This window comes from Macaca fascicularis, chromosome 13 (genome assembly GCF_037993035.2).
Source record: "Macaca fascicularis isolate 582-1 chromosome 13, T2T-MFA8v1.1".
Classification (NCBI taxonomy): Eukaryota; Metazoa; Chordata; class Mammalia; order Primates; family Cercopithecidae; genus Macaca; species Macaca fascicularis.
The window spans coordinates 59,696,422-59,758,070 of NC_088387.1; the positions used below are offsets into that span (position 1 = coordinate 59,696,422).

General features: G+C 45.4%; 1 protein-coding gene across 4 annotated transcripts; it reads right to left on the reverse strand.

Moving 5' to 3' along the window:
- Positions 1–2,051: 2,051 nt before the first annotated feature.
- B3GNT2 (UDP-GlcNAc:betaGal beta-1,3-N-acetylglucosaminyltransferase 2) lies at positions 2,052–39,789 on the reverse strand. Of its 4 annotated transcripts, XM_065527548.2 has the most exons (4): positions 38,992–39,789; positions 36,153–36,216; positions 35,752–35,882; positions 2,052–4,569 (listed from the first exon to the last, which is right to left on the reverse strand). In XM_065527548.2, the coding sequence occupies exon 4, from the start codon at positions 4,558–4,560 to the stop codon at positions 3,367–3,369; it is 1,194 nt and encodes a 397-aa protein (XP_065383620.1). In that variant the 5' UTR covers positions 4,561–4,569; positions 35,752–35,882; positions 36,153–36,216; positions 38,992–39,789; the 3' UTR covers positions 2,052–3,366. The 4 variants fall into 4 exon arrangements, with proteins under 4 accessions (XP_065383620.1, XP_005575827.1, XP_065383621.1 ...); XM_005575770.4 differs by lacking the exons at positions 35,752–35,882; positions 36,153–36,216; positions 38,992–39,789 and adding an exon at positions 29,384–29,611; XM_065527549.1 differs by lacking the exons at positions 35,752–35,882; positions 36,153–36,216; positions 38,992–39,789 and adding an exon at positions 28,540–28,667.
- Between the last annotated feature and the right edge of the window lie 21,860 nt (positions 39,790–61,649).

A 61,649-nucleotide genomic window follows, 5' to 3' on the forward strand; every position in this document is an offset into this window, starting at 1 on the left:
AAAGTATGTATTTTCCTGTTCTAGGCAAGAAACAAGAATTTTCACTCCATCTTGCAAATCATGGGGAAGTTAAACTTTTGACCCAAGTGAAGGCTTCATCTCAGCTTCCCATCCTTTGCATTAGTAAAGTCACCCTTTTTGCATCTGAGAAAGTCAAGATGACCCAGGACATCAAATATTCCGCATCACCACCAGTCAGGAGTTGACAAATAGGAGACGGCCCACTTTGGGTGTCTTTAATTCTTGACTCAACTTCCAAGTGTAACAAAGCCACTCCCACAACTTCCTGTTCTTCTTTCCGGCCTCTCTTGACCATCTCAAGAAAGGAGATAGGTATAACCAGGATCAGGAATGGGAATGAGCCATTCTTGTCTCTTGCATCCTTTTCTTAAGACCTGCTTGGGTTCATGAATAGTCCAAACCCTGGCAATGCTCTTTCAGCCTTCTTGACCTTCAAACCCAAAATCAACATGACTTGGGAATAGCCAAGAAAAGGGCCCAAAATGCCAGTTTCCCTTGAGGCCTAAATTGTTAAGCAGTTCTCAAAGAAGAAGTTAGACTTATAGCAGTTCCACCCGTGAGATGGGGGATCAGGTGAGAACCCATATTGTGGGCACCAAGAGAGGCCTTCCTGGATTTAAGGGTCAGCGCCATAACGGAGCCCAAGCATGTGTAACGCTCTAAAACCTAATGTGCTCTGCTGAAAAGTCCATGAGGTCCATGTCACAGGGCAGCAATGACCAGGTGGTGGGCTGGGGCAGCCATTGCACAAGAACTTCTACCAAATGAAAGGCCAGAGATCATCTCATCCAAATGTCATCAGCACCAAGAACTCATATTCAAATAACAGCACACACGTGGACTGAAGGCTCAGAAAAGGCCCCCCAGTGGCCTTCCACACCTCATTCAAAAACCTGCTCCATCTCTTCTTTCTCTACAAGAGACTTGAAACCTCAGGGAAGGGGAATCCCTAACAATAAAAAAATTGAAATTCCTCTGAGAGGAGGAACCTATTACCTGAGAATGCGTGGTCAGGTTATATGGACAAATGCAAATGTGATCCAATTACCTGTTCTCAGAGCTTCTTTTTTTTTTTTTTTTTTGAGACGGAGTCTCGCTCTGTCGCCCAGGCTGGAGTGCAGTGGCCGGATCTCCGCTCACTGCAAGCTCCGCCTCCCGGGTTCACGCCATTCTCCTGCCTCAGCCTCCCGAGTAGCTGGGACTATAGGCGCCCGCCACCTCGCCCGGCTAGTTTTTTGTATTTTTTAGTAGAGACGGGGTTTCACCGTGTTAGCCAGGATGGTCTCGATCTCCTGACCTCGTGATCCGCCCGTCTCGGCCTCCCAAAGTGCTGGGATTACAGGCATGAGCCACCGCGCCCGGCCAAGCTTCTTTACTTCTTTACTCTTCTCTAACCATAATGTGGCAATGTGGCCGTCTGGGAGGTGTGTGCTAGCAGCCACAGGAGTAGAAGGCAGATGCAGGCCCCAGGAAACCTTCAGGAAGACCAGGCTGAAAATAGTCTTCAATCTCAAATCAAGTACCTGTGTCCTCATACTTGCTCAGAAATGGCTTCCATATTCCAAACAGGAGAAGACAGTTTGCTCTTATAACACTAACCCTTCTGTTTTTTGAGCTTCATCAATCGTCTACTCGTTTCCCACTGGACGTTAGTAGTGTCTTCTCGACATGGGTCTATGAAAGGAAATCGAGTAGTCAAGGCTGCCTCTGTATTTCATCTTTGTGGCTACAAACTCCAAAATAGAAATGGCTTAGGATAACACAATATTTACAATGCCACACCACTCCCTAATTAAATTACTTATACTCACTGAAAAGGGAAGCATAAATAAATATTCTCACTTTTCTTTAAAGACTTTAAACGGGAAAGCACTTTGGGGATTTTAAATGCAAAGATGGATGACGCACTGGGAGACAGCGATAGTTCAACACCACTGTAATGGTTTTTGGGGGGAAACTGGCCTCTTTCAGGGAAAATGTTTTCAAATATGGGAAACAAAAGGATTATAGATTACACATTACACAAACAATTAAAAATACAGTGGCTTTATTTCCATTGTTTATAGTCCCCAGTATCCCATCTGATAAAGAACCTTCAATTCTATAAACAAAAATATTTCAAGAAAGTATGATACACAATAGTACATATAATAGTTTGGCAGAATTTTAAACTCTAGTAGTTCATACCCCCAAAAAAACAAGTTTTAAAATTCAAAAATAACAGTTTTATTTAACATGTTATATCTTAACATTTAAAATATCATGCTCTAGTTAAATATTTCATCAACAACACTGTATACAAATAAAATATTACATAAAATATATTTAAGAAAATGTTTTGGTCTTTGATCTGAACAATAAATAAAAACAGGCACTTCTACATAGACAGGGAAGCAATTACTACTCAGAATAATAATCTTGTATAAGCAGCATGTGGAAATATGGCAATAATAAATTCTGGAGTTTTAAATTGACAAACCATCTATGCAGAAGTCTGCAACTTCAATCTTTTCACTCAAGTTCAGAAGTTACATATGCTTTCCTGGTCCACATTGAAAATTCACTAACACAATACGGTTGTTAGGGGCAATTCAATCTTCAGCTGGCCATTAAGGAATCATACTCATTTTCAAATACTAAAATTAGACTATGGTACCACCCAGCAAACCAAATACAAGAAAAATTAAACCCTCTTTCTCCTTATTATGACCATAAGATCACAACAAGATAAATTAGATGAGTGTCACACAATGATTCTTATTTTGCAAAATTAATTAACACACAAAAATACTGTTGGGGTAGCAGGAAATTTCCACAATTGAAAAACTGAATTCCACAATTGATAACTGAAAGTTCAGTTTTCTGGACAATTTAAAATTTACCCAAATCCCATAAAAATAAACATAATTCCATTTCACGAAAATCACCGGATCACGTTTAACAAAGTCTTTGTAGCCAATATGTTTATAAACACCTGAATTACGAATAAATCAGTCATTATTATGGGAAGTAGGAATATTATAGAAGAGGGCAAGCAAAATAACTTAAAATGGTCAAATTCCAGAAACATGATTTCAGATAAGAGGGTACAACTTTTTCAAAAATGACCACTAGCTGGTAAGATCAGAACCAATCATCCTGCCATATTATCTGTAAAAAAATGACCATCTTCCGCTTTCCCTCTTCACGTGAGTACCACATTGAAGGGTTTAGAGGCCCCTCAAATGGATCTCACTCGTAAAGGCAATTTTCATGGTTTAATATAGAAATTACTCTAATGTGAGAACACAACATGGAAACTATTCAAAATACACCTTTCTATGCAAAATTGAGTTTGTATCTATTTTAGCATTTTAAATGAGCACTCTGCAACTGAGACCAAATATCAATCATCTCTTGAGGTTTTCTACTATGTACTAACATCAGATCTACATAGGAGCAGATATTATTTTTGTTTTTCTCCTCGATATCAAATGTCCTGAAGCCTTTGTGTTTCTCTGGAACGAGGCCGAGTTTCTGAAGGCACATTCCAGTATACACGTCATCGATGGGGTAGAGATGGACCTGGTCAGTGATATGGTACAGCCTCAGGGCCAGATGGCCGGAGTAGAGGAACCCCCCGCCCCCTGCATAGGGTGGGTAGAGGCCAGAGTAAACAACTTCAGGGATGTAGTACTTCAGCTTCTTATCCCGATGAGGTCCAGCATTGTGGATCACATCACCTATAAACAGATCTTTGGCTTTGCTCTTGGATAAACTATTCAAGTAATTCAGGATGTGATGGGTGTTCACAAAAACATCATCATCGCCCTTGAAAACAAACTCAGTGTCTGGGCAGGAAGTACTTACCCACCTGAGAAACAGCACTTCCTTCAGAGACAAGTTGAAGAAAGTGTCTCTGTAATTCCACATAAGAATGTCTTGGTGCTTGTCACTCTCAAATTTCAGCATATCTGAAAGGTCGGGGTGGTTGTCCTCTGGGGGTGTCTGGCCCAGCAGGAAGACTCGCACCACGGTTTGGTTCCCCGTGTTGCTTTCTTGGCCCCAGGATTCCCGAATTGCTTGCCTTCTGGCAAAATGTGGAGTGAGGGACTTAATCGCCAGCAACAAGAAGGGTTTCTTTGCACACTTATCCGGCTGATCTATAAGCAGTGAATAATTGCGGCATCTCAGATACAGCAGAAAGTCTTTAAATCTGTCCGGCAGGTTATTAAAACCTGTAACCACTGATGTGACCCTCAGGTCAGGTTCACAATAGTTCAGATGGCTTATATTGGAGAGCCTGCCCGCCTCCCCCGTCTGGTTGGCTAGCATGCTCAGGATGGGGTTGTACTGCCGGTTCAGCTTCTCTTGCTCTCGGTTCCAGTATGCCTCAGGAGGGGTAGATATCTTCCAGAACTTCTCTTTGGGTATTATTACTTCCCCTTTTCCATCTTTTTCTTGGCTACTGCTTTTGGAGACTTCCATAATCAAATAAATGAAGACATTTGCCATCATTAGGATACCCAACAACTTTATTCTTCGACGTCCAACACTCATTTCTCATATCTGGAACAAAGGGGTGGAGTATTGCATCAATTAACTATCAATATGCATTTGCACATACAATTTATTTTACTTGTCTCCCCAGGAATAGTAGTTTATAGCAAAGACTCTACACTTGCACTGCCTAGGTTCAAATCTTGGCCCTTCCTTTCCAGCTTTGTGACCATGGGCAAGTGGGATAGTCCATGTTTCTGCTTCTCCATATATAAAATGGGAATCAAGTCCAATTCAAAGGATGGTTGTGAGTAGTATATGTTGTTATATGGAAAGCTTTTAACATAGTACCTGGGCTCACAGCAAGCACTATGAAAGTGATTGCTGTAGACATGCTGAAGCTAGAGATACCTGTTACTACACAACCTCAGGAGAGTTCAACTTCCTTGCTTACAAAGGCACATACAGTGCTTGGCAAACTGATTTGCCTAAGTCATAACAAATACATTTTACAGTTTAGTATACACATACACACACAAAACTATTTACATGTATGATGCACTGTGTGCAGTTCCGTGTCATTCACTCTCAAGTTCTATTTTATTTGAAAAACTTCAAGTTTTTAAAATGTAGAAACAGGGACTGGTTACGTTGCTCAGGTTAGGCTCAAACTCCTGACCTCAGGTGATCCTCCCACTTCAGCCTCCCAAAGTGCTGGGATTATAGGCGTGTCTGACCTTCTCTCTCTTTTTTTAATGCTAGTCCCAACCCTGAGTTATTTTCCAACCTACCATTTTACAGATGAGGAAACCCAAGCAGAGAGATTAAGACACTTGCCCAGGGTTGCAGGGCTAGGAAGCAGGAGACACGGAACCACAGAGCATCTCAGAGAGAGAAAATGAAAGCGGATGCAGGACAGCTTTATCCCAATAGCCAAAAACTGGCAACAGCCCAAGTATCATCAACAGAACCAATGCAAACTGTGGCATCTGCATACAACGGTATATCCCTCGGCAACAGAAAGGGAAACTATAGTGAATGAAACATTACAACATTACATTGTGAATGAAGGCCAGAACCAAATTTTTATTTATATTAACTTCAAGAACAGCCAAAATGAATTTAGGTTCTAGAAATCTGAAAGTGATGGAGGTGGTGGGCTTGGAGAAGGATAGGAGGGAACTTCCTGGGGTACAGAAATGTACCATGTAGGTCTTGATTCTGACGAAGGCTCCATGGATGTATACATTTGTCAAAACCTAAAGTGTATACTTAAGATATCTATTGTTTGTAGCAAAAAGAAAAAGGGAAATATAAATGCTCTTTTAGTGAAATATCAAAGGATTTCAGGCTGTGGGCAATGGAAGAATAAAGAATGAGTAATGAGATGGTTTGCTGGGGATATCCAAGGTTTTAACACTATTGACACGGATGGCCTATATAAGAAAACATTTAAGCCAAGGTGACATTAAAAGACAGCCCAAAAAACTGGAATGGCAATGTTCTATAAAGAGCTGAGGATTTTCTTATCAGGTTAATTCAACGGGGAATTTATCCTTAGGTACTATTACTCATTCCCATTTTATACCTGAGGAGGTACACATTTAGAGAAGGGCAGACTGGAATACCAGCCAAGGCAAACAGATTCCAAGACTGTACCATGCCAAAAGGTAGCTACACTTCTCCAACTTCTAGAAGAAAGTTTTGTGACTATTTTAATCTAGTATTTGCTTTTTAAAAGAAGATTTTTAGGTTCACTGGATTCTAACAAACAGTACTAAAGTAGAAGAATATCTGTCATGCTGAGAATGCTGTAAAACGTATTAGAGAGCCCAGATGAGATCAACAAGGAATTCACAAGCTATTGTGTGTCTCTAAAGATCTGTCTAGCAGATCTTAATCTGGTTGCTTGTATTTACTACTGCTGAAACTACCTTTGCAAAGATTATGGATAGTGAGAAATCTAGCATGGCTGACTCCATATCTTGCGTCTACACTCACAGGCTGGCTGTCTCCCCTCATTCCTGGGCATAGGCCAAGCTAACCATGGGAGAAATTTAGTTTACGGTTTAACTTGGAAGCACAGATGGTAACAGTCCCTCCATAAAACTGATCCCTTCTTTGTTCAGGGGGCTGAGGCTAATGAAAGGTCACAAGATTAGGATTGAGAGGGACCTGAATTCTGCTAAAATGTAAGCACAGTTTTTATAATCCCTTACTGCTCAGGAGTCATGCGGCCAGAGGCCACAGGATCTTTGACTTCCCCAAGTGCTCCTGTAGTTAACACCACTATTATAGAACCTCAGATTGGTCTTTTGAGATGTTTTGCAGACTTACCCCACCCAGACTAGAGACTCCTGACTCCCCCGACCCCCACAGACTCAGCACATGGCCTTGATTGCATCTGCAGCCAATCAGCGGCACCCACTTCCTGGTCCCCTGCCCCCGAAACTATTCTTGAAAAACCTAACCTCATGCCTCTGGAGATTTCAGTGATAACTCCAGTTACTTCTCAAATACTTCTCAAAAAGAAAAGGTTCTAACTTGGGACAATTCTCCTAATGCTAAAGTGAGCCCTTGACCCAGTACTGCTGTCTCTAGGTCTCAGGCCCTTCCTAGGCTGGAAGGAGGGCAGCAGGAAATGTGTGATGGTGAAAAACTACAATAAAGAGAAAGATTTGCAAAGGGGCCAGGCACAGTGACTCACACCTGTAAACCCAGCACTTCGCTTTGGTAGGCCGAGGTGGGCAGATCACTTGAGGCCAGGAGTTTGAGACTAGCCTGGCCAACATAGCAAAACCCTGCCTCTACTAAAAATACAAAAAAGGAGCTGGGCATGCTGGTGTACTCCTGTAGTCCAAGCTACTCGGGAGGCTGAGGTTGCGGTGAGGCGAGATCATGCCACTGCACTCTAGCCTGGGCGACAGAGCAAGATTTCTCAGGAAAAAACAGCACATACTATGAACAGCTAAATACCCGGAAAAATTTAACTCAGTAAAGGGATTTAAAACATTGATAGACCTTTACCAAAATTTCTAGAGTAAAAGAGGACAGCTTAGGGAAGAAAAAAGGGAAGCACAGTACTTTACATAGGGGGTTGTGAACTTCCAGAGCTAATTCTCCTAGGAAAGATACAGGGTGAATAATATGTAAAAGTGACTCCAGGTAATTTAACAAGTTTATACATCTAGATTATAGGGGAGGCCATGAATAACTGGAATCCAACCACAGACACGTGAAGCCTCTATCACGGAAAACACCATTCTTTTGAGGATGCTTTGAGGAATAAGCTTGCTGATCCCTGGCGAGATTTCCAATTTCACCTGCTACAATTCAGCCTTTTATTTCCTCAGTCAAGGCCATGCCAAGGTACAGTTCTCATATCATCTTGGCTCAAGACACAGGGACTAATCAATGGCCTTCCCGGGAACACGACTCTCACCTTTCATTTAAGTGCTCAAGGCCTCCAGCCCGCAGGCCATTTTCCTGCTCATTTCTCATTCTCACCCCCTAAGGGAAGCAGACGGCATACCACTTTACCAGGAGAAAATGGAAGCTCAGAGGGGACTGATGATTTGCCTGAATATTATGGAAGAGTTCAGTGACAAGGCTTAGACAAGACCACCTTCTGGATCCCAATCCAGGACTGTCTGGATCTCTCATTTTTTTCTATGAGGCTCAACCACATTCTAGTTACCTGGTCCAGGTCAGCAGTGAAGTCCCACAGGCTGACTATGGCATGGGATCATGGAAAACTGATAGTTACGAAGAGGCTCCAAAGAAAGGGAAATGGGGGCACCTACGAGCTCCCAGTCCCCCGTCAGGAAACAGATCAGCCTTTCTTGTAAAAGACTTAAGATTCCCAAAGGCTCAATTTGAGGCAACTCTTCCCATTACTTGCTAAAGGGTATTTCTTTCAAGCCAATCTGAAGAAGAAGGTGGAAAACACAAGATTCTCAACTGCACATTTCCATCAAGGTTAAATGTCATCGTGCACTTGTGACCTGAGCACAGTGTCTTGCATGAGAACTCGGCTTCTAGTAGGCTCTTAGAAAAAAGCCAAGTTCATGGAAGGGAAGATAAAGCAGTGACCCCCATAAAAATATCTGTGGGAAAAAGCTCTCTAAATATCTGACTAAATATTCCCATCGCAGACAGAAAACCCAATTCCAATGTCTTTCTTCAGCAGGAAGTTACATTGCGTAAGAAGAATTTAAGAAAACTTACCCCAAAGCTGGGGGAAGATGTTATAAACTCTTGCTGTGAAACATAGACTTTTTATTGTAACAGAAATAAGAGAAAACCCCATATACAAACACAAAGCGAACTTAGCTTTTTACCTTGTCCCCAACAGGGACGGAACAGTTTTCAAACTTCAGTTGGCTTTGTTTAATGAAATGAAAATATTTAGAAAGACAGTATAACAGAAAACCTTAGCTGAAAAATGGCTTACAGAACAGTACAGACATGATGCCGAAACTATGTGACAACCTAGATAAAATACCACACAAAAACAAAGTGGGTTTATTCAGGGTGGTGGGATGAGAGAGTGTTTTCACATCCTTTACCGCTGCCCAACTGTCTGCCCTGTAAGCAGCCTCTTCCGCACGCTGGGGATTGGGACACGGCACACAGCCCCATGCGGGGTTCCCTGTTCCACAGCCCACCCCGGCCTGTGCCAGCATTGCTGTATTCGACCCCCGCAGTGCTGCATAGAGGCTCTGTCACAACACCTATCCCTATTACCTGCACACCTTCCCTTGTGCCTGTGCCACCTCCTAAGGGTTCCTACATGAAAATAGTGAAACATAAATACACCTGCCTTAACAAATATGTCCCAGGCACCAGCAGTCCTTTGAGGCAGATACTCTAAACTCCCACTACTTATTTCGCTGAGGTATGGGGTGGGGGACACTGCGAGGGTGGACAGGTAACTGAACTTGTCCGTCATACAGCTGGTAAATGGTAGAGCCGGGACTCAAACCCAGGCAATGATACCTCCAGAGTGCGAGTTTTCAAGCATCACACAATCACGGAAGCAAATGCTGCTGCACAGGGTTATGATTGCAGGAACTGAAGAGATTTGGGGCTTGTTTTCCATGGTTAATCCTCTTAGAGGTAATTTTTTAAAAGCTCTATATTTATACATTTTAACCCACAAAACTACGAGTCAACAATCAGATGTGGGAGGCAGTGTACTATCCTAAGTAACATTAGTGACTCTACAGGTTACACTCTGGGCAAAATGCAGCCTCCATTCATCTCTCTCCTAAAAGAAAATGAGAACAAATGAGGCTTTGAGAGTCCCAGGTTCCCAGCCAGTAAGTGATGGAGTCAGGGCTTGCGCCCAGGCCTTCTAGTTCTGGTTTCTTCTACACACTGCACTGGAACATGGGAAAGATTACCAAGCTGTGAAAACAGACAGTGACTCACGTGGACTTTCTCCATGACCCTGGGGAAGCCAATTTCTCAAGACCTTAGTTTCTTGGCTAAGAGGCTGTTTTTTTTGTTTTTGTTTTTGTTTTAACTTCCATGCAAAACCATCGTGTTTTCAGAGGCACCCATTTTCCTATTGTCCTACTGTTCTAGTAATCAGAAGCTATGGGCTGGGCGCCATGGCTCACGCCTGTAATCCCAACATTTTAGGAAGCCAAGGTGAGAGGAATGCTTGAGCCCGGGAGTTCGAGACCAACCTGGGCAACACAGCAAGACCCCAAGTCCACATTTTAAAAAAAAATTAGCTGGGCATAGTGGCATGCACCTGTGGTCCCAGCTACCCAGGATGCTGAGGTGGGAGGGCTGCTTGAACCCAGAAGATCCAGGCTGCAGTGAGCCGAGATTGTATCACTGTACTCCAGGTTGAGTGATAGAGTGAGACCCTATCTCTTAAAATAAAAATAATAATAAAAATCAGAAGCTATGATCCCTCCTCCCCCAGGCCTCCCTCCCACCCATCCACATGAGATGACCTTCAGTTAGTTTAACTCTGACCAAAGCAAAGGTCTTCAATACCTACTTAGCTCACACAGGCTATTTTCCTTAGGGCTCAAATACTGAAACAATTCCAATGTTTCATTCATAGACACTAGACTGGGAATCGCAGAACCCAATAACCCTAAAAAGGTTCCCTTCAATTCTGAGAGCCCTGTAGCACTGAAGCAAAGTTGCTGGCCAGAAAACATTTGAATGTGACCACCAACAGCCATGAGGACTCTCTCCCAGAACTCAGGCAGGGTCTGACTCCCCCACCAATGGGCTCAGGCAAGCTAAAGAGATGCCCGACAGTAACTAGCCAGGGCTAGAACGAGCAATACGTCCAAGCCAGACCCAAGACCTGTGCCAAGACTGCCCTGCACTTTCTCCTACTACCAAGATTAAGGATGAAAGAAAAGCAAGGCCTCCTTGTAACCATGAAATAAAATGACCAGTCACCCCCACCCACTCAGGCTGAGAGAAAGGGGCTGGAAATCCACGCTTCTGACTACACCCCAGCAGTGTCAGAGCTAGCAGCCTCCGTGTCTAGGGGGCATCCTGGTTCCTGCTCACTTTCCTGCTCAAACGGGACACACGAATCCTCAGAGGGAAAGAGCCCAAGCCCCCTGTCATATCGTGAGGCCAGAGGAGCATGTTCGTTCTGCCCTTTGCCCTCCCCCGCCACATCTGGGAGTCTGGCAAGAGTGGTCTACCTAAGTCCTCACCTCTCTGGCTATCCCATCTGTTGCCTGGTCCTTGCCAGCCCTTTCCAGGTTTTGCTTGGAAAAACAGAGACAGAGACAGTTTGCAGCTGAGTGGCTCTAGGGGAGAGAACAGCTCCTAGCACTGCTGGCAGATGGTAGGGTGATAAGGGTGTGAGTGGAACAGCTCAGTGGGACCAGAAGAGCTGGGCCACAGCTAGAGCTTGTTCCTTGATTGGAGAAAGAGGCCTGGCCGGGGTTCTCGCCGGGGCAAGGAAGCCTCAGAACTCCACGACTCCCTCACCAAGAGGCTGGCACTAAGCTAAGAGGATGGTTTGCCTCCGCTCTCCAGTCTAACTAACGGAACAACTGTCAGCTAGATTTAAGCAATTTGATTCCCAGCCATTACTTTTAGCCTTCATGTTCAAAATTAAAAGGGAAGCATATTTATAATGAATCTACTCACCTACACAGTCCCACAGGCGACATTATACATCAAAGCATCTGGCAGGACACATTCTGGTCCCCACTGATTACAACCCCCCAAAAGCCCGGTGTGGCCGATTTACTCAAATGATATTCATCATTTCAAATCAAATTAGCCACCAGATGTATTCTTCAAATAAACACATACAGAACTTTTGGGGAAAAAGGAGAAGGGAATTAACCCTCCCAGAGGCAATCCTGCCCTGCCTTTAGTAAAACTGAAAATGGTTTTAGGTCCTCAGATTATGTGATTTAAAAATAAGGGTAGCAGATGTTTGAGGATGGAGATGTCCCAGATCCATTTTCAGATTGGAAAACCAGTTTGGCATCTGGAATGAGAGGACCAGAATTAAATTCTGGTTATGCTACCTACTGGTTGTGTGACCTTAGGCAAGTTACCCAACCTCTCTAAGCCTCACTTTTCTCCTTTGTAAAATGGGATGATACAACCTCCAATAGCTCTTCAGGGTCTGCCTTCTCCATCAAACCCTAAATGAAGCACATTTCTCAAAGTTCCGTCCTTCACTGCCTCTTTAGTAAGTCTTCTCTCTACAAACTCATCCATCCAATGCCATGAGCATCACCTCCAAAAGGAGGGTTCACGGGTCAACCATCTAACTCCAGATATTAGCTTCCACATGCCTTATGGAGTCCCTCTTCCTCAGGCCCCTCTGTGCGATGGATCAAGTTCCCAGGCACCTGGTGAAAACCCCACATTACCTTGAGTTGCTTCCTGCTCTGCACATTCAGCCAGGAGCCAGGTCCTGGGTTCCTACTTCTATAACGCCACTGGTAGCTCCCTCCTCATCTTTCCTCTATTCCACAGAGCCTGCAATAGCCTACAGCCTCATTTCCCACTATGCTCCCAAATACGTCCTATTTCCCAAGTCTTCAGTCCCCTGCACACACCCTTCCTGCTCATGCTGTTCCCCCAGTTCCCCCAGACCACCACCAATATGCTACTGCTCCCTGAGAACCTAACTCTAGCTCCGTGTCTGTTTTCTAGAACTCCTTTCTTCTCCATTCCCAGAGGTTGAACTCAGGGCTTTATCACTTCTCTCTCTCTTCTAAGAGATTTCCTGCCCAAGGGTATGCCCCAGCCTAAACACCAGCCTCACTGCCCAGGAGTCAGGCAGTCTGCTCCTGGTCAGGATGCCTCTACCTGGGCACCCTCCACAATTAAGGTCTTCACACTGCACCACCATTACACTCCAGCACATAGTACCTGAGACTCACCCAGCATTTGCTAAAGGAACAGATACTTTGGTCATCCGGCCAAGTTTACTGAACACAGTCTTCAGTAGAAACCAGATTAATTAAATATATATACACCCTTTCTCCTAAGAGATGACAATGGAAAAACCACATGTGCTGAATTACAGACATATTTATAGAAAACTCTCACTTATTAAGAACTAAAGGGTAACAGAAAAATTTAAATAACTTGCTAGACTTAGGGGAGACAAGAATTTCAGCAGTGCTGACTCTATTAGACGTGAGGGTGGGGACAAGATCTGAAGAGGTGAACTGGGGTGAGAAGTACAGCTGCCCCCTCATTTCCCACAGTCAGCCCCAGACCACCAAAGGCAGCAGACACATGGGTGTGCAGCAGTGCAGGTGTGTGGGATTCAGCAGGGCTTCCAGGTGAGGGTGCCATCTTCCTCCGCAGCAGACCCGTTATCCCTCCTGCACCCTATTCCAAAATGGGGCATCTCTACCTCCTTTCTGGAGAGGGATGGACCTCCAGCAATTGTTACCTACAAGGCCGTGACAGTCATGGTAAGCATATCTAGAGGAAGATCCTTAGTACAGATTTGCAACCTGGGGGCATCTACTTACCTAAGGTGGAACAATCATTTTTTGTTTTTGAGACGGGGTCTCCGCTGTCGCCCAGGCTAGACTATAGTTGCCCAATCACGGCTCACTGCAGCCTCAACCTCCCAGGCCTAAGTAATCCTTCCATCTCAGCCTCTCGAGTAGCCGGGATGCACCACCACACCCCACTAATTTTTAAATTTTTTTTGTAGAGATGAGGTCTCCTCATGTTGCCCCAGCTGAGTCATTTTAGAAAAGAAATGCTGGGGCCAGGCGCGGTGGCTCACGCCTGTAATCTCAGCACTTTGGGAGGCCGAGGCGGGCGGATCACAAGGTCAGGAGATTGAGACCATCCTGGTTAACACGGTGAAACCCCATCTCTAGTAAAAATACAAAAAATTAGCCGGGTGCGGTGGTGGGCACCTGTAGTCCCAGCTACTTGGGAGGCCGAGGCAGGGGAATGGTGTGAACCCAGGAGGTGGAGCTTGCAGTGAGCCGAGATTACCCCACTGCACTCCAGCCTGGGCAACAGAGCAAGACTCCATCAAAAAAAAAAAAAAAAAAAAGAAAGAAAGAAAACAAAAATGCTGGAATGCAAGCAGTCCCTTCCCGGGGAGCTTAATGCATTTTGGAAGCCCTTGGTAAGAGCTTGTACATGGCTTGGTAAATGCTTCCACTCCAACCTCTAGGACCTGTGTACAAGCAAGCGTATTCTGGCAGGCTCTCAGTGAGCCCTCGGAGAAATTTCTAAAGACTTCTCTCTGATTCATCCTTCTGCCTGCTTAGGTGAGCTGCACAGAATGTTTTTCAGTCTGGGTTCAACTAGCAGGTAGAAACCAGGCGGTAATCTAAGCAAGGGAAGTTTAATACAACAAATATGATACCTGAGTAACTATAAAGATGGAATAACAATCTAAAGGATGCCCTGAAACAGATGAAAAATATCCCCCAAAATTAGGTAGGGCAGGGGGTTTTTCTGAGTTTGTTGAAGAAAGTAAAGATGGCAGAAAAATTCCTGGGTACCTAGGCCAGAGATCACCCACAGTCACCAAGCAGCAGGAGCAACCTTCTAGGGTGCAGGCAAGCAAGGCTGGGTATATAGACAGTCAAGCAGGCAGAAGGAAGGAGGGGCACACACAGGGAGTCATCGGGTGCTGCTGGACCCGGAGTGAAGAGGCCTCCCTCTGTAGGAGCTTGCCACATCAATGCATATGCTAGGCCAGAGCAGCTTAGGGTTGTGCTCAGGACAAAGATCAGGTGACTAGCTCACCAGACGGCCAGCACCAGAGAGGGCTTGAGGTACATACATGGGGGCTGAGAGGCTGTAGGGAGCAATGATCTGGGCTGGATGAGGTCCACCCAGTCTTAGGCTCCTGGTCCCACCACTGATGCCAAAGCTGTAGAAAACAGAGCAGCGGATGCTGGAGAAAGGTGTACCCTGCAGGAATATAGGAGTGCAGGAAAAGCACGCGCGTGCGTACACATGAAATCAGGAAGAAAAATCCCTTCCTCCTACAAGGTCCCCTTCAGAGCCCTCTACTTACAAAAGGCAAAGAAAAGACATTTAAAGGGCCCAGACCCATTTTCAGAGATCAGGCAACTGAGGGTGAATTTGGAGCATAAAGGCAATACTTAAAAACTGGCATAAGTTATAGATCTCTACATCACCAACCCAGAGTCATCTCTAACAACATTTTTATTTAAGTCTGTGGAAAAGGGGGTATAAAACATGTGTCCTGTACACTGAATTGGCAGAGGTAATACGTGACAGCCCTTTAGTCAACAGCAGGGGACAAGGCAGGACCTGAGTGGGGCTTCTAATAGGGCAAATTTCAGAAAATGCAGGGAGAAGCAGGGCAGGCAAGAGATGGGGTAGGGGCACAGAGTGTCTCCAGGCAGAGATGGACACAGCCAGTTCATGGACAGACAGGTTCTGAGGCCACACTGGAAGGGCAGGTAGGAGCTGGTGGGGCCCAGGGCTGCTAGGAAGAGGACATGTGCAGCTGCGGCTAAGTGGACAAATGTTGCTGCTGGATGGACCGGAGGAATGTGCTTTCTTTCATATCCCATCTACTTAAAACAGAAAACTGACCACATCACATAGGAACATGAAATAAGGGAAAAAATGAAGAACTCCAAGTTGGATGCCCATGATTACAACTTTAGTTGGCTTTGTAGTCCCAAAGACTTAATTTCTCTAAAGCAGATTCAGTTCACAGGGGGAAGAGTGGTTTGTCTTCTGTCATCAGATCTCTAACTCACCTCTGACAGAATACAGGTATATGTGATTTGTCTTATCAAATTTTGGGGGGAGCGAGGGACAGGGTCTTACTCTGTCACCCAGGCTGAAGTGCAGTGGCGCAATCACAGCTCACTGCAGCCTCAACTTCCTGGGCTCAATCGATCCCCGACAGCTCACTTCAGCCTCCTGAGTAGCTGGGACTACACGCATGCCACCACACCTGGCTAATTTTGGTATTTTTTGTGGAGATGGCGTTTCGCCATATCACCCAGGCTGGTCTCAAACTCCTGGCCTCAAACGAGCCACCTGCCTCGGCCTCCCAAAGTGCTGGGATTACAGGCATGAGCCACCCAACCCAACTGCTTTACCAATTGCTAATCAATGAGATTATGAGTTGTTTCTGATTTTTCCTGTAACTGAAAATACATAAACACCCTCCTAGGCACATCATCTGGTTATTTCCGGAGGAAACATTACGAAGGGAACCCAACCTTTTAAAGTCAGTTAGCAGAGAATCAAGCTATCCCCCCCTCACTCTCACCCTTAACCTCCCACCAAAAAGGTCAGACTGATTTATCCTCTCATTGTATACCCAAGAGCACGGAGTCATCCACGCTGACAGTGAATACTATACTCCTCTTTTATTCATTTGTTTATTTTTTTAGATGGAGTCTCGCTTTCTTGTCCACGCTGCAGTCAGTGGTACGATCTCAGCTCACTGCAACCTCTGCCTCCCAGGTTCAAGCGATTCTCCTACCTCAGCCTCCCAAGTAGCTGGGACTGCAGGCGCCCACCACCATGCCTAGCTAATTTTGGTATTATTTAGTCGAGACGGGGTTTCACTATATTAGCCAGGCTGGTCTCGAACTCCTGACCTCAAGTGATCCGCCCACCTCAGCCTCCCAAAGTGCTGGGATTACAGGTCTGAGCCACGGCATCCGGCCACCGTCCTCCTTTTTAATCTTTACCAAAAAAGAACATCTCCCTGTTTTAATTGATGCCATCTTTTCATACGCTTTCTTCCTGGTCTTCCTACTCCCCCATGCCCTTTGCCCATTTTTAACGCTGGGATGTTCTCATCTCATTTAATCTTCACAACAAGCTAAAAAATGTGAGGCAATTAATTTGAGGTTACAGAGCTAATCCCGGTGGAGCCAGCGTTTGGACTTTGGCCCCAACCTTGGGTCTAAGCTCTTATACTTTCTACCACACAACACTGTTGCTCGAGGAGGATTGAGAATCCCCGAATAAAGTTGTACTTTTAAAAAATTAAGGTACCAAAATTATTGCATTTGTAGATACCCACCCAGGAAAATGTAAGCCATTCCAAGGAAAGCCACAGGAAATCGAATTTTTTTTCCCCCCAAATTGATAAGAGAAAGTAATAATGTAAACAAAATGGCCGCTTGGGAACCACTCAATGGGTTAACATATCCAGGGGCCCTGGTCTGGTAATACTTCCGCACCATAGGCAGAATCCCCTGCAGATATGTTTTGTGATGAGTTAGTTTTAATTAGTTATTTGTATGAAAGGATGAGAGACTGCTGGGGCTTAAACTAGCCTCATCTTAAAACACCTGTCAGAGCTGGCTACAGGTGGAGAAAATCTGCCTTTCCTTCCCTCCAGCATCACAGCCTGAAGTGAAGGGAAACCAGCTCAGCTTTACAACCTGCCACAGGGTTGGGACAGTGGCACAGGGCTGCCCCAAACCCCAGCTCTCCCGGCTCTGAGAGGAAGAGCCTGTGGCAGAAAAGGGATCAAAGAACCAGCGTTATCCACCAACTGTACCGTCTCACTCTCGGTGTGTGTGGGGAGTGGGGGTGTGGGGGGGGGGTAAAGGGTCTGCCTGTATTCTGTGTTGCCCCGTCTGGTCTTGAATTCCTGGGCTCAAGTGATCCTCTTACCTCAGCCACCAGCTCGTAGCTGGGACTACAAGTGTGCCACCACGCCTGGCTTACCTCATTCTTTTACTTGTTTTTTCAACAACATGCACACGAATTCATACACAGATTGCGACCCAATTTCATTACCAGAAAGAAGCTCCAAGAATTTCTTTCCCAGGGCCTTATAGACCATCCACTCTAATACCTCTTTTACAGCAGAGGAGACCAAGGCACAGGGAGACAGAGCCTTGCCCAAGGCTGCCCTGGGGAGGAGAACCAGGATTTCTACCATGTGTCCCAGGGGACTGGGGAGTCCAGCAGTCAAAATTATCATTAGTAACAAAGTCTTTTTCTCACAGTCTGTAGGTTCCATTCTGGGCTATCAACATAAAAACAAAAGAGTGGATGGCCCCAGATTAGCCGGGTGTGGTGGCTCATGCCTGTAATCCCAGTTACCAGGAAGGCTGAGGCGCTTGAACCCGGGAGGCAGAGGCTGCAGTGAGATCGTACCACTGCACTCCAGCCCAGCCCGGGCGATAGAGTGTGACTCAAAACAAACAAACAAAAAAAGAGCCAAAGCATCACCTCTTCCTCCCACCCCACTGCCACCACCCAGGTTGGGCTGCTTTTATTACTTCCCCCTTGCTGTCAACACCACCTCGCCCACATTTATCTGACTTAGCACATGGTGTGATTAACAGGTCTGACACACCAAGGACTTCTGGGCAGAATGGGCCATATGCACTACTGCATCTCTAGTGCCTACCACTCAACACACAATTTGAGAACAAGAAGGGGAGGGACAGTAAAGGAACCAGGACCTAACCTAAGGACATTTTGTATTCTTTGACCATTTTGATCAAACATTTTAAACACTGCTCTAGCATAAGTATCCTAAGCATCTATCAATTCCCAAGATTTCCCCTCTAGGCCTCACTCAAGACAGAATTACGTGGTGTCATCTCAAGGCAGTACATCACCTAAAAACATGGCCCAGGAAACACATACAATTAAATAAATCTATAAACAAACATAGGCCTCAGGGATGGGGGAGGTGAGAAAAAAGGCAATTAAAAATTAATAGAAATGCACAAGCATAAATTACATTTACTGGACTAGAAACAGAATCCCATTACATAAACTAAGTTATCAAAGTGACCTTGCACAAGTGCTTCTGGAAATAAGTAGGCCATCAGCCCTGTCTTGGCAGTCTTGGTGTACAGAGATGGGGAAGGGAGGGGAGATCTGTTATCTGTTATGTGGGCTCCACATGTCTACAGACACATATGCAGAAAAGGAAACTATTTTCACGTAGGTATGAAAAAGTGATTACTGTCATTTTACATAGTAAAATGCACAAGAATTCAACCAATGACCAATTTATAAAATTTAAAGATGACACCTCTCAAACTCATAAGATCGACTTTCCAAAGTACACCACTCCCCACCACTTAGTTCCATTGCTGTGATAACAGGCCACACAGAGAGAAATGGAAATTTTAAATGTTAAAATAAGCACTTTAATATTAAGCACTCAGGCAATCAAATTCAATCCACTATTTTCCCTGGCATAAAGAATCATCTATGGCAGGGGTGCCCAAACCCCGAGTCATGGACCCCTAGTGGTGCATGGTCTGTTAGGAATGGGCCGCACAGCTGGTGGTGAGCAGTGGTGGGCAGGCCTGCAAGCTTTACCACCTGAGCTCTGCCTCCTGTCAGATCAGCTTGATATTAGATTCTCATAGGAGGGCAAACTCTATTGTTATCTTCGCATGCAAGGATCTAGGTTGCATGCTCCTTACTAGAATCTGATGCCTGATGATCTAAGGTGAGACAGTTTCATCCCGAAACCATCTCGCATGTCCTCCCACCCTGAAGTCCGTGGAAAACGATCTTTCACAAAACTGGTCCCCAGTGCTAAAAAGGTTGGGGACCACTGATCTACCTCACTTCCAACAGGTACTCGACAAACTTTCATGACCACCAGCACCCCTTAAAAACAACTACTGTCCTCCCCACCCATACCTCTGCTCAGCCTGGCTTCTCCTGGCTTAAGACGTCCCTTATCTTGTTTCTGTCCATCCTTACCCCCATCCTTGAAGGCCCAGGTTCAAATCCTGTCTCCTCCTCCATGAGGACAGCCTCGATTCCCCAAGTCCATGGATTTCATCCTCTCCTCCTGGCACTCAGGATCCCCCAAAAGGAATACCAAGCCCTCATTGCCTGGAATCCACTCTCAGCTTCGATGCTTCCCAGGAGAAATGGTTCCAGGTGAGCCAGGAGGCTGGAACTAAGCAGCCTGTCCCTCAAGTGGCAAATGACAGCCAAGGGCTGGCAGGCCCCGCCCACAGCACCCAGCCACTAAGTGCCAGCGCCCCTCCTCTCACACTGAGCATCCAGTTAAATTGGGCTCCCTCTGGGATGCTGCCTCTTCTCCACAGTCAGAGATCATCCTCCTCCCAGAGGACAACACTTCTAGTGACATGTGGCCCTGGGTGGCAACTTCAGAGCAAGGTGGCAAACAAGCAAACCAGCTCCCTGCTCCATCTCGGATTCCTGTCCCGCCTCTTCTCCCTTTCTCAAAGGCACATTAAATCCCAACACATTACTGATGAGTGTTTCAGGACTGTTGTTTTCAAGTTGTTTCTTTTTAAATATCAAAATAAACCATATACATTTTAAAATACATATCCTCAAAAAAGTAACACTTTGGCCTTTTATCCAAGTGTTCTATAAAAGAGGAGGCATCACTGAGGCCTTCAACCAAGACTTGTTTCCGTATTTAAAGAAGTGCAATAGTAACATAGCTTTCTCTGGCCACCTTCCAAGAAAAGTTTTTGTGGCCACAGTAAAAGAGAATATGCTTGCTCGATATGTGGGCACCCTACTGAACTGCTTAGAAACTGGGCCTCTTTTACCAAGCAATTTAAGTTTTACGCGAGTAAAACTTAAGTTTCACCTCAGTTTTCAGCGAGTCTCTGCATAGGTGATCAGGTATGTGGAGGGACCAGGGACCACAGCAATCCCAGTGCCTCGGGCTTCCAAATCTCCCCTGGTCTGCGTCTCACTCTCCCTGGGGGCGTCCAACCCTCTCCCCCAAGCCTCCACTATCTCTAAATTGAGGGCTGCCCCCTCTGCGGTCCAGTGTGATCTTCCTCTCTCTCTGGATGGTGCCCATGGGCCCCTAGTCGTGAGTGGGGTAGGGATGAAAATAGAGAATCATCACCCTGAAGCTGCTGGTGGCTACCTGAAGCTTCATGATATGCTCTGTATCTGCAGTGATTTCAAAATTTCCATTATAAAGAGTTAAAAAAAGATGATCCATCAGAACTTTGAGGAATAAAAGTTTTTTTAAAAAAGAAACATTCAGTTAAAAATAGGAGTATTCATGAGAGATATTTTAAGTTCATTTGAAGAAAATAATTCCTTATGTGGTAAAGGAAGAGAAGAAAAATATAATGGCTGCATCTCAAGAATAAAGTTGCATTAAGTTCTTTATAAACAAGCTTCAAATACAACCATAAAATAAAAACACATCTCACTAGTTCCAAATGTTGACTGCTTAGAAAGGATAGCATTTGTAACACTTTGACCCTTTCATTATTAGACAAATATATTTGAATCTGAAAATATCATCCGGCTTACCAGTGAACAATCTAGAGCCAGACCTGAAGGGTTAAAAACACACATGTGCACATAAAACTCCCCACAATTGTGTTATTTCCTGATCAAGACTCAAAAAAAGAAGTACTTTGGAGAACCAGTTGGATGTTAAGTGCTTCTCAAAGAAAATAATTTTAAAAATTTCTACCAGGCACTTTGGGAGGCCCAGGCAGGCGGATCACCTGAGTTTGGGGATTTGAGACCACCCTGACCAACATGGAGAAATACAAAATTAGCCAGGCGTGGTGGCGCATGCCTGTGATCCCAGCTACTCAGGAGGCTGAGGCAGGAGAATTGCTTGAAACCGGGAAGCCGAGGCTGCGGTGAGCCAAGGTCATGCCATTGCACTCCAGCCTGGGCAACAAGAGGGAAATTCTGTGTGTGTGGGCGGGGGGGCGGGATTCTGAAGCACAAATAAACTGCAGCAAGTTTATGGTCCATAGAAGTATCTTCCCAGAGTATTAACACTTTCATATTCATGAATTCAATGGATTCCAATAATAAACATGTGAAGTTGGCTGTGCAGGTTTCACGCTATTTTGCAGGGAGGTGGGAAACAGAAGCTAAGTAGGTTGCCATAGTTACAAAGACATTTGATGTCAGCTCTGGGACCAAAACCTACTTTCAAGTTCTCCATCCACATCAGCCAGTCCCCACAACCCCCCAACTCCCAGATCTCCACTCCCTGTGACAGCTCTTGCTGCTTCTGGGGTCTTGCACCAATAGCAATCTCCACTGTTTCCCCCATCTTGAGCCTCTCCCCTCTCCAATGGCTCCGGGCACATGCTCCTTGTCATGCCCATTTGTCCTGCCTTGACCCTCCCAATCCCCCTCACCTTCTAGAATCTTCACAGTCCTTGCACCCTCCTGACTTTCTAGGGTACCCAATACTGCTGGCCACCATGTCTACTCCACCCCAACCTCAGGAACCCCAGGGTTCTCCTGCATCTTGGCAGCCTTTGCTCCTTGGCCCCATCCCACAAAATGGACTCTCTCCGCAGTTCTGAGCCCAAGTCTACTGCTAGGTTTTCCCTTACCCCGTATTCTTGTCCCCTAGACATCACCACAGACTCCCATATCCCATATGCTAAAAAATGCCCCAATGTACCTGTGTGATGGCCCTTCTCCTAACCTCCCTTAATTGGTTTCCAAATTCCTTTACACCCACCATGAGTCTTTTTCTCTCTCCCACCTCTTCCAAATAAAACACACACACATTTCAATCTTGTACCATCCTGCCCTGGTTTGAGCCCTCAGTTTCCTCTCTACTAAGACTAATTTTAATGAAGTGGCCTAACTCAAATATCAAACGCCTACTTAAACCAAGCAGTATTGAAAACAGGCAGCAAAGAATCAAGTCAGAGTTGATTGCTGTAAGATTGATAAACACTTAGGTGAAATATGAAGCACTGCACAGGGGATAAGGAAAGGCTGCTTTATGCAGGGTGATCAGAGAAAGCCTCTCTTCTCAGAGAAGAGGTGAGGGATAGTTCCAGGCACGGGGGAGCAGTCACCACAAAGGCCAGAGGCAGGAAAGCTGGGGGCCTTGTGCCTGGAGTGAAATGAGCGGTAGAAGCGAGGTAGGAGAGGATAGGAGAGAAGGGCAGATCACCAACCCTGGTAGGTGACATCTGAACTCTGGCTTTTATCTGAAGAAGACAGGGAGCTACTGGAGGATTCTGAGTAGAGAAGTAACCTCAAGTCATTCAGTTTTTAAAGGATCCCTCCAGCTTCTTTCTGAGAGACTGGCAGGGGGCAAATGGGAAGCAGAGAACAGAGGGACTGCAATGACCTGCCCCAGGTCAGGCTGGCCTCATTCACGCTCAGGCCCATCTTCCTCAATGCAAGCCCAGCCATAACTTGTCAGCACAGTCAGCACACCATCTCTCTCTCCCACCTGACCACAAGAACTTTCACTGATTCCTCACTACCTCCATAACTATTAACTGCCCCATCTCTGCACGATTCCCGAGGTTGCATCATGGCCTATTACACCTTTCTAAGCACCATGCACTCCAAACCCAAGGGATCACCTGCTGTTTCCCCAAAAGACCTCTATGAGCCTTTCCATTGTGTCCTGTTTTCTCAGCCTACAATCCCTTGAGCACTTCTACCTTCCTTTCTCTGCCCCTGAAATGTTATTCGCATCCTTCAAGACCAAGCCCAAAGGCCACTTCCTTAAGAAGCCTTTCTTGGCTGCCTCCAACATGTAATTTGCTTACACCTCTACCAAGGCAATCTTACCAGTTCCTGGCTGTCTCCACCACACTGACCACTGAGGGCAGCAATCATGCCTGACCCATCTATGAACATGCACAGGCCAAGCACAGTGCTAGGCATACACCAAGTGCTCAATCAGTGCATGTTTGGTTGGAGAACAAACTGCCCACTTCACCAAACATCTTGAGGTCTTAAGGGAGAAGTATTCCAGGGCAGGTTTTCCATCTTGGCTACTGTAATCTGGATACCAGGGGACCCTCTGATGGAGCCTCGGGGGACTGTCTACTCAGCACTAACAAAGGTACAACCACAAGTAGGGACCACAGTGTGGACAGATTTGAACTGAGGCCTGCCAAGACTCTTGCCTTCTCTGCTAGAGATCTCTAAGCAGGCCCATATTCCATTTTAAATTTCCGTAAAAGTATTGGAAGTATGTTTTTCCCAAGGTCATTCTAGAAGTGCACAAAAGAAGAAACAAGCACTTAGAAGGACCCACATCAAGTTAACTGTAGTTATAGTGGTGAGAGAGGGTGGAATTATTTTCCTTTACTGTATCCTCAATATTTTTGCTAAATAAACATCTAATGCAAGTCATTTAGAAAGAATGCCAAGTACTACCCAACTTACATTTGAAGAATGGGTCCAAAAATGAAAAGTACCCAACAAGGAGACATGAGGCCATGGAATTATGTAATACCACTTACACGGTAAGATTACAAGAGTTGAAAATGTTTTAAGTGGCTTGTCTGAAGCAAGCAATTAAAATAATTGGCCCTGTGCTTTCACCTCTGAAATAATTATTTCACTAAACAAAGCAGATGTTGGGAGCATCTTGGGCACTTGTCGATGACTCTTACCCAAACTAAACTCTTCCACAAGCTCCATCATCAACCATAGACCAGTTCTCATCACTGCATCCTAGCTCATGTCACACAGGTGGACAAAGAGCTCTGATGGGACATTTCAATGACTGTCTTTAGAGAGGAAATGTCAAAAATAGGCAATCAACTAACAAATAATACATCTTAAAGCTAAAGCTATATCAACAAAGTATTACATAAAGATTTGTCTTCTTTCAATAAAAGACCTACAGAACTGCTAATGAAATAGCTCATTTAAACACAAAAGATCTAGTTGCTTTAGTTATCACCCTGTTAAAGAAATAAAAAGTGGAAGAGGAAACTGTAGTCAGGCACAATGCTAGGTATTTTAGGGGTAGCTTTATATTACTTTCCCCAGTAAATCTGACATAGGGCTTTATCTTCCCCATTTTACAACTGAGAAAATTTATCCTGAAATAGTTTGTGTAATTTTAACTTTAGACATTTCCATACGTCACTGAGACTCAGATTAAATAACTATTATGACTATTGTCCGTAGTCACACAGGAAGTGGTAAAAATAGAATTCAAGTCTATTTCACAAAAGACTACATGCCACACTGCATGACTGACTCCACTTACATTAAGTTTGACAGGTAAAACCCATCTATGATGATAGAAGTCATATCTATGATGATGTAAGAAAGAATAACAGTTCCTTCAGGGTGAGAGGGTGGGAAAATGGACAAGACATGGGCACAGGAACCTTCTGCAGTACTGAAAATGTTTATTTCTTAATCTGAGAGCTTACATACATGAGCTCATGCTTAACACTTCTCACACTTCACTGCATGTTATACATGAAGTTAAAAAAAAATCCTCATCTTATGGACTCCAAGTTTATGCTCTTAACCACTAAACCACCACATGGCACTCAGACAGAATGTAGTCACATGCTAGAATTGATTTCCTTGGATTATCAATGTTTTTCAAACATTCTGGTAAGCAAAGTACATCCTACTCATATCAGAATGAAGACACCTGAACCCTTTGTTTTAAAAATGCCACAGAATGAAAAGAATGAAAAGTAAAAAGTATCAATTTCCTGGCTACTGGGAATTTCCCCCTCTGTAGCCACATCAGAAAATGTTTTTTTAAATTTAACTTATAGATTCACAGAAAATAATGTGTAACATATTCTTAAAGTTATATATGAAAATACCTAAAGCTAAAATTGCACAAGATACATGTTATGACTCTCAAAAGACATCTGAATTTTGTTACAAAAATTAAGACAAGGCAAAAAGACAAAACTGGTAGGCAGAGGTCGTTAATACAGGGCAACACAGAGGGCAAAATCTCAATTCTTAAAATTTGTAACAAATAGAAAACTCAGTACAAATAACTTTTTCCAGCAGCAAAGTAATTGTGCCACACAAGCCCTCATAAATTCTCCACCAAGTATCAAGTTCTCCTTGTTGAAGCTTTGTTCAGCCTGGCAAAGCCTTCTTACCAGTGAGTGATGATGAAATCGTTACATCAATTCTCCCAAAACCTTATCCCACACATACATACACCTCTTATTCAAACAGTAATTGCCTCTCTAGAGAGAGGAATGTATTCACTCTATAATTTGCAGACATATTTGGCAAGTATCTAGGAACAGCAATCCCACCTTAGAGAGTGGAGAAAAAAGACAGCTGGGTCCACAACTTTGGGGTGTTTGTGCTGTTTTCTTTACTGGATGCAGCCAGGAAACATTTACCACTTCAGAGTCTAGTTTAATTCATCTTTTAATCTTCTGTACACACCAAAAATACCAAGCAACCAAATGACTTTAGTTTCCCTTGGGCACTTACATAAAAGACCAAAAGGCCTTTATGAGAATCTTTCAGTGTTGTTAATGTATGTACCACCATCAGGGATGTTGCAATAGATTATATAACCAAGTATTATCCTAGTTGCAAGATCTCAAGATCTCAATGTTTATAAAAGTAACCATAAGCATTTATTTTTAAAGTCTCTAACAGACTTTCCAATAAAACCGTCAAAAAAAAAAAAATACAGAAAACTAAATAGAGTCAGATACTGCATCCATTAACCAAGTTAGAAAGAATGAAAAGCACTGACCCAGTATGTCAGGAACATTAACAGCTGTGGATCAGCATCCCTAAATTAGGATTTTCACGAAACCCCAGCATTGCTAGAAAACATTTAAAGCTAAGGCCGAGCGCGGTGGCTCACGCCTGTAATCCCAGCATTTTGGGAGGCAGAGGCGGATGGGATCACGAAGTCAAGAGTTCGAGACCAGCCTGGCCAACATAGTGAAACCCTGTCTCTACTAAAGATAAAAAAATTACCCGGGCATGGTGGCGGATGCCTGTAATCCCAGCTACTCGGGAGGCTGAGGCAGGAGAATCACTTGAATCCGAGAGGCAGAGGTTGCAGTGAGCCCAGACTGCGCCATTGCATTCCAGCCTGGGCGGCAGAGTGAGACTCCATTTCAAAAAAAAAAATTTTTAAGCTAAGTTTCAAAGTTTGAGAAACAGAGGATTCATCTTTTCTTTTATCCCTGCATCAGCTGAAAAAGTCCCACATATTTCTCTCCAGAACATCTTAGCTTATACCAACGATGCCTCACTAATGCAACTATTTAAAAAAAAAAAAAAAAAAAAAAACCACACATTTGAACAGTATGGTGAAAATCAACTATGAATTATCAGTTCCACTTTGCGATTTTCAGCATAACTTTGGTGTATCAGAAACCTAAAACATGACTTCTTTAAAACAAGAAAATCTTCAAAACTACAAACCCTTCATTTACTCAGCCCTTTACCAGAAGCCCAGAAAAAACTTCATAATTTTTGAACAACAAGCAAATCATGTTTATTTGCCTCAAAATACTACCTCATTACTTAGGTTTCAAGAATCTTCTGATGTGCATCTGCCAAATATGGCCGATTTCAGTCTCAGGCAAATCTGAACGGCTACCACAGGGTTACTGTTTTTGGTAAGGGGAAGTCGATGCCAGGAGGAACTTCTCTACTGATTACAGCAATGACCAACACTTATTAAGCACTTAACTCTCCCGGTGCAGTGAGAGGATTTTGACAAACATCCTATTTGTCCTCAGACACAATCTTGTAGAGCAGACATTACCATCCCCAAAAGCAGATATGTAAAATGAGGCTCAGGTGAAAAATAACTTGCCCAAGATCACTGAACTAAATGTGGCAGAATCAAGTCTAATGAATGGTAAGGGTGAGAACTGGTCAGTTTCACAGAGAATTAGGCCTTCATCATACAAATGTCATCTGCACAAAAACTAAACGAAAAACAGTGAATTCTTGCTGTAGGGAGAAAAAGCAATATTCCGAACTAAAAAAGTAGTTTCAAACAGAAGATCTAATGATAAACACATTTGTAAAGGCTGGGCAGGGAGGAAAATGATTACTCAAATTACTCAAGTACAGCCCTATGGGGCTCCTGCACTTCTCCGTTCTTACAAACTAATCTGGTTTACCAGCGCAAGGACTCTGAGTAAAACTCTCCCAAATTCCTCCAGGCTTAACCACCCTCTACTCAAAAGAACCAGGAGCAGGAGCTAGGATAGTGGGAAGTGACCGCCCTGCCTTGCCCTGCCGGTCTTCCCTCCGGGTCAACTGTCAGATCCGCATGGGTGCGACCATAAGCCGGCGCCGGAGCCCCGGGACTGGCTCGGCCAGGGTACCCGCCTTTCCACTCCCAGTCCTGGCCCTGTCGGCCACTTCGTTTACCACCTCCAGAGGCACAAATAATTACACCGGAAGAATTTGTTTTAACAAGTAGAATTCTATATTCACCAACTGGCTTCGCCATCAGATATTACGGTAGGGTTCCAACAAGAGAAGGGCAGAAGAATATGGTTTAATTGTTCTAAATAATCTTTCTGCGAAGTTGGGGTGGCTGAGGCGGCCACGGGGGATACAGCTCAGGCACCTGTGAGCTAAGTACACTCAACAAACCACCCGTACGTTTTGGGCAGGAGAGCGCCTCCTCGCCAACCCAGGCTATAAACGTACGTATTTTTAAAGATGAGCTTCGACGCTGTGACACTTGTGGGGAGTCTCTCGACTGCTCCTCCACTTGATGGGGGAACAGGGAGTTCTGCGGCTCCCCAGCCCCGAGTGTCAAATACCATGGCCTGGAAATTAACCAGGTGACTCGGTTTATCGCCTCGAGAAGGGTCCGCCTACCGTGCTGGAGTAGCCGCCTGCCCCGCGCCCGCAGCCGCGGCAGGGACCCCCACGCCCACCTTCCCACGAGGGGTGTCTGGCAGAGTCCGGCTTCAGGCGCTCCCTGGCCTGGCAGCACCCACCCCACCCCGCCCCACCCCACCCCCACGATTCGGGCGAGCAGCCTGGTTAATCATTCAACGCAGGCGGCGTGGAATATTTTTTTAAAGGTCAAAGCGAAAGATTCTCCCTAAGTTTGGCAGAAACCAGTTTTGGGGGAGCCGGAGACAGAAGTGGCAGAGGTTGGGGGTGGGGAGCGGCTGCCGGCGGCTCTTTGGCTCACAAAACACCTGATCTCCCCATGCGGCACGGGAGGCCGGTGCAGTGCGAGGGTGGGGTGCGAGGAATCACGCGCGCCCCCCTCCCCGAAACGCCCGTGCGCCCCGGATGAGGCCCGGCCCCAGATGCCCCTTGCCAAAGCCCGCATCGCCCCGGCGCCGGATCCCCCGGAAGTTGGGGTGCAGCGGGGAGGGGGAAGGTCCCCGGGCTCCCGGGCGAGGTGGGCACGGAATGGGTTGGGAGACTCCTAAGCCCCGCAGCGGGCGGTGTCCCTCTCCTCTCCCTCTGGACTGGGGTTGGGTGGCTAGGACGGCGGGAAGGTAGGGGAGGCTTAAATGCGGCAGGAGCCACCTAGGGACTGCTTCCTCCACCGGGGCGCGGGTACGAAGCCGGAACCGGAGAGGAACCGGGCGGGGGTAGTAGGGGGTCCGGAGGGCGGAGCCGGAGAGCAGGGAGGCGGGAGGGGACCGGTAGAGGGGCCTGGCGGGGAGGGAGCCCGTGGGGGTGCTCACCGCCCGGGCCCTACCTTGTCCGGGAGCAGCTCCAGCTCGGCGGGGCGGGGGCAAGGGCGGGAGATCGCGGCCACATCCACGTCCCGGCCGCTCCGCGCGGCTCAGCCCGGCGACCGCCGCAGCTCACGCTCCATGCGCGGCGCCCCGGACGGGCGGCCCGGCAGTGTCGGCGGCTGGGACGGCTCTGGCTCGGCTCTGCTGGCCTCCGGCACTTGTTGCCGCCGCCGCCGCCGCCGCGCCTCACTCCCGGCTCCGGTTCCAGGCGCAGCAGCCTCCCGGAGCCCGCCCCGTCCGTGCCCGCCCGCCAATGGGGCCCGGCCCCGCCCCTCACGTCACCGCCTGACGGCCCCGCCCCGCACCCCAAGTTTTGGGAGGGCTTCGCTCTCGCACCCGGCTCCAGGACCCACCGGGCCCGCGCTCTCCGCGGCTTTCAGCGACCCTGCAGCCCCCACGCACCCGCCTGCAAAGCCGAGGGTTAAGCTGGGGAAAGGGGGCCTTTAGGAAGGAAACCCCCCTGGAAAAGCCCGGCAGCTCCAAAAACACGAATGAAACGCAGCTCCAGCCTCCGCCCCTCCAGGTGCTGGTGGCCCCTCTTGCGGTTCGTCTGAGGCTAGGGGACTAGGCGCATCGCCTAGCGAGACCCCAGTGGCCTTTCTGGCCAGTTTGTAACCGGAACTAGACCGACCCCAGTGCTGGAGCGGGTGAGGAATGGCCACGCCGGGGAGGCGGGGGAGGGAAGCCTGGGCCACTGTGGGGCCTGACCTTTGCTCCGCCTCTTAGGTGCTCACGACCCAGAGTGGTGCCCTGCTTGGCACTGCCACTGGATCCTCTGGCTTATGAAGCCGTCCAGGACAGGACTGGGGGGTGGTGGTCCTTAGTTCTCTGAGTGGGGTCATGCAGAGTGGTTTCCTCGAGGTCCCACGCCCGTCTCAGGAAGCCGGAAACGCAAGATGCCGGGCGCTCGGCCCGAACCCGTGCCGCGGCCCAAGGGGCAAGGCGGATACCCAGGCGAGGCCTAAAGGGCCGGACTCTGACCCCCCCACCTCCAGACACTGCAGGGCTCCGCCGGCCAGAGGCGGCCTTGGCGCCAACTACACCTACCAGCGAGGGCCCCCGGGCCCACCGATGCGCCCTCCTAGCCCCGCGCTCCTTCGGGGAGTTCCGAGGTGACTCAGAGACGCAACTGACACAATTCTGAGGCCCCCAGGTAAGCCTGGCGCTACGGGATGGAGACGTTACCTGGTTTTGAAAGGCCCAGCTAAACCAGCGAGACCCGCGTGCGCTCCGCGGGGAAGCAAGCCTCCCCAGGGGCGCACCTGGAAGCGCTCCCGCCCCCTGGTCCTTATCTCTGAATCGAAACCGAACCTGGACCCATCTAGATAATTGGACTGAGCAATTAAGGACGCTTCACTCTCAACTGTTAGCATTTTTTCCTAAGGCTCTCGGAGGCGGAATCAGCTGGAAAGGAACATTGCTAAGTAGGAATTTCAGGCACCTGTGAACTGAGCCTACTCAACAATCGGCCCTTACTCTTAACCAAACTCAGCAAAGGAAGAAAGACCAAGTTGCTGAGGATGCACAGAGCCACGTGGGTGCGGTCCTTTAGAAACAGGAATTCTGAGTCAGTAGATATGGAAATGTTATGGTTTGCAGTCTTCAGAACATGCTGCTTTTATGCCGTTCACATGATTCTCCTTGGACTGCGACGTAAAGTCCAAGAAACAAGTCGAATGTTTGTATATTAATAGAAAAAACATCTGTAAGGGTGCACACCGACTGTTAACCACGGTTTCGCGGGTAGGGGAAACAAGGGAGTTACATTTTTTTACTACATTGACTTTGGATTTTGTATTTTTCCAGTTGTATTTACTTTCATAATTTAGAAAGCTAATAAAACATGTTTAAAGAAACAGAAGCTAGAAATTCTTTAAGAACTCTAGGAAGTATAGGCCGGGCGCGGTGCCTCACGCCTGTAATCCCAGCACTTTGGGAGGCCAAGGCGGGCGGATCACAAGGTCAGGAGTTCGAGACCAGCCTGGCCAATATGGTGAAACCCCATTTCTACTAAAAATACAAAAATTAGCCAAGTGTGGTGGCAGGCGCCTGTAATCCCAGATATTTGGGAGGCTGAGGCAGGAGAATCACTGAACCCAAGCAGGCAGAGGTTGCAGTGAGCCGAAATCATGCCACTGCACTCCAGCCTGGGTGACAGCATGAGACTCCGTCTCAAAAGAAAAAAAAAAGAATTATAGGAAGTATAAATTAATAAATGAAGTCTATGTCTTCATTCTGTATCAAAATAATCTTGAGCCCTTGTTCCTGGGTTTAAATAAAGATATCTCTAGGCTGCTGTCTGATATTTAAATGCAGTGATGAGACAAAGCCGACATCTAAGGAAGATTTTCTATGCCATCAGATTGGTATATTTTTTCCATGCATATGTGTCTTCCCTTTAAATGCACCCCCTGTAGCCACAGATATGCTTGCAAGGATGGCCAGCCAAGGAGTTTTTAGTAAAGGAACTGCTACAATGTCAGCTGGCCACCAACTAGGAAATTAAGCTTGTGTCCCACACAGCTGCCCAAGGCTGCCCAGGCCATGAAATTTAAAAATAAGGGTATTTTTGGGCTGGGCGCAGTGGCTCATGGCTGTAAGCCTAGCACTTTGGGAGACCAAGCCGGGCGGATCACTTGAGGTCAGGAGTTCAAGACCAGCCTGGCCAACATGGTAAAACTCTGTCTCTACAAAAAATACAAAAAAATTAGCCAGGTGTGGTGGTGGGCGCCTGTAGTCCCAGCTACTTGGCAGGCTGAGGCAGGAGACTTGCTTGAACTCGGGAGGTAGAGGTTGCACTGAGCCGAGATCGTGCCACTGCACTCCAGCCTGGGTGACAGAGCAAGACTGCATCTCAAATAAATAAATAAGGGCATTTTCTCCATGGTGGCTTTAACACAGTTGGGAGTGTATCTGCAACAGTTACATTGTATCTTTTGGCGAGTAACTCAATGCTAGATTCCACATGGCTTGGCTATAGTCCCTACTGTTAGGTTGGGGCCCAGGTCCATCATCAGTAGGCAGAGATGTGTTATTCACTTATTCAACAAAAATGTGCCGGCCATCATCTAGGTGCAGCACAGGACTAGGCGCTGGAGTGGTGAACATGGCAAACACACTCCCTGCTTGGAGCTCACAGTCTAGCTGGAGAGAGGGGCTTAACAATTAAATGCACTATCAATTAATTACAATTGTGATATGGGCCAAAGGGAGTGCAAGGTGGTGAGATCATCTGGGGAGTCCATGGGGAGTTCCTAGCTGGTTCAGACTACAAAGGAAGAAGTGGTTGAGGAGAAAGTTAGAGAGGCAGGCAGGGGTTAGATCATGCAGGGCCAGTACACCACATTACAGAGTTTGGACTTTATCCTGAGACATTTGAAACAAGAGTCATACACTCGATTTTGCATTTTGAAGTAGATCATTCTGACTGCAATGTGAAGAAGGAATAGGGAAATGGGAGGAGTGGAGTGGAGGGACAGTTAGGAGGCTGTTGCTATAATGTGAGAGAGGCCATTTGTCTAAGCAGTAGAGCAAATGCAGAGAAGTAGACACCAACAAGACTTGGTAATTGCTTAGGGGGGATGAATCAAGGAAAACTCCCAGATTTCTGCTTCTTTAAAAAGATGGATGGTGGTGCCATTTTGAGTTGGGGAACCCTCTCAAGGTTCACATTTGGTCAAAGTAGGTTTGAGGTGCCTGGGTGGAGATGTTGAACAGGCTGCAGGGTCTGGTACTCTGAGGAGAGGCTGGGGCTGGAATAGCTGGTGTGGCAATGGTAATGAAGTCACCAAAGGCACGTGGGCTACCATGAGAGTGTACAGTTAGATCAGAAGAGGACATACCACTGAGCCTTGAGAAACTCTTATCTAAGGGCCAGACAGAGGCAAACCTCTGGCAGAGGAGGTGGAAGAGCAGCCAGAGAGGCAGGAAGAAAACTAGGAGCTTGGCCGGGTGCGGTGGCTCATGCTTGTAATCCCAGCACTTTGGGAAGCCGAGGTGGGTGGATCACCTGAGGACCAGGAGTTTGAGACCAGCCTGGACAACATAGTGAAACCCATCTCTACTAAAAATTAGCTGGGCGTGGTGGCAGGTGCCTGTAATCCCAGCTACTTGGGAGGCTGCGGCAGGAGAATCGCTTGAACCCAGGAGATGGAGGTTAAAGTGAGCTGAGTTCACACCAGGCACTCCAGCCTGGGCGACAGAGTGAGATTCTGTCTCAAAAAGAAAAAAAAAAAAGAAAAAACTGAAAGGAGCTTGGGGAGGTGGGGTCACAGAATCCAGGGACAAAAGCACTAAGCAGGAGGCAGTAGTCAACAGCACTCAAAATGGCTGACAAAAGATGCATCCAGTGGCACACACCTGTAGTGTCAGCTACTCAGGAGACAGAGGTGGGAGGATCACCTGAGCCCAATTTGAGGCCAGCCTAGGCAACATAGCAAGACCCCCATCTCTTTTTTAAAAAATGGCTGGCTGGGTGCAGTGGCTCACGCCTGTAATCCCAGCACTTTGGATGGCTGAGGCGGGTGGATCATGAGGTAAGGAGATCGAGACCATCCTGGCTAACATGGTGAAATCCCGTCTCTACGAAAAATGCAAAAAATCAGCCGGGCGTGGTGGCAGGTGCCTGTAGTCCCAGCTACTTGGGAGGCTGAGGCAGGAGAATGGCATGAACCTGCGAGGTGGAGCTTGCAATGAGTTGAGATTGCACCACTGCACTCCAGCCTGGGTGACAGAGTGAGACTGTCTCAAAAAAAAAAGGCTAAGTGACCCAAGTGAAGTGAAAGTTGAATAACGTCCACTGGAGTTAGTGACCTTGATGTCATTGGGGCTTTTACAGAGCAGTAGCTGGTGGAGTGAAGGGGATGGGAAATCGACTGGAGTGGATGGAGGCATGAGCGAGAGGGGAAGAAATGAAAAGCACAAGGTGCAGACAATTCTTGAAAGGTTTGACTATGAAAAGTCAGAAAAATAGCTGGAGGGGAATGTTATGTCAGCAGTGGGTTTATTTTGGTTTATGTATTTTAATTATTTTTAGGATGGAATTACTTGAGTATATTTAAATGTAAATAAGGAGGATCCCACAGAGAAGAGGAAGATGAAGGTACAGTAGAGAAAGGACAATGGAGCACAAAGTCTCCTGTGCCCATGGGAGAGATGGAACCAGAGTGTGGGTGGAAAGGCTGACCTCAGGCAGGGGCCACCTTCTCTATTATAACAGGAGGAAGGAGGCTGGAGGAGGACTGAACCAGGCTGCTTTCACAGAGGTAGTTGAATCTTTCCACCTGATGACTTCCTCTTAACTCTGTGACATAAAGGAGGCTAGCGATAGGGCAAGGAGACATGACAGATTTGAAGAGAGTGGAGAAGGTATGACACAGTCATTGCAGGAGTTTGGGAGGGTCGTGATGACCAGAGAAACAGCCAGATAGCAAGGCAGCATGGCAGTCCACTTGAGGCTGGTGCCTGTGGACTTCTAAGGTACCCTTTGGCCCTCCTGTGCGGTTTCTTCCAACAGCTCAGCTGCCCACTGTGGTGCCGGCTCAAACGAGGAGATTACCAGGGCAGAGGAGCAAAGGAATTGAGAGCCTTGGCAAAAGTGAGGTAGCACGGTGAATGATCAGAGAGAAAGGACAGGAGCCAAAGGACTGGAAAAGTCAAGGGGTCAAGACTCAGTCACACCAGAAGGAGAGGAGGCTGGGTCAGAGATCTGGATCTGAAGTAAGGGGTTCAGGAGGTAGAGAAGTTTAGGGCCATGACAATGCCAGGACATGATGGGGGTGGCATAGAGGAGAAAGTCATTGGAGAATACGAGGTCAAGAGATGAAGAGGGCACTGGCTAGATCATCTGTGTGAACAGGAAAGGCATACAGGATGTGAAGAGGAACGGTAGTTATGGTGTGAAGGCCATGGAGCCAGGAGCTAAAGTTTTAAGAGAGTGGGGAAGAGGGAATGACCAGGAGAGCAGAAGATAAAAAGCACCAGGCAGGGGAGAGGCAGTATGGCTGGGCAGCAGTCTCCCCAAAGGAACAACAGCGTTTGTGGGAGGTGGAGGAGAAGTGATCAGGTAGAGGAAAAATTAGTTAGGGTTGGGAAAGTCTGAGAGGCTTCCTGGAGAAGGTGAAGTGGAAGGCACCCAGGCTGCTCCTTTATCCCAAGAAACACATTTTAAGTTATGCCCATTCTTTTGTGGCTGCAAAGACTGGGACTGGAGGGACACAGTCAGCAGTGTCATCCCAGTGTTTCAAGGAAAGCAAAGAAGGCGGGAATTTCATTCTGAGCAAAGGTGAAGGATGGATGGACAGACAGATGCACAAGTTGATGAACTGACCTTTGATTGAGTTTCTTTGTTGAAGTCTGCAGTTCCAGAGGAGCATGTAAAAGTATTTGGAGAGGGGTAGATGAGTAGAGGGGGTAGGTCAGGTGTCAGGAGGAGCAGAGCACTGTGGGACGACAGAGGATCTGTAAGGGAATAACAACAACAACAACAAAAACAAATGAGTGGTACCGTGGGTTTTGCCTCAGTTGTCTCTTTATGAAGCCTGACCCACTAGCTCTACAAACCAGGGCCACGTCCCCCTTGCTTTCTTTTCCTTCCCAAGATTTCCATCAGGGAAGGGTATGTGGAAGCCTCCTCCTCCCCCCTCTTCTCCACTGGGCGCTCTGTTGTCACCAAATGAGCCCCTGTGGGCCCTGTGTGGCCATGCACCAAGAATCCCAGGCTTATCCTACCTCTGCTACTCATCTTCCTCCTTCTTAAACAGGTTGTTGACCTCTTCGGTCTCAGTTTCATTATCTGTAAAATAGGCCACCTCTCAGAGCTACTGTAAGGAATAGAGATAAGTACAAGCACTTTCTAAACTGTAAGGCCCTGTAAGAATGGGAGATATTTTCTTCTTTAGAGACCCCCACATACACCCACATCCCTCTCAGGAGCCCTCCCAAGAAGACTGTAGTCCCTGTCCCAGAGGAAGTTGTAATCTTGCCCCAGAGGGACAAACAAACCCAAAACAATTACAGAGGAATTCACAGCTGTGTCTGATTAAGTGCTAAATCATAAGGAGCAGACAATAAGAGCTCAGAAAAGGAGAAAAGGGACGATGAGCCAGGGTTGGGAAAGTCTGGGAGGCTTCCTGGAGAAGGTGGAGTGGAAGGCATCCAGACTGCTCATTTATCCTGAGGACATTTGTGAATGTGCCCATTTCTTTGTGAATGTGAATACTGTTGATCTGACAGTCTGAAGTAGGTCTACAAAGTTTCTAGGTCATAGATTTCTCCCTTGGCACTCCTGCTTCCCAGAGTGTTGTCATTCCTGTAGCTCTGCCCCCTCTCAGTCACTCTCATGTGCTCCTCCCAGGTGGACAGGCAGCCCAGGCTACACAGTGAATCCTGTGTGCTTTGCCCTGGGCCTCTCATGTTTGGCTTTTCCATGTCACTCATTTTTCTTTTGCTTTCTTTCTTTTTTTTTATTTTTTATTTTTTTTAGACAGAGCAAGACTCTGTCTCCCAGGCTGGAGTACAGTGGTACAATCTCAACGTACAATCTCAACTCACTGCACCCTCTGCCTCCCAGGTTCAAGTGATCCTTCCACCTCAGCCTCCCAAGTAGCTGGGATTACAGGCATGCACCACCACGCCCAGCTAATTTTTGTATTTTTAGTAGAGACAGCGTTTCACCATGATGCCATGCTGGTCTCGAACTCCTGATCTCAAGTGATCCGCCTGCCTTGATCTGTCCTCCCAAAGTGCTGGGATTACAGGCAAGAGTCACAGCATCCAGCTTTGTCACCCATTTTTCTGGTGAGGAAACGGGCTAATCTTAGCAAGTTTCCTGTGTCCCTTTTGGTGCCAGCATCCACCTGGTATTTTTACCCAGCCAGACGGCAAGCTTTTGAGCAAGCAGACCTGAATGGCCCTCCTTTTCAGCCTTCGAGGTCTGCAGTTTGCCTCACTTCACCTGGCCAGCCTAGGACATCTGCATGCCCACAGAGCCACAACCGTGGTCCACACCCACCTCCTTTGTTCTTTACTGCCTCTGCCTCACTAACCAGGAGCACCCCAACAACCTGCCATTCAGGTACAGACCCCATGGAGCTGCCACCCCAGAGCTCAAACATCTATAAGCCCAGAGCTGGCTTCCACCTTCTTAGTTCTGTTGGAATGAACTCCTGCAGCCCTTTGGACATGGTTCAGAATAAAAGCCGCTTTCCTCGGTGGCAAGCCCCATGGACAGATGGGTGCCTAAGCCCTATATCTCCCTCCTCCTTTCAGCACAGATCTAGAAAAGTTCCCAGCCTGTCTAAGGGCCAGGCACACACACATAGCATCAGCAGCAGAAATCCCCAAACTTTGTATATCCTCCAATTTAGGTTGTCACAGAAAGATGGCAATGTTTCCTAGTCTGTTAATCAGTCTGAAGTGGAATTATGAAAACAACAACCACCTCTCTCAATGGCCAAAATATTAATTATTGATGGAAAGTGTAGAAGCTTGGCACTGAAATTCTTAGAATTCTAGTCCAATCCCTTGGAATGCACAAATGAGTCCCCAAAAGTAGCTTTCTGGAAGCCAAATACCTAATACCAGAGATAATATCTTGAACGTTGGACAATTAAATCACAGGTTAAAAATCACCTGGCTCTTAAAGCAGGCCCTTTGCTCCCAAGGTTACCATGACTTTGGACTTTGTAACAGTAGAAAAACACAAAGCCTCATTATCAGATGCAGATATAGAAACAAATGTCATGATTCCCAGGGGACTTGCTCCATATCCCACAGAGTCCTGATGCTGAAAGAACTTAAAATTCCCAGGTTAGTAAAGTCCAGCGTGTGTAGGACATTGTGGTAGTACCTATGGTCCACAATTTGGAGGGGCATGAACAGCTGTCTCTATTACAATCATATTGTTTTGGGAATGAAATTCTCATTAAGGAGAAATGCAAAATCATAGTCTTAATTATCATCAAACTGAAAAATTATATTCAAGGGGAGAGGCCCATAATGGCAGCATCAAGCATGAGACAGTGCCATTAATATGATTATCAGGACATAAGCCTATTACAGAACTTAATGCCTTTTTGCTGGCATCGCCCTTTGTTATGCTTCTCAGGGTTTAGAAACCATCTCAGTTGTAAACATAACTGTTACAAAACAGTGATTTCCAGGGGGCATAACAAAGATCTGCCGACCTTTACCAAAGGTCAAAGCTGCCTGGCTACGGAGAAAGAGAATATTTCTAGAAAATGAAGACCAATCTGCCAACTCTAGGTGGCTCCTATTGACAGAGGAAGAAAGCGAGTGTATCTGGCTCCAAGTCTTATCTAGCTTTGTGACAATCCAGCTGTGGACATAATTGTGAGGTTTAACCACCACGTGGAGATATGCATGCAACAACTCAGATGGATACAGCGGCCTAGGTCTTGGCTGCTGCTAGTGAAAAACCATGGTATGGAAATCCCCAATTCCAGGTTCAAATCCCACCTTGGGAAGAAGCCAAGTGTGGTCCACATGGGGATAGTAACATCTAAAGAGTTCTCAGGAAGAGGAAATTAGGTCATTTATGATCAAGTACCTGTAAACTTTTGGGGCTTAATAAATGTTTGTTTCCCTCCTCAGTCTTGGCCATGGAACCAAGTCCCCATCAGGATAAAGTACGAGTGGTATCTTGGCATAGAATGCTTGGCATTCTCAACATTCGTCCTGGGTCCCTCACTGGAGGAAGTGCCATTCTGTCCTCATTCCAAAGGGTTCTGATGCCATCATCATCATCATCATCAATATAATCATGTAGAATGGAAAAATCAATTGGCTGTCCCTGGAAGGAGCCACCTGCTCGATCTTTAGGATCCAGTGACTTACGAAACTCACTTGGCAAAATCATCTCACAGCAAAATCATTGCCAGGAAGGGCAGGGCCTCCTCCTCAAACACGACAGTCGGCAGTCAGGGAAATCAGAGAGCAACAGATCCCATAAATAGTCTGAAAGTGAAGCAGGATCCATGCGACAGCACGGATGAATCTTCCAACATTATGCTGAGTGAAAGAAGTCATACGCGAGAACATGTGAAGTTCACGAACAGGCAAGAACTTATCTACGGTGGCAGAAGTCAGAACTCGAGTTGCTTCTGGGTTCAAGAGAGAATTAACTGGAAAAAAGGCAAGAGGAAATTTTCTGGGAGAAGAGAAAGATTCTACCACTTAACTGGAATGTTGCTTACATGGGAGCATACCATTGTCACAACTCTTTACACTGTAAACTTCATATTTGTGCTTTTCTTTTCTGGAAAAAAATAATTTTTTATTAGTTAACTGCTCGAAATATGTGCATTTTATTATTTGTAAATTGTACATCCACTTTAAAAAAAAAAAAAAGGAAGCAGCAGTCTTTAGGCAGAGGGGAGTATGGGCAAGTGGGAAAAAAGAAAAGGCTTCTCCATCCATCAGTCCCACTGCTGTGTTAGGCAATTTTCCCAGTGCCAAACTCTACGGCAGTTATGAACTGACATTTCAAAATCAACTACAGAGAGGCGGGAGGCATTTTCTAAGAATATCCTAGTCTGTACTAACCATTTAGGTCCAAGTCCCATTCCCTTACATTTTGAAAGCTTTTCATCACCATTTCCTTCTTTTCTAATCTAAGGTCATCCCAGGAAAGGATTTTTTAGAGTCAGCAGCCCTCCACCCCCAGCACTGCATACACATTTCATAACTTTGGCCCTATAAATTTTACACCCATAAGGCCATGGAAAAAGGAAGCAGTTTAGTCGATCAATCAGACATGTTAACGGTCATCAAAAATCAGGAAAAAACAAGAGTTTGGATCACTAGAAAACTTCCAAGAAGAAAAGAATCCTGACAACCAAGGATTTCAAAACGCAAAGGCCCCCAAAGGGTGGGAAAATGAAATGGGCAGTTGGAACTGGAACAAAAATTGCAAATTTGATGCAACTTCGTCATTAAGTACTTGTGTGACAAATCCCTTCTGTGCTGTCAAAGGGGATGTATCACACATGACAAGAAAATCACAGGCAGAGTAGGCTCCAGCCCAGCACGTCGTGGCTCTGCTTCAGTCTGACTTCTCTGCTGTTCTCTTGGCTCCATCTTCTTCTCACATCTATTGCTTTCTACAGCTATTTCAGGCATCTCAGTCAGAGCCAATATCGACAGAAGAGGGACTCTTTCTTCTCTTGTCTCTTGTTATGACCCAGAAAACCCTTCCTACAGTTCTCTACCCAAGTTCCCTTCTCGTCTCATTGGCTAGAACACAGTCACATGACCCTTCCTAAGCCAATCACTGGCAAGAGTGTATAGCGCCATCCTGAATCGTTTAGACCAATTTGAGTTTTCAAAGGATGGCGGGTTGGGGTGGAAGGGGAGGGCAGCAGGAATCGCATGAAGAAGGCGTGGTCCCCTAGACACAGGGCTCTACCCCCCCGATAAAGGGAGTGCTATAGGTAAGGTTTCCAAGCTCGGACACAGAGGTTGGCCAGCAGGAAGTTTATTGAAGGGTACAGCATCAACGCCTGAGGGGAAGTGAGGTGGGCAGGAATGGACAAAGGGAGAAGTTGAACTGCAGTGCAATCACGGTAAAGGCCTCAGCTGATCTTTCGGTGAGCTCTGGTGGTGGGATGGCTCAGAGTTATTACAAACTGGGGTGAAAGGACGAAGCCTTTTTACTCCTGCGTCCGCCAGTCATTAGATGTGGGCTGCCCGTGGTCAATGTGAGCTTCATCTTAGGCAAGGTGGCTCTCTCTGCAGCAGAGGACAAGTGTCAGAGAGGAGCTCAGCAGACAGTTGCCGCCGTCAGCACTCCCAGTAGATGGGGGCATGAGTGCTTCAGTCGTGGAGGGGGGATCTGGGTGACACATGTCATCCACTATAGGGAAGATGAATTTGCAAGGGCAGTCCCTCAGGTCTTCTAGAATCCAACCTGAAGTCTACATTCATGTCCAGAGAAAACATTGCAGCCTTGACCAGAGCCGTTTCTGGAATCCTCCACTTCCTTGGGGAGAGGGAAGAGGAGAGCCTCCAAGAGTCAGCACAGCACTACCTTGGTCGCTGCGAGTAGGACAGCTGAGAGACGGCTGTGTGGACTGGGTCTGGGTGAGACCCAGCGGGACCCAGCCCTCAGACTTAAGGGGCACGAGGCCCACAAGAATGAAAATCCACAGGATTAGTCTTGAACAAGCTGGGAGCCTGCAAAGCCCTGGCATCTGCTGAACTTCCCAAATCACACACATTCAACTGTTCGGTTCCACATTTCCATAGTGTGCTTCCTGCCAAGCTTTCCAACACAGTGTACACAATAGGAAAATTAAAATGAGCAGTTCCAGCTACTATGGATATGCAGGTCAAATAAATAAGTCTTTATCTAGGACTTAAGCAGACATGGTCAACAAGGGTCTAATCCAAAACTGAGCTTTGGAGAAAGAAAGACTTTACAAAACAAAAAGAGCGGGAGGGAATAGAACTGTTTGCGTGAGTTTCTTTCTGTCTCACTAAAAATACTGAAATATCATTTTATCCAGCCTCTCCATGCAGCCCTGCCTTCTCCACCCCATCCCACCGTTTTTTGAAAACTCCCAGGCTGTATTCCTACTCTGGCTGGAGGGCCAACTCATAGGAAGTGTTACGCTAGGGTATGTAAATAGTTGTCATGGAAAGGAGCTGGGGAAATTACTTTGTGCGTTGTTATATATCTAGTTAAATACCTCAAAATTAAAGCCATACACATGGATGTTTGTGTGTCTATTAAGAAAGCACAGGGAATATGTGTTATAGAAACCTCAAGCACTTCAGCTAAGTGAATAAGAGCAGGAACTTGAATCTTATACTTCGGGCAGCACCTACTGTAGTGTGGAGCCAGATGTGGTAGAAATTTTTTTTTTTTTTTAACAAGAAAAACTATTTACAAGTTTCTTGTCACTCCTCATTCTAGCAGTAGATACACTGACTCTCCTTGGAAAAAAACCACTGGAGGGACCTTTGGTTATGTAGATATAAGGCCAAGGGCTGTTGGTTGTTTTGGGGAAATGGAAATGAACAGTTTCATTTTCCTTTTTTCCCTCCCCGCGCTGACAAAGGCCACCCCTCCTCATACAGGCCCACAATCTTCTCTGCAATTCCAAAGTCCATAAAGGTCTGGAAAATGAAAGAGTTTTTTTCAGAAGGTGGCACTAAAACTAACATGGCAGCAAAATCTGACTGGAACTTATGGGAGGGCATAGTTTTTATTTATCCTATGTTTCACTACAAATATGTTAAGGTGTTTGATCACGGAGCTGCTCCAAACACATTCATATATCTGCAGTGAAACATGGGGTGTTAGACAGACTATGGTATATATATGCCATTACTTCCCAAAATCTGGAAAATTCTAACTCCTGGATAAGGATTGTGGGCCTGCACTAGAATCCGATGGATGGAGTTAATCCCAGTTGAGGCCAGTGTGCAGGACAGAACCCTGGGTCATCTGGACTGGGGACCAAAGTTTAGCTGAAGGGCTCATGTTGGCAGGGAAGCAGTGCATGCTACCACTTCTGGGCACAGTGAGGGGCTGATGAGGATGTGAGGGAGCCCCTTCACATCCAGCCACCTGTATGCTGGAAAAGCAACAAAATCATGAACCCAGGTCACATCTTTCAGTGGACAGAAGCACCCGTTACTGTTGGCTTTGTACCTAGGCATTGAACTGCTGGGTTACAAGGGATGCGTATGTTTAGTTTTAGTAATTCCAGGCAAACATGTTTCCAACAGTGTTGTGCCAGTTTACACTTCCATCAGTATGAAGATTCCAGCTGCTCCAACACCCCACCAAAACTTGGTATCATCAGGTTTTTAAAAATGTTAGCTGTTTCAGTGGAGGTGTATTGGTACCCCATTGCAGTTTTAACTTGCATTTAACTTGATCATGACAGTAAATGCCCTTTCATATGCATATTGGTTGTTTGGATGCTCTCTTTTGTAAAGTGCCTGTTTAAGTCTTTCATCCGTTTTAAATTGGGTTGTCTTTTTCTCATTCATTTGTAGGCATTCTTTATATATTCTGGCTAAGATAATGTTTGGAAGTTTGGAGGTTTGAACTAGTATACATATAGTATATATATACTAATATACATATGTATATTAGTTCATACATGTATATATGTATATTAATCCAAACCTCCAAGTTTGGTCCAAACTGGTCTCAAACTCCTGGCCTCAAGTGATCCTCTCACCTTGTCCTCCAAAAGTTCTGGGATTATAGGTATGAGCCACCATGTCTGGCTTATTTCAAGATATTTATAAGGCAATTTGATTGGATTTGGGGGCAGGGACAGGAAGATTGTGGAAATGAGAAGGAGTCCTAGGTTGCTGGATTGAACAGCTGGGTAGGCAGTAGCAGTGCTGTCTACTGAGTTTGAGAACATTGGGAAGGGAGAAGGAGCAGGGTGCTGGGAAAGGTGATACACTCGGTGGTGACTTTGGGGAGTATGAGGTGTCTATGTGATGTCGAAGTGGAGCTGCTCATGAGGCAACTGGATATACAGGTCTGGAACCCAAAGAAAGACTGGTGTCTTCATCCATATTCTGTTGCTATAACAAAATACCTGAAGCTGAATAATTTATTAAGGAGTTTATTTAGCTCACAATTCTGGAGGCCAGGAGGTGAAAGATTGGGTGGCCCATCTGGCCAGCTGCCGGTAAGGGCCTCATGCTGTGTTATAACATTGCAGAGAAGCAAAAGGGGAGGCGGGCATATGCAAGAAGAGCAAACATGAGAGGCAGTCTTACTTCATAACAACCAGCTCTCACACACTCAAAAAACTGCATTAATCCCTTTGTGAGGGCAGATCCCTCATGACCCAAATGCCTCTTAAATGCATCACCATGTCTCAATGTAATTACACTGGGGACTAAGCCTCAACCTGAGTTTTGGTGGAGACAAACCATAGCAACCGGGAATACACACACACACACACACACACACACACACACAAAACACACACACGGGAATTATCTGCATATAGATGGTAACTGAAGTCATGAGTATGGTTGAACTCGTCTAGGGAATGAAAAGAGACTGAGAGAAGAAGAGGGCCTAGGATAGAGCCTCTGAGGATCTAATTTAGTGGATGGACCCAGAGGGAGAATCCAGCAAAAGGAAGCCAGGAAGAAGTGAGAGAAGGAAAAAAAACCAGAGTGTGGAGAGACAGCATCCCACAGAAGAGCTGGTTTCAGCACAGTGGCGTTGGGTTTCCGGGGGAGGGTATCAGTGTTGGCACCCAGAGATGAGTGGTAGAATATAAGGCAGCTAAGGGATTTGAAGCCCCACAGGTCTTGTCTCCTTGAAGGCTGAGAACATGTCTTAAACCTATTTTATCTTTAACAGCACCAAGCTGTGCTTTGTTCATTGTAAATGCCCAATAAAGCCTTGTTCGCTCATTCGTTATGTTAATTAAAGCCGCAGATCAGAGAGGCAAACCTGCTTGTGTGAGGCCTAGTTTGGGATAAAAGGCTAGGAAGACAACAGAGAGGGCACGGAGAAAAGCATCAAAATGACTGAGAAGCAAGACAAGTTTGCCCGCTGCATGAACAGTTGGAAAAAACATTTCACTCCTTACCAAAAAGAATAGCGGCAGAGCTGGGTAACAAGAAACAGTGAAAACTGATAGGTCTTTGAGGTGAAAAGAGGAAGAACATGGTGGGGGAGAAAGTAGATTAGCCAAATAAACATTTTACTATGTTTTTCCCTTTTTTTTTTTAGAGACAGGGTCTCACTATGTTGCCCAGGCTGGTTTCTGACTCCTGGTTTCAATTGTTGAGTGATCCTCCTGCCTTAGCCTCCCAAAGTGCTGGGATTACAGGCATGAGCCACTAAGCCCAGCCTGGCTGCCACATTTTATTCTTAAACTCTATGAATCAGAGCAACTTAAAGAACCTTAGAGATAATAAAATCAATTGTATTATTTCACAAATGATAAAGTGAACACTTACAGAGGCTGGGAGACTTGTTTAAGGAACAGCTAGTCATTGGCAAAGGTTTATCTAAAATTATCATCTCAGCCCCCAGGCTGGTGCTATTTCCATTATAAACACACAATCTCACTACTGGGCCCCTCTCCTGATTTCCTGCCCATTTCCTTCACTTTTATATGAGTGAAATTCAGTTAAAATGAACATCTGGGCAGCTGTGATCATCTGCACGAAGTTACAAACCCTGCGGTTGAGGCGCTTTGCGTGGCAGCAGGTAAACAATGGGGCTGAGGGTCAGAGATCAAGGGTTGCTCATCTGCCTCCTCTGGAAACCCCTGAGAGGGGAGGGCCAAGCATGGCTTCAGAAAGCCACCCGACATTTTTTTTTTTTTTTTTTTTAAAGACAGATTCTTGTCTTGTCACCCAGGCTGGAGTACAGTGGCATGATCATGGCTCACTGCAGCCTCAAACTCCTGTGCTCAAGTCATCCTCCTGCCTCAGCCTCCTAAGTAGCTAGGACTACAGGCACATGCCAAGATGCCCACTTAATTCTTTAATTTTTTGTAAAGACAGAGTCTTGCTAAGTTGCCTAGGTTGGTCTCAAACTCCTGGGCTCAAGCAATTTTCCTGCCTCAGCCTCCCAAAGCACTGAAAACTTTGATTTTTCAGGCATAAGCCACTGTGCCTGGCCTGAAAATCATTTTGTAATTGTCGTAGGGAGCCCAGGAGTTGAGTCTGCAGTGAGCCATGATCATGCCACTGCACTCCACCCTGGGTAACAGAGTGAGACCGTGTCTCTAAAAAACAAAACAAAAAAACAAAATTGAAGTGGGGGCGGGACAATGTGTTCTCTTTTCCAAATGTATTTATCATTTTTATAATCAGGAAATTTTCATTAATTCTTTCTTTAATGAGAGAGTAGGTGGTTGAGGAGGAAGAGTCTAAGAGAAACAGGCTATCTGCCAGTGTGACCAGCAACCACTTAGAATCAGAATGTGCCAGATGAAAACTAGGTAGGGCTCACAGGGGAATCAGTTATTCGTCCCTTCCCCTCTTGTTTTCTTTTGGTTTGTAGGTTATTGGTTTGGCTTAAAGGTGAATTTCTGTGCAAGGCAGCAATTGCATAGGGAAGACATTGCATTTTCCTTAATTTGGTGAGATAGGAGACCAAAGTGGGGAAGGGGATGAAAAATGGACACTGAAGGATGGGGTGAAGCCAGGGGACTTTGAAAGAGCCATTTCTGGCTGGGCACAGTGGCTCACACCTGTAATCCCAGCACTTTGGTAGGCCGAGGCAGACGAATCACAAGGTCGGGAGTTCGAGACCAGCCCAGCCAATAAGGTGAAACCCTGTCTCTACTAAAAATACAAAACTTAGCCAGGTGTGGTGGTAGGTGCCTGTAGTCCCAGCTACTCGGGAGGCTGAGGGAGGAGAATCACTTGAATCCAGGAGGCAGAGTTTGCAGTGAGCCAAGATTGCGCCACTGCACTCCAGTTTGGGTGACAGAGCGAGACTCCATCTCCAAGAAAAAAGAAGAACTATTTCAGTGCAGTGTTGCCTGAGTAACTGTTACAAGTAAGACAAAGAAGAATGGAACATGGTCCTTGCCCTTAAAATGTGTGACTGATTCACTGCTCTAGCTTCTAACACCCACCATGGTGCCTGCTGGACAAAAGGGGCTCAGTCTTCCCTGAATGGGAGAATGGGATGCCCATTCTTGAAAATACTCAGCATATCCTTTCAATTGAGAAAAGTTCTCACATGCTTTTCCTTGACATTCTTAGATACGTTAATCCCAACAGGTGCCATCTGTTCCAAGATGTCAGGCCTCGTAGTACCAAAGAGCCACCATTTCCCCTCTCCTGGTACCCAGCACTGTACAGTTGGCTATTCCATTAGCTGACTGTCTCTCAAATTCCTAGGCTTTGGGAGAAGACCCAGACCCTAGCAGAGGGCCAACAAGCAGCTCCAAAACTGCCAAATCTTCATGTCTAAAGTTGAACATGCCATTCTGGCCATAAGGAGACACCAGCGACAGTTTTTCCTTGGTTTAGTGGCAACATCCAGTCCTGGCTGATGTACTGTGGTGTCAGAGGCCAAAAGCTGTTCTCATTTTGCTTCCACAAGTTGCTTTTGGGTTCCAGAAAGAGAAAGTCATAACCTCTACAACTTGGAACACAACATTCCAAAACAGCTGAAGAGTGCTTGGAAACTTCTCCAACAAAGTTAATTAAAACCTTCCCCTCCCCCAAGGGTCAGCTCCTACCGTTCATGGGGAACCTTCAAGATGCTCTCCAGCTAAGTCTCTGGACTTAAGAATTTGATTTGGAAAACTGCCATGTAGAAAACTATTTCCCTTGCCTACAAGGGAAACAGTTATTCTCTGCCTCAGAAATTCTAAGCCAGAAAAGTCCAAAGGCCTTCCTACTAGCAGCTTTTACTATGGTTCATAGCTCATTTTCAGCCAAAGGAATTCAGTTCCCCACATCCACCCCGGAGGAAAACATCTATATGGTCCGCAGCATTGGAGCACCATGTGCACCATCAGAAAGGCCAGCTTGGCTCTGGGAAGAATCGATGACATCAGTCTCTCCATACAATGTCAGTGAGCTTGTGTCACTGAAACAGAATAAGCAGGTCACCGTAGCACAAAGGCAGCACCTCCCTTACTCTCCTGCTGCTGCAGGAGGTTTCTTAGGGCAAGGAATTGAGCTTTGCCTCACCTTGGCTTGGCCACACACAGCTGGGAGGCATTTCAGGAGAAAGGAGCCATTGTCCCCAGCAGGATGTGCACCTTGCCAGCCTGTCTCCTTGTCATCCCAAACACAGTTTGGCTTCTCTGTCTGTGGATCAACAATGTCCTTCTCAGCAAATGTCAAGTGTCTTTGTGCTTTAAAAGATTCCTATGATGGATGTGATAGAGGTATCCAATTTTTAGCTTTGGGGTTATTTTGCCCAGTCTAATTTAATGTCAACTGAGTGGCTGACTTCCAGGAAATGATGCCATATGCTACTGGAAAACCAGTGTAAGTCCTAGGTCCCTGGCCTCCAGGAGTTTATCATCTCCTAGTAGGGGGCTCTGAGCACGTCAGCTTTGGGCTCTGCCATGCCCAGTATCTCCTATAGATGGGGGAAACTGCCCCACCTACAGCCCCCTGCTCAGAGATAGCACTAAGCTGTTCTATGCCCAGGAATAGCCACTGATTGGGCCAGGACCAGGGGGGCCAGCTCAAGGACCACCCCATATGGACTAGGTAGTGAGCTCAAGTGAGGCTGGCATGGACAGATGAGCTGGGCCACATTTATGGAAATTGCAGCCTGAAGCTGGGTGTATGTGGAGGAGGCAGAGGGCCAAATGCACGGGTAGGAGCTGGGTCACATGAAGGGCCAAGTGCTGGAGAGAAACTCCTGTGACCTGGCTTTACCACCGTTCCTGCCTTTCCTGAGACCGAGCAGTTTTTTTTTCTGGGTTCTTCTGTATATGCACCCTTTCAATATCCACATCTTAACATACACCAACAAGTACATGTCACCATTATCACCACTATTAAGTGTAACCAGAGACCATACTCTTTCCTGACAGGCAGGAAGAAGATAAGAGAAGTCATGCGATAACTACAGTACAAGCTGGAGAGCTGTGATGTTACACCTTCAGTCTGGATGTGGTTTGAAGCTTGCCGGGGCCTGACACAGCCGCAAGAATTGTGAGCCATGAGGGCTGCATTGTTTACCACTGTATCTCCTAGTTCAGTGCCTGTCTGGTGATCAGTAAGTACTGGCTGATCAATAGCTTGGTGATCAATAAGTCATGGCTGATCAATAGCTTGGTGATCAATAAGTGCTGGCTGACCAATAGCTTGGTGATCAATAAGTACTGGCTGATCAATAGCTTGGTGATCAATAAGTACTGGCTGATCAATAGCTTGGCGATCAATAAGTCATGGCTGATCAATAGCTTGGTGATCAATAAGTGCTGGCTGATCAATAGCTTGGTGATCAATAAGTGCTGGTTGATTAATAGCTTGGTGATCAGTAAGTCATGACTGATCAATAGCTTGGCGATCAATAAGTGCTGGCTGATCAATAGCCTGGCGATCAATAAGTACTGGCTGATCAATAGCTTGGTGATCAATAAGTGCTGGCTGATCAATAGCTTGGTGATCAGTAAGTGCTGGCTGAGTGACTGAATAGACTGGGAACCAAAAAGGTTATTTAAGGTTCAGTGTTGGCCATCGTCTGTGCGTCACCATCTCCCTGCTGCTCCCTGCCGGGGAAGGCTGCTCTGGGGGCACTACCTTAAAGGGCTTTCCTGTCCTCTGATTTCCAGTGGAGTTCAGCCAAATGGGGAGTCCTAGCCAGACATCAGAGGGAAGAAGGCAAGTGACACTGGGATATTCATTCCCCTGAGCCTGACATTATTGTGAGGCAGCCCTCTCCTTACAACCCCTCTGCCTCCCGATTCTCTCATTTTTTCAGGCCTAGATATGGTAATGCCTCCCAACCCATGTTACCAGCCCAACGTAACACCCTTTCCCCATTCCATTTGACTGTACCATCTGTTTCTTACTAAGACTCTGAATGATAAGAGGTCCCCCAAATCAAGCATGCACCTTTTGCTCTCTGGTTTTCTCTAGGTACTGGTATGCTCTGCTCAACCCTATCAGCAAATACTCACGGCTTCACAGGGGAAAGTTGGCTGGGAGGATGTTTGCCAGTCTGATGGCCCAGTATGAGGTGAGGGTGGTGGGGTGGCAGGAGGGAGGGAAGGGAGTCATCCCTCAGTGCCAATAATTGCATTGCATAAATGTCAAAAAGAAGTCACTGAACTTGGTGGCCACCTTTCCCCAGAACAAAGTCTGGATCCAACCTTCCATTAGGCAAGAAAGTTTTCCTTTTCAGAAAAAATTAGTTTCTTTGGCTAAAAAATGCTTTGTTTTGAATTATGTTTTATTGCACAACAACAGAATAATAATCAAAAAGTTTCTCTTGGTAAGAAAGGCCATCACTCTGCTCTGACCACACAGTTAATTTACTCAAGTCAATGCAGCAAAAGCAGGTGGGGGTAGAATCCTCTTTTCTATCTCATTTTTGCATTTTTAAAAATATTAATAACCTCTCAAGAAGCGAGGGTTACTGGGTATCTCAACCTGTGCTTTTTCAGCCTTTAAATATGAGGTTAGGGAGAGTGGAGTGGAAGCAGTAGGGTTATTTTTATTTTTACGACAGTTTGCCCGCTCTAAATGTACTAATGGGGAAAAGTACATTTTAGATCTTCTAGAAAGGACATTAAAAGGGTCTCAAATGATCCTAAGCTTTTTCTTGTCCCTAAAAAATATCTTTTCTCAGCTCTTTGGTACATATTATCTTGTCTGCTTCGGATCTGCTTTCAAAGCAGGTTTCCCACCAGGCAGATTCAACAGCAGTCTAAGATAGCAATGTCTGATTTCCTACCTAAGACGCAAATGGAAAAACACAGGATCTGAATATACTTGTTCTTTTTTTTTCCCTTTTCCCTCATCCCTTTTAAATAAAGAATATACTAGTTTCTTTAGTCCTCGGTCTTTTGGCAACAGCCATTTAAAAGAAAGAATCATATGGTAATTATTAATTTTGCATAGGATCAACTCTGGCCTCAGCTTTCATTTGAGATGCAGTTACATGAAAAACAGACTGCGTTAATTTCATCCCCTCTGGGGTTGCTTGGTAACAAGGCCTTGTTCCAGACCATCTCCTCTCTTTGGCCCAGAGTGATCTCTTCGGGGTGTCGCTCAGGCTAAGCAATCATCACCCTGTTGGTGTTGTTTCTGAATGTGTCCCTGTAGTCCTGATGGCACAAGGGATTGATGGCTTTGCTCCAGTCATACTGCCTGAGGTCTGTGTAAGCCCTGAGCCTACACAGTGCAGAAAAGGAAATATGCTTGGAGAATTTGAGATCTGAACAATCCAGGTTAGACAGAAAAGAGGGAGCCATGAGCAATGTCTGAGATGTTGCTGGAGGGTAGTAGGGCTAAGATGGAGTAAATGCTAAAGTTCTTTTTTTTTTTTTTTTTTTTTGAGACAGAGTTTCGCTCTTGTTGCCCAGGCTGGAGTGCAATGGCACAATCTTGGCTCACTGCAACCTCCACCTCCCGGGTTCAAGCAATTCTTCCGCCTCAGCCTCCTGAGTAGCTGGGATTACAGGCATCGCCATCATGCCCGGCTAATTTTTGTATTTTTGTAGAGATGGGCTTTCACCATGTTGGCCAGGCTGGTCTCGAACTCCTGACCTCAGGTGATCTGCCCGCCTTGGCCTCCCAAAGTGCTGGGATTACAGGCATGAGCCACAGTGCCCGACCATTAAAGTTCTTTAAAAATAAAAAATTTAAAAAGCATTGCTACATTCTCATTCGGGATTTTTCTTTTTTTTTGAGATGTAGTTTCGCTCTTGTTGCCCAGGCTGGGGTGCAATGGCACGATCTCAGCTCACTGCAATGTCCGCCTCCCAGGTTCAAGCGATTTTCTCCTGCCTTAGCCTCCCTAGTAGTTGAGATTACAGGCACATGCCACCACGCCCAGCTAATTTTTATATTTTTAGTAGAGACAGGATTTCACCATGTCGGCCAGGCTGGTCTCAAACTCCTGACCTCTGGTGATCTGCCTGCCTTGGCCTCCCAAAGTGCTGGGATTACAGGCATGAGCGACCACCTCTGGCGATTTGGGAAATATTTCTAAGCTATATTGTTAAACAATAAATGCAAGATCCAGAACAGTATCCATAGATGCTAGCTTTTGTATGTGTACAGAGACAGGGGTAGTGAAAAAAATATTTTTAAATTTATGTTTGCATAAAGAAAAAGACAGATGATCACCTGTGTTTGTGAGAGGTGAGAGTGATGGGGTATAAAGGGTAGGGCAAGAACAAGATTTCTCACTTGTGTATGTCTTTATATTGCTTTGCTTTATAAACTAAAAGCAAAAACCTAGTCCAAAAAAAAAAAAGCAAATTAAAAATAAGCATCAAAAAAAGTGTTAGCAACCCAATTCAAGTTGTTAGTGTCTGGGAGCATTGGAAAAGTTGACTAAAGGGTACAAAGGAGGTCTTTGTACTATTTTTGCAACTTTTGTTTTGGTGAGTCTAGAATTATTTCAAAATTAAAAGTTAAATGTTTTCAGCATTAACAACCCAAACAAATTTTCTTTTTCTTTTCTTTTCTTTTCTTTTTTTTTTTTTTGTTTTTGAGACAATGTCTCTCTCTGTCCCCAGGCTGGAGTGCAACGGTGCAATCTCGGCTCACTGCAACCTCCACTTCCTGGGTTCAGGTGATTCTCATGCCTCAGCCTCCTGAGTAACTGGGACTACAGGCATGCACCACCACACCCAGCTAATTTGTTGTATATTTGGTAGAGACAGGGTTTTGCTATGCTGGCCAGGCTGGTCTCAAACTCTTGGCCTCAAGTGATCCACCCGCCTCAGCCTCCCAAAGTGCTGGGATTACAGGTGTGAGCCACTGCTCCTGGTCCCGAACAAATTTTCTACAGTTTTCCTTTGCTGTTTAAATACCATTCTTGCTATCTTTTGTGAAGGAAGTCAGTCTGTACATTTAGAACACATAAGTGACTTGGTACAAGATGGGGTGTCTTTGAACATTTTGAGCTACAGAGAACAGCCCTCAGCTAGGAACATTAGCCTTAATCAGAGTGTAGGTCCATCCCTGTCCCAAATGGCTTCAGCTGTGGTCTCTAAAGATCTGAGGAGAAATAAGTGACAGTCTCCCTAGAGGCTGGGCCTCTGAGTATGGAACTCTCATGATAAAAGCATCACTCTTCATCTGGAAGGAGATATCAGGAAGAAAGAAAAAAAGAGATAGAAAGCATCACTCTTCAATTCAAATAAGCCCTTGATTGTGCCTTCATGACTTTCCTGGATATCGCTTAGTGTTTTTTCTCATCTCTGCAGCAGCCAGCCATCTTCTCCTCGTCCCATCTTCCGTATCACTCTGTTTATATCTTTCTCCACTAAATTAACCTACTTGAGGGTAAGTATAATGGTTGAGTCATCACCGTACATGGCTCCCCTAGTACATACTTTCTTCATAAGGTTTCACTTTGAAATAATTATAGATTCACATGAAATTGGAATATACAGAAGTTATAAGTGCCTATATTTAAAAAGAGGGAAAAAAATTAAATCAGTAGCCTAATTTTTCACCTAAAGAAACTAGAACAAGAAGAGCAAACTACATTCAAAGCAAATGGCAGGAAGAAGAAAAAATATTAGAAAGGAATAAATGAAAGAAAGGATAGAAAACCGCCTGGGCACAGTGGCTCATTCCTGTAATCTCTGCACTTTGGGAGGCTGAGGTGGGAGTATCACTTGAGCCCAGGAGTTCAAGATCAGCCTGGGAGACACAGCAAAACCTTGTCTCTTCCAAAAATAAAAATAAAAAAGAAGAAGAAAGAAAAAAAAAAAAGAGAATGAAAAAATAAAGAAAATCAGTAAAACTAAAAGTTGGTTCCTTAAAAAGATCAATAAAATTGACAAATGTTTAGATTGATAAAGAAAAAAGAAGAGAAGATTCAAATTACTAAAATCAGAAATGAAAAAGGGGGCGTTACTACCAATCTTACAGAAATAGAGGGGATTATAAAGGATTAAGTATATATCAACAAACTGGATAACCTAGATAAAACAGACAAATTCCTGGAATGACAAAAGCTAGTGAAACAGAGCCAAGAAAAATAGAAAATCAAACCCACAATGAGATACCACTTAATACCAACTTGGATGCCTATAATCTAAAACACAGATAATAACAAGTGTTATTGAGGATGTGAGGAAATTGGAACCATTGCGCATTAATAATGGGAATGTAAAATAGTACATCTTGAAAAACTGTGTCAGTCCTTCAAAAAACTAAATATTGAGTTAGAATATGACCCCAAAATTCCTCTTATAGATATATACTCAAGAGAATTGAAAACATATGTTCACAAAAATGTGTACATAAATGTTCATAGCAACATTATTCATAATAGTGAAAAAGTGGAAACAACCTAGATGCCAATCAGTCAGTAAGCCAAATCAATCAATAAACCAAATATGGCCTATCTGTATAATAGAGTATTACTTACCCTCCAAAAGGAATGAAGTACTGACACATGCTACAATGTGGATGAATCTTGAAAATGTTCACCAGAAACAAAAGAACATGTATTGTATGATTCCACTTTCATGAAATATCAAGAATAATTAAATTCACAGAGACAAGAAGTGGATTAATAGTTTTTAGAGAATGGGAGGACAGGAGAATGGTAAGTGCCTACTAATGGGTATGGGGTTTCTTTTGGGGATGATGACATTGTTCTGGAATTAGATAGTTATGCTGGATGCACAACTGTGAATATGCTAAAAAAAAAACACTGAATTGTACACTTAAAAGGGCAAATATTATGGTATATGAATTATATGTCAATGTTAAAAGAATGAATAAAAATAACAGCTAATGCCTTTAAAAAGTATGAAAGATTCCATTTACCTTGCATTTAGACTATCCCAGTGGTAACATTTTGCATAACTGTGGTACCACATCACAACTAGGAAAATAAATGACATTGGTACAATCCACAAAGCTTATTCAGATTTTGCCATTTTTACCACTCATGTGTGTATGTAGTTCTATACAATTTTATCACATGTGTAGATGACTGTAACAACAGTCAAGATACATAACAGTTCCATTATCAAAGGATCCTTTATGGTACCCGTTTGTACTCCCACCCTTCCTATTCCACATCCCTAATCCCTGGCAACCATGAATCTGTTCTCCATCTCTGTAATTTTGTTATTTCAAAATTTTAATATAAATTGTTATGTGTTGGCTGGGTGTGGTGGTGCACGCCTGTAATCCCAGCACTTTGGGAGGCTGAGGGGGGTGGATCGCTTGAGCTCAGGAATTTGAGACCAGTCTGGGCAACAAAGTGAGACCCCATGTCTACTAAAAATAAACAAATTAGCCAGGTGTGGTGAAACATGCCTGTAATCCCAGCTACTAGGGAGGCTGAGGCACAAGAATCGCTTGAATCCGGGAGGCAAAGGTTGCAGTGAGCCGAGATCATGCCACTGCACTCCAGCCTGGGCAAAGGAGTGAGACTCTGTCTCAAAAAAAAAAAAGTCTACATAAATTTCAGTTTTTGGTATAATGTACTTTGGCTACAAGAAAAATATATTTAGTTTACTTCACTAATAGGAATATCTCAATGTTGAGAGAACCTCTTCTTGGTATTTTTCTACTGCTGATTTTTACCACATTTATCTGTGATTGTATGAATGGAGTCAAGTGGAGGGCTATTAATTATGCTAATTTCAAATAAGTGTGCATAGCTGATTATCGCAATAATAAGGAGGTAGACAGGTAATGCAACTGCCCAATATATGTTAGGCCAATTGGTTGAGCTCAAGCAGTTGAGTCAAGAATTAGGTATGGCTGGGCATGGTGGCTCACACCTGAAATCCCAGCACTTTGGAAGGCCAAGGTGGGAGGATTACTTGAGCCCAAGAGTTCAAGACCAGCCTGGGCAACATGGCAAGACCCCATCTCTACAAAAGTATAAAAATTAGGCCGGGCGCGGTGGCTCAAGCCTGTAATCCCAGCACTTTGGGAGGCCGAGACGGGCGGATCGCGAGGTCAGGAGATCGAGACCATCCTGGCTAACACGGTGAAACCCCGTCTCTACTAAAAACACAAAAAATAAGCCGGGCGAGGTGGCGGGCACCTGTAGTCTCAGCTACTCAGGAGGCTGAGGCAGGAGAATGGCGTGAACCCGGGAGGCGGAGTTTGCAGTGAGCCGAGATCTGGCCACTGCACTCCAACCTGGGAGACAGCCAGACTCCGTCTCAAAAACAAACAAACAAACAAAAAAAAAAAACATTGAGTGCATGTGGACACAAAGAGGGGAACGACAGACACTGGGTCTACTTGAGGGTGGAGGGTTAAATGAGGGGGAAGGTTGAAAAAGCACCTGTCTCCAGGTGCGGTGGCCCACACCTGTAATAGCAGCACTTTGGGAGGCTGAGGCAGGCAGATCACCTGAGGTTGGGAGTTCAAGACCAGCCTGGCCAACATAGAGAAAACCGTTTCTACTAAAAATACAAAATTAGCCGGGCATGGTGGCACATGCCTATAATCCCGGCCACTCCGAAGGCTGAGGCAGGAGAATCGCTTGAACCCGGGAGGCGGAGCTTGCAGTGAGCCGAGATCACTCCACGGCACTCCAGCCTGGCCAACGGAGTGAGACTCCGTCTCAAAAAAGAAAAAGAAAAAGAAAACACCTGTCTAGTACTATGCTCACTATCTGGGGGATGAGATTATTTGTACCCCAAACTCCAGTGACATGCAATTTGTCCATGTAACAAACCTGCACATGTACCCCCGAACCTGAAATAACAGTTGAAAAATAAATTAAAAACAAACAAATAAATAAAAGCCTGCATGAGATGGAATGGGAAACCAAATTGGGAACTTAGGAAGACAGGTACAAATCACTCCTTCTGGGAAGCAATGATAATAGTGAATTTTCCACCGTGTCCCCAGGTCTTTAGACCATCTCAGCAGAGGATCTTCTGAGCAGCTGCTGCACCAGGGGTTTCAGGGAGATGGTGTGAAGAAAAGGACAAAGTACGATGGCATTGTCCCGACCCTGGCCCAGGCAAACCACAACCCTCACCCATTCCTTTTATTTTAGTATAAAATTTTAATTTTAGAGCAGTTTAGATTTACAGAATTATCTAGATTTACAGGGAGACTGTTAAGATAGTAGAGAGTTCTCACATACTCCACGCCCAGTTTTCCCTCTTAGTAACATCTAACATTAGTGGGGTACATACATCACCATGAATGGACCAATCTTGATATATTATTATTAACTGAAGTTCATACTTGAGATTTCCTCAGTGTTTTCCTAATGTCCCTTTTCTGTATCAGGATTCCACCCAGAATACCATATTTTGTTTGGCAGTTATATCTCCTTAGGCTCCTCTTGGCTGTGACACTTTCTCTGACTTTCTTTGTCTTTGATGACTTTAAGAGCTTTTTTTGTTTTGTTTTGGTTTGGTTTTGTTTTCTGTTTTTTTTTTTTTTTTTTTTTTTGAGACAGAGTTTCACTCTTTCACCCAGGCTGGAGTGCAATGGCACGATCTCAGTTCACCATAACCTCCACCTTCCGGTTTCAAGCGATTCTCCTGCCTCAGCCTCCCGAGTAGCTGGGATTACAAGCTCGCACCACCACGCCTGGCTAATTTTTGTAGTTTTTAGTAGAGACAGGGTTTCACCATCATGGGCAGGCTGGTCTCAAACTCCTGACCTCGTGGTCCGCCTGCCTCGGCCTCCCAAAGTGCTGGGATTACAGGTGTGAGCCACCATGCCCGGTGAGAGTTTTGAGGAATACAGATTAGGTATTTTATAGAATTATAAAATTGTGACTTGTGACTTGTTTCAATTCACAATTGTGACTTGTTTAATGATTTCCTTATGATCAGATTGGGGTAATGTGAGGAAGACCAGAGAGGTAAAGTGCCATTGTCATCACATTGACATCACTGGTTTTGTTGTTGTTTGGCGACAAGATTCTTGCTCTGTTGTCCAGGCTGGAGTGCAATGGCTCGATCTCTGCTCACTGCAACCTCCACCTCCCAGGTCCAAGCGATTCTCCTGCCTCAGCCTTCAGAGTAGCTGAGATTACAGGCACCCACCACCATGCTCAGCAAATTTTTTTGTTTTGTATTTTTAATAGAGATGGAGTTTCACCATGTTACTCATAGCTGGTTTCGAACTGCTGACCTCAAATGATCCGCCTGCCTAGGCCTCCCAAAGTGCTGGGATTACAGACATGAGCCACCGCGCCTGGCCTACATCACTGTTGATGTTGACTTTGTGACTTTGACCACCTGTCTTTTTTTTTTTTTTTTTTTTGAGACGGAGTTTCGCTCTGTCGCCCAGGCTGGAGTGCAGTGGTGCGATCTCAGCTCACTGCAAACTCCGCCTCCCGGGTTCACGCCATTCTCCTGCCTCAGCCTCCCGAGTATCTGGGACTACAGGCGCCCGCCACCATGCCCAGATAATTTTTTGTATTTTTAATAGAGATGGGGTTTCACCGTGTTAGCCAGGATGGTCTCGATCTCCTGACCTCGTGATCCTTCCGCCTCAGCCTCCCAAAGTGCTGGGATTACAGGCGTGAGCCACCGCACCCGGCCACCGACCACCTGTCTTGAGATAGTGTTTGTCAGGTTTCACCACTGTAAAGTTACTCATTTTTTTTTAATCCTATTTCATACTGTACTCTTGGGAAGAAAGTCACCGTGTTCAACTCATATTTAAGAATTAGAGAATTATGTTCTAACTTCTTAAGGGCAGAATATCAACATCAATTATTTGGAATTCTGCGTGGAGATATGTCTTTTTATTCATTTTTTATTTTTCTGCAAATGATCCTCATCATGTATAGAGATATGTCTAATCTCCCCAATCTACTTTTTTATTCTATCATTTATTTGTATCAGCAGATTCATGAATATTATTTTATACTTAGGGTTATAATCCCATACTACTTTACTCATTTTGTTGCTCAAATTGTTCCAGTTTTGGCCATTAGGAGCTCTTTGAGTTGATTCCCGTATCCTTTTGATATATGGGGTTTTTGTGTTTTCTTTTTTGAGCACTTTTTTACCTCCTGGCACTACAACATCCTCTAGGCTCAAATTGTGTGTTTCATGCTCATTCTTAGAATCAGCCTTTTTCTCTAAGAAGTCTTGATTCCTTTAATTGGAGAAGACGCTGTAGGTGTGTTCATTTCTGCTAGGACCCTCTTGGTTGACAAATAATTAGAGGTGTGTATACTAACCCATCTAGATATACATATATCTGTAAATATTTCTAGATGTAGCCATGTGTGCCTATATCAAGCTAAATATGAGTTCACACTCATGTCTCCAACGTGAATCCATTGCCACGAAGATTATTCCAGCTTCTTTCCCTTCTTATCTGTAACCTCCCACTCCAACAATCACTCCCATCGTGCATTCACTTACTTAATTGCTTATTTCCAGTAAACATGTATAGTGGTTTTCAGAATTGCTAATTCTGAATCCATGTCGCCATAGAAAACAACTTTATCAACTAGAGTATGGGACTTTTATGCAATTCCATTTGCTTTTAGTCGTAAAAGCAAAGTGACCCCTTTCACTTCCAAAGTTACTTAGGTCAGCATCTTATTCCTGCACCCTTTTATTGTTTCTTTTCTTTCTTTCTTTCTTTTTTCTTCAGAGTGGGGTCTCACTCTGTTGTCCAGGCTGGAGTACAGTGGCATGATTTTAGCTCATTGCAGACTCCAACTCCTCGGCTCAAGTGATACCCCCCTGCCTTGGCCTCCCAAGTAGCTAGTATTATAGGCATGAGCCAGTGCACATGGCCAATGAGGTTGTTTCTTATTTTTGGATTACATTTAAATTCTTTGGTCATATTCTGCATTTTATCCTGGGATTTACTGACTTCCTAAATTATTTTTTAAATTTGCATTTTAAGATTTACCCCTGGCCAGACATGGTGGCTCATGTCTGTAATCCCAGCACTTCAGGAGGCCGAGGTGGGTGGGTTACCTGAGATCAGGAGTTCGAGACCAGCCTGGCCAACATGGTGAAACCCCATCTCTGCTAAAAATACAAAAATTAGCTGGCAGTAGTGGTGCATGCCTGTAATCCCAGCTACTCGGGAGACTGAGGCAGGAGAATCACTTGAACCCAGGAGGCGGAGGTTGTTGTCAGCCAAGATTGTACCACTGCACACTCCAGCCTAAATGACAGAGCAAGACTCTGTCTTTAAAAAAAAAAAAAAAAAAGATTTACTCCTTAAAATGTGAAGCTTTATGGGTTTTGAAAGATGCTTAATGTCTGATAATTCTTGTATTCACCATTATAGTATCATAAATAATTTTGTTATTTAAAAAATGTCATATAAATTGAATCATACAGTATGTACCTGTATGATTTTTGGATGGGCTTTTCTTTTTTGTTTGTTTGTTTGTTTGGACTCAGCATAAATGGCATGATCTCAGCTCATTGTAACCTCCGCTCCCCAGGTTCAAGTGATTCTCCTGCCTCAGCCTCCCGAGTACCTGGGATTACAGGCACCTGCCACCACGCCCGGCTACATTTTTGTATTTTTAGTAGAGACGGGGTTTTGCCTGGTCTACTATGGCCAGGTACCCCTTCTACAATGGTCTACTATTGGCCAGGCTGGTTTTGAACTCTTGACCTCAGGCAATCCACCTGCCTCGGCCCCCCAAAGTGCTGGGATTACAGGTGTGACCACCACACCTGTCCAATAGTTCATTTCTTTTTATTGTTGTGTAGTATTCTATGGTATAGATGTACCAAAGTTTGTTTAATCATTCACCTGTGAAAGGATATCTGGCTTTTTTGCACTTTGGGCTATTATGAACAAAGCTGCTACAAACATTCATATACAGGTTTTTGTGTGAGCCTAGGTTTTTATTTCTCAGGAGTGTCATTGCTAGGTCATATGGTAAGTGCATGTTTAAATTTGTTAGAAACTGCCAGACTGTTTTTCCAGAGCGCCTGTAACATTTTACATTCTCATCAGTGATATATGAGTGATTCTGTTTCTCTGCACTCTTGCTGGCATTTGGAATTATCACTAATTTTGTTTCAGCCATTCTGATAGCTGTGTTCATACTTTCTTTTGGAAAGCTATATACACATTAAAGTATTAGAGCCAATGCTAACTAGTTAACATTTCCTGTGTGCCTGGCTCCAACTTAGGCTTTCTGAGCGTGGAGGACACCCAGCTCCTGTATGTGAGGGACTGGAGAGGCAGGACTAGAGCATGAGAGGGAGCCCGTTCCTCCAGAGTTAGCCCTAAGAGCCTGCAGGCTCAGCAGTCAGGATGCATTTTGGATGATGACCCCTGCTCACCCCTAACAGGAAGCTGTGTCAGGGAAAGCTTCTCTGTGGACCACCTAGCTCAGAGGGAAAAACCAACTTTATGGAAGCATTAAAGAAGGAAATTACTGTCTGGATCCAGCAGAGGCTCAAAGTCGGCTGTTTGAAGCTTCAGGTGAAAGGAAGAGTATTTACTCTCTGGGTCTCCAAAAAGGGGTTCACATTCTGCCTGTGTTTTGTAAAGAAGCAGGACAAAGCTAACAAAAGCCCTTGCCCACCTGTGCCAAAATGGAACTGATTTTCAACCTGAGAGAACAGCACCCTACCCCTCCCCAGTGGATTG

What these genes read in the sequence shown, in the direction of transcription:
- B3GNT2 (XM_065527548.2), bottom strand. Translation starts at nt 4,560, where the DNA reads ATGAGTGTTGGACGTCGAAGAATAAAGTTGTTGGGTATCCTAATGATG.